The 69351-nt window shown below is 44.0% G+C and overlaps 5 protein-coding genes across 7 annotated transcripts; 4 read left to right on the top strand and 1 right to left on the bottom strand.

The window, feature by feature from the left end:
- Positions 1-20136: 20136 nt before the first annotated feature.
- Positions 20137-24947, bottom strand: PSMB9 (proteasome 20S subunit beta 9). Its single transcript, XM_033102971.1, has 6 exons — positions 24748-24947; positions 22821-22888; positions 21977-22108; positions 21235-21364; positions 20849-20990; positions 20137-20304 (listed from the first exon to the last, which is right to left on the bottom strand). The coding sequence occupies exons 1-6, from the start codon at positions 24805-24807 to the stop codon at positions 20177-20179; spliced, it is 660 nt and encodes a 219-aa protein (XP_032958862.1). The 5' UTR covers positions 24808-24947; the 3' UTR covers positions 20137-20176.
- Positions 24948-25226: 279 nt separating this feature from the next.
- Positions 25227-32295, top strand: TAP1 (transporter 1, ATP binding cassette subfamily B member). The gene is made up of 11 exons (XM_033102970.1): positions 25227-26013; positions 26497-26611; positions 26775-26905; positions 27664-27869; positions 28296-28493; positions 29329-29457; positions 29616-29804; positions 30378-30551; positions 30784-30946; positions 31207-31343; positions 32083-32295. The coding sequence occupies exons 1-11, from the start codon at positions 25416-25418 to the stop codon at positions 32293-32295; spliced, it is 2253 nt and encodes a 750-aa protein (XP_032958861.1). The 5' UTR covers positions 25227-25415.
- Positions 32296-33722: 1427 nt separating this feature from the next.
- On the top strand, positions 33723-36725 carry PSMB8 (proteasome 20S subunit beta 8). The gene is made up of 6 exons (XM_033094328.1): positions 33723-34082; positions 34823-34970; positions 35128-35239; positions 35647-35776; positions 36141-36345; positions 36581-36725. The coding sequence occupies exons 1-6, from the start codon at positions 33936-33938 to the stop codon at positions 36667-36669; spliced, it is 831 nt and encodes a 276-aa protein (XP_032950219.1). The 5' UTR covers positions 33723-33935; the 3' UTR covers positions 36670-36725.
- A 1785-nt stretch (positions 36726-38510) lies between these two features.
- On the top strand, positions 38511-48561 carry TAP2 (transporter 2, ATP binding cassette subfamily B member). 2 transcript variants are annotated; one of them, XM_033103020.1, is made up of 13 exons: positions 38511-38682; positions 38900-38921; positions 39115-39615; positions 39703-39817; positions 41823-41953; positions 42217-42422; positions 44591-44788; positions 44959-45087; positions 46212-46400; positions 46583-46756; positions 46922-47081; positions 47373-47509; positions 47881-48561. In XM_033103020.1, exons 3-13 carry the CDS (start codon positions 39123-39125, stop codon positions 48061-48063), a joined length of 2115 nt encoding a protein of 704 aa, XP_032958911.1. In that variant the 5' UTR covers positions 38511-38682; positions 38900-38921; positions 39115-39122; the 3' UTR covers positions 48064-48561. The 2 variants fall into 2 exon arrangements, with proteins under 2 accessions (XP_032958911.1, XP_032958910.1); XM_033103019.1 differs by lacking the exon at positions 38900-38921 and having other exon boundaries at positions 38512-38682.
- An 11833-nt stretch (positions 48562-60394) lies between these two features.
- LOC117020887 (HLA class II histocompatibility antigen, DO beta chain) lies at positions 60395-66969 on the top strand. 2 transcript variants are annotated; one of them, XM_033103678.1, is made up of 6 exons: positions 60395-60561; positions 63516-63782; positions 64238-64519; positions 64988-65098; positions 65338-65369; positions 65532-66969. In XM_033103678.1, the coding sequence occupies exons 1-6, from the start codon at positions 60471-60473 to the stop codon at positions 65565-65567; spliced, it is 819 nt and encodes a 272-aa protein (XP_032959569.1). In that variant the 5' UTR covers positions 60395-60470; the 3' UTR covers positions 65568-66969. The 2 variants fall into 2 exon arrangements, with proteins under 2 accessions (XP_032959569.1, XP_032959568.1); XM_033103677.1 differs by having other exon boundaries at positions 63513-63782; positions 65532-66967.
- The last annotated feature ends 2382 nt before the right edge of the window (positions 66970-69351 follow it).

The following is a 69351-nucleotide window of genomic DNA, read 5'->3' as shown; positions in this document are numbered from 1 at the left end:
TTTAAAAAACAAAAATAAAAGTTTCATAAAATTGGCCACATTAAAATCAGAAACTTATCGAAGTACAGTCTAAAGAAAGAAAACCGAAAAGCCACAAACTAGATTTATTTGCATCACACAATTTACATGAGGTTATATCCAGAATATGTAACAATAATCCAAGAGAAAAATGGTGAAAAGATGTGAATAGATATTTCACAAAAAAGGAAATATAAATGACCAATAAATATATTAAAAATTATGCACATCCACAATAGTTACCAGAGAATTGTGAATTAGAATGGCCTTTGAAATCACATTTTAAAAGTAATGGATAGACAAAAATCAAAATGTCTAACGTTATCAAGTTTACTTGGCAAGGGACTGAAGTGGGAGAAAGAGCACAGGAACAACAAGTCATTAAATCTGGAGATAGTAAGTGACAGATATGCTGTGGGAATTGAAATGAAATAACCAAACAAAAAATTAAGTGACCCAGACAGAGAGATTTTTGAACTCAGAAATAGGCCTGGGGCAGAAGGGTGGCTCAGTTGGTTAGAGCGCAAGCTCTGGGCAACAGGGCTGCCGGTCGATTCCCACACGGGCCAGCGAGCTGCGCCCTCCGCAACTAGAATGAAGACAACAAGCTGCAGCTGAGCTGCCACTGACCCGGATGGCTGGATGGCTCAGTTGGTTGGAGAGCGTGCTCTCAGCCACAAGGTTGCCGGTTGGACTCCCACAGGGACGGTGGGCTGCGCCCCTGCAACTAACAACAGGCAACTGGACTTGGAGCTGAGCTGCGCCCTCCACAGCTAAGACTGAAAGGACAACAACTTGACTTGGATGAGTCCTGGGAAAAACACCCTGTTCCCTAATAAAGAAAAAAATTTTTTTTAAAGTACTGGAAATACACACTGTTCCCCTTCCCCAATACAATCGGAAGGAAGGAAGGAAGGAAGGAAGGAAGGAAGCCAGCCAGCCAGCCAGCCAGCCAGCCAGCCAGCCTGCCTGGTTTGCCCATTGGCCATAGGGGAGTGTGATTATATTGTTAAAATGCTAAGGATTTCCAGCACAATTTGCTGGGAACTCTGACCAACGACGAAGGAGCCTGACTTGTGCCTCTACTGCAATTGGCACTAGTTAGAATCAAAGTAACTGAATTTGAGGCACAGCTGGTGTTGGGGGATGAGACGCAAGGGTCACAAACCAGGATCTAATACGTAGAACACATGTAAGGATTAAACTGCTGTCCAGCTCTGGCAGATTTTAGATCCCAAGGGAAATAAATCTGCGGATTCATGGTGGCCCCCAGGCATAGTGAAGTGAGTCTGGTACACATTTTCAAAGGGTTCCTGCAAGATGATACAGGTGGCTGTTAGAAACCAAATCTGGCCTCTGGGGAAAAGCGATAGCACATCACTGGTGAGAATATCCAGATTGCACACCTACTGGCCAGATCAGAGCTGGGGCCCAACTGGGGATGCGGTAGAGTAAAAAGACTGGGCAAAGCCACTGGGCAAAGCCAGTGGTCAGTAATACAGCCTGTCTCACACGGCGGACAGTAGGTGAGGACGCGGCAGCCCACTCATGCTTGCTGCTCCTTCAGAATACTTGTGCCCCCTTTGACCCGGGAGACAGGGAGAGCGATGTGTGCAGGTCCAGTGTACGCCACCACAATTCTACATCACCTAAGGAAAAACAGTATATATTTTTATTATCAGTGTGTTTCTCTCTTCTCAACGTTCTATCAATTCTGACCATAATGGACCCCAGTTGATCAATTTCAGTAGTGGTATATCTCAGGGCAGGTAACAGAAAAGCAGGTTATAGGAGAACGTGACCACAAAAGAGCATAATACATGTCATCTGACACTTATAAAGAAATTAAACCTTAGACTGAACTAGTTAATAAATATTTGTAGCTGCAAATGGGCCACAGCATTTGATCCTCAGCTTAAGCAATATTTCCTTTCAGTTTCAGACTGATGCTATGATTCTCTACAACCACCTCGTGGAAATTCATTCATTTTTTAAAAAGTCCTATTTTTTATCATTTAAAAAGATTTCACATAAATCCCTACATTCCTTCTTGGTACAAAGTTTCAAACTATATAGAACAGCTTAGGGTAAACGGTGTCCCTTGTCATTTCCCCCTCCCATTTCCTGCTAGGACATTTCCTGTTCGCTCAGGCATAAGGCGGGGAGAGTTCTGAGACAGGGACTGAAGATTGTTTCGTCTTTCTACTGTAGAGACAGATAAGGCCTTTTCCCTTCATGCCTTGGGTGACCACAGCAAACCAATGGTGGTCAAAAGATATAAGCTTTTAAATTTAAATTTTACTTTTTTTTTTTTAAATTGGAATATATTGGGGAATACTGTGTTTCTCCAGGGCCCATCAGCTCCAATTCGTTGTCCCTTAATTCAGTTGTGGAGGGTTCAGCTCAGCTCCAAGTCCAGTCACCGGTTTGCAACCTTGTTGTTGAGAGGTAGCACTCTAACCAACTGATCCATCCGGCTGCCCCTAAAATTTACTTTTGAAAACTATGGTAGAGGCAAGATGGAGGAAATTTCTAGATCAGTAACTATCTGAAGTCAACACTCATGCCATAAATAATAGATTTGGAAAGGATTCTTGATGAAGTTGGAGCCAGTTTTCTTGCCTTGGAGTTGATGCAGTTGATACATGGGCTGAGGAGAGAGGGTGTCAGGAACTGGTGTGGGGGCCTTGTACTCTGTAATTCAGCTGATCAGTGCTCCCCCAACTCAGATATTTTGGGTAGGACCAGAGATGGTATATAGTCTCATTGCAAATTTGAAGAAAATAAAAGTATTTCCAACTATTTAGAAACTATCTTTGCTCAATATTCAATAGCACGGACTGTCACCATGCTGGAGAAGGAAAGATCTTGGCAAGGAAAAAAGGAATAATGAGTTATTAGAGACAGGGAGCTGGAGACCCAGGTACCAGGATAGAGGTTAAATATGGTCAGTCACTCTTGGGTAACGGGCAGAGAGAGGTTGGCTTGGACCACCGTGAAGCAAATAAGAAACCAGCTAGATGCCTTAGTTTGGTTTCTCCCAGAAGCAGTTCCTGAGACAAGAAAAAGTGAAAGCAGTTTATTTTGGAGGTGCAGGAAACTTCAGTAGCAGATGGGGGGAAATTAGGGAAGGGAGGGCAGCCAATAAAGGGCAAATGACTGGAGTTTAATCCCACAGGGAAACTCTGGGAAATGATGTGGAAAACATGCCTCCGAGTCATCCCAGCTGAGGAGTGTGGGAGCGGGGTATTTACACGCTGACTCCCATCCGTGATTGGTTGAAGGCTGCTTCCCAGCGTATGAATTCCCTGTCTATTCCAGTCTGTTGCGAGTGGCACAGAGTGGCTTGTGTGGCGTTGGAGAAAGCCATCTGGAAGGAGATGTGAATGCTGGAGCAGGAAGCCCAGCCAGGGTGCACTGCAGTGGTGAGGCCTGAGGCGTTGGGAGCAGCGGCCACAGCTGGTCTATTTCCAGCTGGAAACCCTTAGATGGGCTTGGGCCTGGGGTCTCTAAGATTCATAATATTTGCCATCAAAATTGAAGGGTTTTCTATTGTCATTTTCTTCAGTTGTGCCCAAATCTTCAGTAAAGTCTTATTCAGTGTTACAGTCTTATCTTAGCAGTTCCTTAATTAATAAGGAGTAGGCTTAGGTCCAGATATAAGAGACTGTATTGGTTTGCTAGGGCTTCCATAACAAAGTACCCCAGACTGGGAGGCGTAAACAACAGAAACTGGTTTTCTCATGGTTCTGGAGGCCAGAAGTTGGAGGTCAAGGTGTCAGCAGGATTGGTTTCTTCCGAGGCCTGTCTTCTCGGCTTGGAGACGGCCATCTTCCCCCACGTCCTCACACGGTCGTCCCCTGGTGTGCTTGTGTCCTAATCGCTTCTTCTTATCAAGACAAAAGTCATATTGGACTAGGTCCCAGCTCGTTTGAACCTAATTATCTCTTTAAAGACACTATCTCCCAATAAAGTCACATCCTGAGGTATTGGGGGTTAGGACTCCAACATACGCATTTTGGAGGGTGGCAGGGGAAATACAATTCAGCCCATAACTGAGGACAATAGGGCAAAGGAAAAATACTCCTCCGTCTCTTGTTCTTTTCTCTCCCAAAGGCCAAGGAGAGTGAGAGGGAATTGGATCATGGGGTTTTGATAATCCTGCAACTCAGGAGATACGTGGCTTCAGCATGAACAGTGAACAATAGCCAAACTGAGAATGGTGGGCGAGAACAGGGTCACACAAGCGCTGGGCTAAGTTTTCCCAGACTTACTTGCAACCAGAATTCTCGACATAATTATGGTTCACTCCAATTTTCTGCTCATACATTTCCTAAAAATATTTTGAAAAACTATCAACGTCTTCTTGCATATTTTTCAAATTAAATGCTTTACATTGAGATCATTGTAAATTCACGTGGAGTTGCAAGAAATAATATAGACAGAACCGTTTACCCTTTGCTCAGTTTCCCTCTGATGGTAACGTCTTGCAAAACTGTAGTACAATGTCGTATCCAGGCTATGACATTGATGCGGTCCAGATACAGCGTATTTTCTTCAAGGACCCGCATCTTGCCCTTCATGGTTTCCCCACCTGCCTCCCATCCCCACCACCTCCTTCACCACAGGCAACCACTATTTTTTTCTCCGTTTCTCTACTTTTGTCATTTCACGTGTTACATGAATGGAATCATACGGTGTGTATGGCTTCTTCTGACGTCACTCTAACAGAAATAGATGGGTGAAACTCATTACTTCCAGAAGTGCAGTTTCCCCATTCAGCCTCCACTGACACCCCAGAGGGGTCCTCATTACGGAGTGGGAATTTGACTCCATACTAGGCGTTCACTGATACCTCCCTGCTGATTGGGATAGTGCCACTTACCACTCCCCACAGGGGAGAAGTACTGACACCAAGAGCAGGGTGGAGGTCCCCCTCGGGTGGGGATGGTTGCCTGATAGCGCTGGGTGCTGATAAAAATCCTGACTCTCCACTAGGCATTGTCTGGCACCACCTCAGAGGGTTGTGGGGAATCTAAGTCTTATTATAGGGTTGGGGGGAATCTAAGTCTCCACTGACACAGGTTTGGGGTCAGGGGGCCCTTTCCACCAGGAAGGATGAACATTCTGTTTGATCTACTCACTTCTTCTGACAGCACTCTGGAGTGTGTGTGTGTGTGTGTGTGTGTGTGTGTGTGTGTGTTTGGGGTTGGGCAGTCTTTACTGCCTGTTGAGGGTAGAAGTCTAGGCTCCTTGATGGGCCTTTGCTGGTGGGGTGGAGTCAGGTTTTGTGGGGTTTGGCTGTAGTGCAGCAGTTGTCTAAAAATTTTCTATCTGTCTTGCTAGGCTGTCCACCCCCTTCACCCCCCACACAGACACACCCACTGCCTTTATTCCCTGTGACTGTTGGTGTTTCTGGCTTGCTGGCTTTTTGAGCTCTAACCCTGAGATATATAAGGCAAGGAGAAAAGCCAGGGAACTCACCACCATGTGGTTCCTTGGGTCCTGAAGTCCCTCGTCACTCTGCCTTCTCTCCACCTTTCCGAGTCTTCTTTAAAACAATGTCCAGGATCTTTAGTTGTACTTAGCAGGAGGAACAGGAAAAAGTACACCTACTGTATTTCTCAGAAGCAGAAGTCTTCTCATACATTTTGAAGTTGACAACAAGATTTTTATTGTAAGTTTAAATATATATAAATTTCTGGTCAACATTGGCATTTTAAAAATAAAACTGCTACATCATTTAAAAAGTGTATCCAAGATTTTATATATGTCATCACCTGTTTCATAAATATAAACAAACAGACATGTGGCATTGTTTCTCTTTTTCCCAATTTCATTCACAACTTGCCTACCAGAATTTTATCCTAAATTTAAACTTGCAATTTTGTTTTGGTTGATCACCATATCATAATTCTCTGGAACAAGAGTCAATCAATATAAAGTTTCTGTGGCCATAAATTTCTAAGAATTGAAATGTTTCTTTTGTTTGACTTATTGCAATTAGGTACAGCACACAACAGTTCAAAACAGTATAAATTTATTACACATTTTTATAAATAGTTGTCAATCATAAAAGTAAAATTATCTTGGCAATGAACGTCTCAATGGAATAGATGGAGCTTTTTTCAATTAGTTTAATGTATCTATAGATGAATAATACGTATTTCTAGAATAAGACAAAATTTAGCATCAGTTTTATTTTGAATGTTCCTTTTATACACACACACTTGAAAACTTTGTGCACATAAATAAGTAGATGGTATTGGATGGAATTTTGTCATAGCAATTTGCTTAACTAATTTCTGTGGAATTATATTTCATAAATCACATAGTAAAGTAACATCAGGAATTACTTTAAATGATGTCATAGCTGACAACTTGATTAGGTCCTCTCTCTATTTTGTTGGAAGCTAAGAATTGGAAACTAGCTGATTTACAAAAAAGATTTGAGTGGGTGAGAGAAATGGGTGAACTGTTTTTGTTTTTAGTTTAAATAAACTGAATTTAAAAAACGAATCTACTAAATTAGGGGGCAAAAAGGGAAAAGGTATGCTTGATTGCATTATCTTTGACATAATGACCCATTTGGTTCTCTGTTTGCTAAAGCCCACAAACAAAACTTTTGATCTCATTGTGTGGTTTTAAATCAACTTTATTGAGAAATAATTTCCATAAAACAAATGGAAACATTTTAAGTATTCAGTCTGATGAGTTTTGATAAATGTGTGCAGCTGTAACCACCACCCCAATTGACGTGCAGAACATTTTTGTTGCCCCCAAGGTTCCTGCATGCCCTTTTGCAGTCAGTCCTCCTAGCCCTTCACACCCCCCACTCTAGACAGCTACTAATTTGCTTTTGTAAGTTGGTTTTGAAAAAAAAAAAATTGTTCCCTGTCCTTAGAGACTCATTTACTGTCTCAATTTCTGGGAAGCAAACCTAAGTGTAAACATATGCATTTAATCTAATTAAATTATTACAAGAGATGCATTTATATTTTTAAACTATTGGCTCTTGTGAACTTTGGACAATGCTGCAAGTCATTTGACTTAATCACTCCACTTACTCTATTTGTAAAATTTAAAAATTTTACCTCTTTGAAAAACTTCTAAAATCAATAGTGATTATGTTGCTCTGTAGTCTCAACCTAAATGATTTTATGACTTTGGACTAATTTAAATTGACTTCATTAGTAAGTGATTTCTGATTACCTGCAAAATTCTTAAAAGAAACAATGATTCATAGAGACACAGAGAAAAAGTACTGGGTCACTAAGCGGCTTTTATGTGTACAGTCTTGTCCATATTTACTTTTTGCAAAATTCAAATTGAGGTGGTAAATTCGATGTGGCATACACATTAGTGTATTGTATTAATAAGGTTAGTTACATTTTAAAGCTGACGTCAAAAGCTTTAAATAATAATGTCTTCAAACTAAATGTGTATTTATGTTTAAAACACATATAATGATGAATTAAAATTCATAAGTTAAAAAAAGGAGAGGTCTTATAGTTCAGAATTGGTCTTGAAATAGTCATTGTATTCTTCAAAAGAGGTAGGAAAAAGTTTGTTGTTTTTTTTTTCCCTTTAGTGTAATCAGGCCAGCTAGTAGAGATTTCTATTCTCATCAGAATACTTTCATTCAATATCTTGATAACTTTGAGTGCTTTGTACTGATGGTGTCATCATCTGAAATCATTTTTAATACAGACAACACAACAAAAGTCCTTTGCTTCTGAGAGACCTAAAACTTCTTATAATTATTAATTACCTTTTTAATATTTATTTTTAAATGTTTTATTGTCACTCTGGTTATTGGGATAGCAAAAGCTATAATTGCTCACTCTCAGGTACCTGGGCACTTATGTTAATTAAATGACCAGTTTCCTCTGAAAATTCGTTTTTATTATTGCCTTCCTAAAGCCTAGATCCTGAATTCAGAATATTAAAACTGTCAAGTTATGTTTTACTCTAAAAAAACTTTGGGTTTTTCCCACTATGTAGTCACTACCCACTTGACCACTAGATAGCACCAAAGGCTTAATCTTTCACTTTGTATATAAATATAATTGGAGCCATTTTATGAGACTGAGGCGCTACCTACTGGGCTAACGAGGCACCTATTGGAGCCATTTTAAAATGGATCTGGAGCTGCCATGCCAGGAGAACTGCCTGGCACGTGTTATGCCTCAGACCTTTAGAAAGTTAAAACGGCTAATCAACCTTTGAACTGGGCTGAAACAACCTTGCGTTCCCAAGAACTGTTTGAAAGGACAAAAAGAAAGCAGATATTATGACTACCAGACTGATGACTATGGGACTGAAAATGAAAAACATTGTTTAGAACTAACAGCACTATGTTAGCCTAACTCACCAATAAAATGCCTTTCTTCTACTGATGTAACTGTTCCCCTTCCCCTTCTCACAAATACCCTTTGCGGTTGTCTCTTAATTAGAACACCGTTTGGGCTTCTCCCGGAATCAATGCTTCCCAAATAGCCATTCTTATTGATCTCAAATAAATGCTTGTTGACTCTCACTTTGAAAGGACTTTTATTTTCAGATTAACAACCATATAAAATGGAAGAGTCTAGAAGTAATTAGATGTATTTGGCATGCTTTGTATGTGTTAAATTAATTCTATACTCTCAAAAGAGCTACCCTGTGTACCAAACCTACAATGTGGAGAAAGCTGACAAATAAAACACAGGAGCTCAACCTTTCCTGGATTAATTTTATTCAGGTAAAAATATTAATATATGTTTTAATGACTATATGTTTCAGGAAAGGTAAAAGAATACTCTTGTTCATTGTTCATATTCTAAGTCAGGCATTAGTACATTCATTTTAAAGAAGATTTTGTTTCTGGGTTTAAAATACCTTTGTCAATTGATAGGAATCCTAAAACACACTTTATAAGATGGATGACGGGTCTGTGGACAGTTGTCAGTGCACTCATTGTCTAGAACACGTTCTTACCTTCAGAGCAATGACTAGTAAGTCTTTGTGAAATTGTGATATATAGAAGATTCTACTTCTCTATTCTGATATTGTTGGTTACTGTGATTGACTAAACAGAGTCATCCAGTCTTGTTCCAAATGTTTTCTGCTCTTTTCTCATGCTTGTCTGAAGGCCTCTGCTATAAGCTATCATCAAAAATTGGGTCTTCTGAGAGAAACAACAGAAAAGGACAATCTCAGAAGCTCAGTGGAAATTTCTCTACCAGGTAGTCTTAATATTGCAGAGAATAGAATTATAAGAACAAAATTACCAGGTTAAACATTGAAATTTATAGGACTGTTTTAGGACAGAAACAGATGAATTCATTAATGTCTGCTAGCCCAAGATCAGTGGAACAAGAAATAAAACTAGATGAAACTGTTAACCAATATTTAAGTATGATTCATTTTAGAATATTGTTTTAAATGTTTTATTTTCTGATAAGCATATGAGAAAACTATTTAATTTTCTTCTAGATTTGTCTATCTGTAAACTTCAACTTTAGCCTATGCTCGTGGAAACTGAAACCAAATGTTCTTTGAATGGTGTCTTTTTTCCAATTGGACTTCAGAATTCAGGAAAAAATATCCTACAGTAAATATTAATATAAATTACAAAGTATATGAGTAAATATGAGGAGAAATTGTGGATGATGATGACCCTACTAACTGGAATTGTGAGAAATGCTTCTACAATTTTTTAAGCTCAGAAAATCTCAGTTATCCTTTGTTAAAGGACAGTGAGTGAAATTTTGCTTTTTATAACTACCACACATCTATAAACAAAAACATTTTTGTAGACAGCATCACTGGTAGAATACGTGATGATTCTATAGAAAATTTGAGAAAAGAATTAACCATGATCATGCCAGAAATGTCACATTTAAAGGAAAATCTCATTCAATTGGGTATGACAAGTCACGATTTAAGAGAAAGGGCTGGGCGGCCTGTTGGCTCAGTTGGTTAGAGCGCAGTGCTCATAACACCCAAGTTGCCAGTTCGATTTCCACATGGGCCAGGCAGCGGTGCCCTCCACAAGTAGATTGAAAACGATTTGACTTGGAGCTGATGGGTCCTGGAAAAACACGGTGTTCTCCAATATTCCCCAATAAAAATAAAAATAAAATAAAATTGAAAAAGAGAAAGGGCTGCAGTTCATATATGGAAACAAGGCCTACAAAGTCCTCCTAGTATGCTGGTTCATAGTTTTTATGTCCCCACCTGACAGGTGGAAAAGGATGCTACTTCTCACAAGCCAGGATCACTGGTGAAATCTGGGCATTTCAGAGAAAATGGGATTTCTTCCGCAGTTATAGGCACTGTAAGTAAAACTCTGAGGGGGTGAGTCGAGGGAGGGTTCTCAAAATAAATGAGCTGATGAGTGGCAATAAGAATATTTCTACTTGTGATTAACGTGATGAAAATTATGATCTTATGGGCTAAATCCTTCCAGACAGATGTGAACTCTCTAGCCTTAATAACATAAGACATCAGTTTTATACTGATATAAACTGTTTATAACATAATAACATCAGTTTTGTTAACTACACAACAAGGAGGTCTTTATGTCCTAATCCTAAAACAGGGCAAATAAAAGAGACTATCCAATTAATGATACTGAATTAGAACATTTCTGAAAAAATCTTATCTGGTTAGTTCTGTACCTTAGGGGCAGGAATTGTGTAGGAAATATGCTCCAAAAATTTTAAATAAGGCAGAATGATGCTTGCTTGATTATTTGATACCACACTTGAACATTTCCTCATAATCCTGCCTGATCAAAATCTGAGTGTCTTAGGGATCGTAATGTGACTAAAAAGAACAAGGCTAGCACTGTATTATTAGAGGTTAATCTGTAGAAAGTTGATAAGGTACGATGCCTGCTTTTTCTCTGGTAAAGAAGATAATGCCAAGGTTATGATTTTATTGCCCTGTAGTATAGTAACCATTTTGAATCTCAAATATAGCAATTGTGCCTGACTACATACATCTTTGTTTTGCAAATACTCTTTGAATCAAGTCTCTAGTATTCTTCTTGGTAAATCGGTTTGATAAAACTTTGAAAAGTCTAAGAAATAAAGTTTCCTCAGAATTAGGCTTTTAGAGCGGAAACGCTGGAACAACAGAGGGCATGGCTCATTATAAACGGATAAAGGTGCCCCTCCCCCCACCAACGGGCCTGATAAACCACGTTGCTGCTTCTGCCACTCGGCGTCTGCACGTAGCTGTGGGCTCTGTTGTGAGGAACCAACAGGACTTTACTGTACCCAGTACTGAAACACCTCCTAAGCCACTTCTGCTCCAAGAACTTCGCCTTTTTTTTTTGTTGTTTGTTTCTTACCACTCCTTCCCCAAAAGCCAGTTGCTTCTTCTGTCACCTTTGCCAGCGAAATGGGTCGCTGGCAACCCATTTCAGAATGGGTCCCCATTCTGAAGACAGAATGGGTCCCCATTTCCTCCTGTTGCTCAGTTTTGAATTGAAGTGTCGGGGGATGAATTTGATTGGTGGGACTTGGTTCCTGTTTCTGTGCCCTAGCTTCAAAGAGAAGAAATGTTTTCTGAATTCTACCAAGGAAAGGGGGGAGGGGCAGCAAGACTCATGGGTAGGAGACATTTTTACAGAATTCTAAAGATGTTCAAATTTGATGGGCAGACAGAAAACATAACCAGGTCCATACACAGAATGTGAGGTGCTGTGTGGAGTGGCTGCTGTGAGTGCTTTGGGTGATACATCAGTCTTTTCTTTTCTTTTCTTTTCTTTTCTTTTCTTTTCTTTTCTTTTCTTTTCTTTTCTTTTCTTTTCTTTTCTTTTCTTTTTTTTTCTTTTCCTTTTTCTTTTCTTTTCTTTTTTCTTTTCTTTTCTTTCTTTCTTTCTTTCTTTATTTATTTTTCAAATTAAAATTTTTTTCAACTACAGCTGACATACAATATTATATTAGTTTCAGGTGTACAACATAGTGATTAGATATTTCTATAACTTCTGCAGTAATCACCCTGATAAGTCTAGTACCCACCTGACTCCATACATAGTTACTACATTATTGAAATCCAGTTAACTGACAGACTCACAAGAAATAATAAAATGAATGTTTTTGTTTTAAGCCACAAAGTTTAGGGGTGGTTTGCTGCACTGCAACAGATAACTGAAACATATATTGTGTATTTTTGTGTGTGTCTGGCTTCTTCACTCAATATTGTTTCTATGAGATTTATCCATGTTTTTTCATCGTCAGTAGTTTATTAATATTTGTTGCTTATGCAGTATTCCATCATATGAACATATTGTATTTTATGTATCCATTTGCTGTTCAACCACTTGAGAGTAATGTGGACATTGACATCTCACCCCTACGTAGCTTGGCACGTGTGTTTCAAGAACAAGGACATTCCCCTTGTGTGACCACAGCACCATTATCACCCGCAAAATGCTTCAAAATTGATGTAATCTTATCAAATACACCATACATATTCAAATTTCCCTTAGTGTCCCTATAATACCCAATAGTAAGTGTTCATTATTTTAAGCTACTTAGTTTTGGTGCCATTTGTTACCCAGCAATAGATAACTAATGCAGTGGGTCTGCTGCTTCCAGCAAAAATGTTCATGGGGGTTTGGCAGTTTCTAGTTCTCAGACTTCTCTGTATCTATTCCTATGTCTCCATTTCATATCTCAGTGTCCAAATCCATCCCAACCAGTGGCCTTGCCTTAGCATAAGGGACCTGGGGGTTATGCAATTCCTGTTTCTACAACTTCCCAACCTTTATCATCAGACCCTAGACTTTCCCTCACCTATATCTGTGCTGAGTTAGAGGAGAAAAGATATACCTTTAAAACTGCTAGACTGGCTTTACAAAAATTTTCATTCTTGTCTTGAGTTTGGATGAAAAGCTTTCCACTTAGTCTTTTTCTTTGTATGCTCTCTAGGGTACTCTGAAACAGCCAGTCTATGGAGGAAGTAACAAAAAACTCAACTGAATCACCCAGCGTGCTTCTGGCACCTATCCTAATCTAAAACCTTGTTGCAGGTTACCTTGGACGCGAGGTCAGGCCGACACTTTAGTGATGGGTCAGCTGTCCTAATTGGTCAGTACATACGTCCATTTCCTTCCTCAACACTCTTGCCACATTCACCTTGGTTTCACTTTGAGCCGTGTGATGTCTGATTTTGTGTCAGCTTGGCTAGGCAAGGGTGCCCAGATATTTGGGTACACTAGTCTAGATGTTGCTGTGAAGGTATTTTTTAGGTGAGATTAACATTTAAATCAGCAGATTTTGAATAAAGCAGCTAACCCTCCATAATGTGGGTGGACCTTCCAATTAGTTGAAGGCCTTAAGAGAAAAAGAATGGGGTCCCCTGAGAAAGAGGGAATTCTGCCTCCAGACAGTCTTTGAACTTGAGCTAAAATACCTCCTCCCTGGGCCTCCAACCTGCTGCAGATTTTGAACTTGCCAGATCCACAATGGCACGAGCCAGTTCCTTAAAGTAAGTCTCTTCTCTATATACATCCTATTTCTTCTGTTTCTAGAGAACCCTGACTAATACCCTAGAAAAGGCTATTTCCTAGAGAAATCCAGTTTCTTCCATGTCAACACCGTTTGAATCTCCATACTTGACCTCTGAGTTTTTGAGAGCATATATTCTATATTACATATACTACACATAGAATTCTGTCATAAACATTGTTGGGTAAAGCTGAATATTGTTGAACCAATTTCCAATGCTTCTGAATAAGCCCAACAGAGTTAAAACATTTTTATTCTTATAATGTATGCCTATAACTAGCAGAGTTAAGAATTTGGTTAGGAGGACCAAAGAATCTGTATATTCTGGTTTGTTTCATAAAATAGAACATGTTTATTAGATTAAAAAATATTTAGAATAAAAAAAATACACATGCATTGGAGAAAGGGAAAATCTAAATATTATTTGTAATTCCTACCCTCTCTAAATTGTGGCCTTCAATTGAATACTTTAACTATATTTCCTATTTATTTAATTAGAGGTGAAAATATGGAATTATCTATTATTTGTCATGGAAATACAGAAGAAATTGCTCTCAGCGCTACCATTTTCTTTGAGTCATTGACTTTTTAAAAGTTTTAGATGTAAATGGTAGAATTAATTATATTACTCAGTTCATGGCACATGGTCATCACTGGTCCACAAAAAATCTCTTCTGTTTATTATTTATTCATTTTTATCACCATTTCCCACTTCCAATTTCTTTCCCCTCAATAAAGAAAACTATCCCAATGCATTTTGTATGTTTTTTTTAAATATACACACAAAAGTTTACCATTAAAAAAAAATTTATTGGGGAATATTGGGGAACTGTGTATTTCTCCGAGTCCATCAGCTCCAAGTCATTGTCCTTCAGTCTAGTTGTGGAGGGCGCAGCTCAGCTCCAAGTCCAGTCGCCATTTTCAATCTTTAGTTGCAGGGGGCACAGCCCACCATCACATGTGGGAATTGAACCAGCAACCTTGTGGTTAAGAGCTCGCGCTCTACCAACTGAGGCATTCGGCCGCCCCTGTATTTTTGCAAAATGTATATTGTTTTGTATGTACTAATTTTTTATTTAAAGAGAGTGGCTTTTGTGCTAAATAGGTCATTCTGTTACCTGTTTTTTTTGTTTCCTCAACCCTCTGTTTTTAAAGATCCATCATGTTACTGTGTGTACATTGAATGCACTTCTTGTAACTTCTTCCTAGTAGTGCAAGTTGTGCGTTCACAGCATTTTTCCTGCTGTCTCTCTGGTAGACGCAGAGCTTGTCGCTCTCTATTTTCCTGTTAACACTAATGTCTTACAAATGACATCTTTGTCCACGTCTCCTCAGGGGCCCACAAGATAGTTGGGAAGGGGGTGTTTACCCAGGAGTGGAATTGCTGGATCCTGGAATGTTCGGCACTGAATTTGATGAAGTATCACAGAGTTCTCTCCAGAAGGGCTGCACCAGCTTCTGTTTTCACTAGCAGAGCAGGAGGCTTCCTGCATCCCTGTTTGCTCACCAACATTTGGCATTACCTAACTCTCTGCTGTTTCCAGTCTGATGGATATAAAGTAATGTATACATTTGTTTTACTGTGATTATTGTTGAGTTTGATTATCTCTTCAAACGTTTGTTACCTTTTTTGTTTCCTCTTCTGTAAAGTCCGTGTCTATGCCCCTTGTGCATTTTGTCGAGGGGCTGCTGCCGCCTTTTTGTTACTGATTTGCAGGAGTTCACTGTATATTCTGGATATTACCCCTGATTGCTTTTAAATAATGCAAATATCCTCTCCCGTGCTGTTATTTGTTTATAAGAGTTGTCCATGGTCTCCATTAAAAAAAAAGTCTTTAATTTTGATGCAATGAAATATTTCCCATTACGGTTTGGGAGATTTTATATAAAGTCCTTCCGTGTCCCTGGTCACAAAGATAATTTTTACGTTTTATTCTATTACATTTAAAGCTTCACACTCTTTGGGGACTTCAGCTCACCTGCTATTGTATGTGGCATTAGGTCAGAATCCAGCTTCGTGCTTCTTTATACAGAGTGTGCCAAAAAATGTATACACAATTTAAGAAAGGAAAAAAAATGTATTAAAATTGTAATACTCAATATATACCAATAACAAAAGATAACTACAAGTCATGTGTATACATTTTTTTGGTACCCCCGGAATAGTGAGCTATTTTTCCTAATACCTATTAAACAATCCATAATTTCCCCATTAATTTACGATGCCAACTTTATTGTATATTAGGTTCCTGCAGATATGTATGGGTTTGTCTGTGAGTTCTCTATTTTCATACCTAATTTTGGAATTCCATTACCCTGTCAATTTATCTTTTTGTCTTTTGAAGTAACTATTGGATTTATAGTGTCTTTTTTTAATAATCATTGTTCCATAGAATGTCTTAATGTTTCTTAAGACAAGTCTCTCCTTTATATTGCTTTTTCTTAAAGGTTTGCTTAGCTATTTGAGGATGTTTATTCTATCATATATTTTAGAGTAAATGCATAAATTTCCTCAAAAAGGTCAAGTTGAGTTTCCACTGGGATTACGTTCAATTTAAAGATGAATTTGGGGGGCAATTAATATCTTTATAAGATTGTGATCCCATCCAAGAATGCAGAACGACTCTCTATTATTTCAAATTATATTCAATAACTTTTTTAGAATTTAAAATTTTTCTGTGAATTCTTAGTTAAGATAATCAGTAGATGTTTTATAGTTTTTTGCCTATCGTAAATTATTTCTAATTTTTATTGTATTTCTTATGGGTTATTTTGGTGTAGAAAAATGTTATTAATTTTTGTAAGTTGTTCTTATGGCTAAAAAATCTTGATTAATTCTTTTGTTATTTTGATAGTTTGCTACTTCTATTGCTGTTTTTTATTTCTAAGTAGATGATTACATGATCTTTAAGTAACAAGTTTTATCCAGTCCTCTAATTTCTCTTTCTTTCCTTCTGCATTAGCCTGAACTCCATGCTATGCTTAACTAGTAATTATAGTGAACATTCTTGTCTTGGGTACCTATGATTTATCCATTATGTATACTGCTTGTCATAGATTTTTTGGAATATACCCTTTATCAAGATAAGAAAATTTCATTTGATTACTGGTTCCTTAACTGTGTTTCACAAATCATAAATGGATGCTCAATTAAATGAACTTCTCACCATTTTGTACCGCTAACTACAAAAAACTGTGAGATAATAAATGTTCGTTTTTTTGTTTTTAAAGATTATGCTAGCGTGATAAAATTAGCTGAGCAGCTTTTGCTTTTTCCTGTTTTCTGAAAAAAATACATAGAGGTTGCATATCCCTTGAATGTTTGATGTAACTCACCTGTGAAACCATCTGGGCATTTTGAAAAAAAATTATTTTTATCAGAGGCCTTTGGAATCTTTATCCATTTCTTCAATATTTATTGGCATAGTCAAATTTTGTGTTTCTTCTTGCTAATTTTGGTAGGTTAAATTTTTCTAGGAATTTATCTATTTCACATAGGTTTTCAAATTCATTAGCATATACTCGTTCAAAAAACCCTGTATTATGTTTCATATCTGTTATATCTATACCTATTTCCTCCTTTTCATTCTCTATTTTGTTTATTCATTTCTTTCTCCCCTTTATTGGTGATCAGTCTGGTTCTAAGTCTGAATGTCTTACAAATATTTTTTTTTTTTAGAAGAAGCTCTTGGCATCTTTACTACATAGTCTTTGTTCTCTATTAAATTGTCTTTTTATTTTTTATCTTTATAATTTCCTTCTTTCTTTTTTTTTAAGTTTGCTGAATTGTCTTTTTTTTCCAGAGTTTTTAGAAGAATTTTTTAAGTTATTTATTTTTAAGTTATCTTGTTCTAATAAATATATTTGAAGCTGTAACATTCTTTCTAAGTACTGTTTTAACTGTGTTAAACTGTTACATATCAAAATTTGATATGTAACATTTTTAACCACTTGGTTCTAAATGAGTTAATTTCCTTTATGACTACTGCCTTTTAAATCCATGTTATTTACCAATATTTTCTTAGTTTGCAAACCATGAGAATTTTAGGTATCCTTTTGTCGTCAAGTTCTAATTTTATTACAGTCTGAACACAGAATGTAGATAGTTTCAAAGATACTGATACTTTGGAATTTCTTGGAGCTTTCTTTACAACATAGCGCATGTTCTATTTCAGTAAATGTTCTGTGCTTGAAACATTTTATAAGTTTTTTTTGGATGGCTTTTTTTTGATCTTTTGATTCTTGTACCTAATTTCATTTCCTTCTTTGCTTTCACTACCCTGTATCTCAGAGCCAGTTTGTTTTTTTTTCTCCTATCTATGGTCAACTGATAAATATTTGTTCTATTAAACAGGCTCTCTGGGGGAGGAAATAAAGCTGACTTGTGGCATTACTGATTTCTGTGGCATAAATACTTCCACCATGATCAATATAAAGCTGCCAATGGTTAACAACTGCCTTTGGAAATTCCTGAATACTTTACAATCTGCTCTTGTTAGCCAGTATAAGACAGCTCCAGCACGCCACTTTTTTCTTTTCTTTTTTTTTTTTTTAAAGATATTCATGTTGTGTATCAGTTTTATCCCTTGGGTGCACTTATTTTTCTCTTTTCCCCAATTTCCCTTTTTCTTTTTAAATTGCATCTTTTTAAATTGTCCCATAAGCTGATTCCAGCCCCTTTTGGAATGAGGGGCATAAGGACACAATTCTTTGGCCAATAAAGAAAAAGATAGCCTTCTAATTTTACAAAGTTTAAATCTTTGCCATGCTGGTTCAGGCGTGTCACAGGGCTGTGCAGCTCAACCGTCAGCCTGGGCTCCTGAGGACTCATACCTAGAATGAGGGAATCCCCTTCTCCAGGGCTCTCATTGCGGGGGGGGGGGGGGGTTCCCCTATATTATCCTGCCCACAGGGGCCCCTGTTCTCAGTTCCCTTGGCAGGATGATGTAGCTTTAGCCTGACTTCAGGGCAAAGCTGTGGGAGGAAAGAAGGAAAACAATTGAAAACCACTCCAGGGGTGTTGCTTCTCCTGAGTTTTGACTCTCTCACAACCCACTAGCTTTTGCTTCCTTTTCAGAGTCCTTTAGTACTTGCTTTTCGTTTACTGTCCAGTTTCTAGTAGTTGTGATCAGCCGGTGAGATAGGCTCTTAAACTATTATTTTAAACTTCAAAATAAGTTAACTATCATGACTAGAAAGAACTCAAGGCTCTAGTAATTTTAGATGCTGCCCCCAACCCCCACCCCACGACCACCAACAAACACACACTCCCAAGGGCATAGGACTGTTTTTAGGGTACTTTAAATGTGTATGTTTGGCTTGAGGTCCAGAAAGAAAAGCAGATAGAAGCATCCTGGGTAGCCTACCAGTATTTCTGTTAAATATACCTCTTCGCTCCTCACTTATTAGCAAAATGGCACTAAACGTCAAAGCTCTAAACCACATTTACTTGACAGAAGAGGAACCCAGGGCTCACAGCGGGAGTATAATTTGGCCTGTCACTCAGGAAGAGCAGGGCAAAGATAGTATCAGAACTTGACTTGTTTAATAACTACAGTTACTCACACATCTGGTAACAACTTCCTACCGTGTTTCCCCGAAAATGAGACCTAGCCGGACCATCTAGGAGCAAAAACTAATATAAGACCCGGTATTTTATATTATATTATATTATATATTATACTATACTATATTACATTACATTATACTATATTATACCTGGTTTTATATTAAAATAAAACCGGGTCTTATGTTAATTTTTGCTCCAAAAGATGCATTAGTGCTGATAGTTTGGCTAGGTCTTATTTTCGGTAAAACACAGTAAGTGGCAACGAATGTGCTGGGCTAGTTATTGCAGATTTCAAGGAGGAGATGATATAAGAAGCTTGAGGGAATGGAAAGTTTTATGTAGTAGTAGAGGAAGGACATATGGTAAAATTTAATCCCCAGATCTCAGCAATGGAACTTGCTGTGACTTTGGTCGAGTGACTTACTCTTTCTAAGCCTCCACCTGTCCTTAAACAGAAGTAGTAGTAGTACCTACACAGGTTTTATTGTTTGTGTTTTAAAAGATAAAGTTTATAAGCATTTAGTGAATACCTGGCTCAATAAATGTAGTTTCTCTTGGTTATTGTTATTCTTTGGAATTCACGAGTGCCCCCTTTTGAAATCCTTTTGGTTTTTTAAAATGTAAGTATTTACCATGTATTGACCTGTAGTGTGGAAGGATGAATTATGAAAGGAATTCTTTAACATGTGAGTTTGCTGGTGCTCTTAGAGAATTCTCACATGTGTTGCCGTCTTATCTACCTGTCAGTCCTAGCCTTAAATGAATGAGTCCAAATTCTGCACTTCCAGCCTCTTCCCTGGGGAGTCAGAATGAGACTTTTTATTGTTTCTGATATTTTAAAATCACTCAGTCCATGAGGACCTGTCATGTACAGGGCTCTTTCTAGTACACTGCCTCCAGCCTCGCCCTCCTTCCTCTGGGGAAGATGTTTTAGACCTGGGGGCAAAAGAATAAAAAGGGTCTGGGAGGGAAGAAGGACTCTCCCTCAAGCTGCATCTCCCTGAGCATCCATTCCCCATCAATCACGCCGACTTCTGGTCTCAAAGAGTTTATTACAAAATAAGAAAGAAAGTCTGAGGAAGATTCACTCGTCATAGAATTTTGGCAGCTCATTGCCCAAGATTACTCGATGGTCCACACCAGCAGCTGTAATGGTGACCAGGTAGATGACACCCCCACTCGAGCCATCCCGGCTCATGGCCAGAGCGATAGCTGCAGAAAGTTAAGAGAGGCTTAGCTTCAAAAATCTTTTCCTTCCCCTCCTGTCCATATGATTACCATACAACCTTCAGACCTCAAAACTTGTCTCCTAGAGAGACATATTTAGTGGTGTGCCGGTAAACCAACTTAAAACAAAAGAAGTCTTCATATGTAGCAAGTCTTAATGTCCATGGTCTCAGGACTACCACGATCGATTTCAAGTTATAAATAGCTTAGCAAGCAGCTCACAGATCCTGGAATATTTAGCCATTGGCTCTCATGAGCTAGCCCAAGCCAGCTCCAGCACACCACTGATCCTTACCGTAACCACATGTCTTATTTGCTGTAGTCAGAACAGTCTACAGCAAGTTTATGCCTTTTGTCCTGAAATCCCATCTAGTTTAGTATTTGTCCTGCCCCTTTCACTCTCAAAAGTGTCCCAGTTTGGACATTAAGTTAAATGGTCACCCATGTATTCCTCTTCCTGTTTCTGATACTCTACTTCCTTCGGACGTTAAAAACCCTCCCTCTGGTACCCTTCCACTTGGTTCATTACCATCTGTGGTGAAGCGCCTGCACTCCTCAGGGGACATGCCTGGCTTATATGCTGCGTCCACATAACCGTAGATGTAGGTGCTGCCAGAGCCCCCAATGGCAAAGGGCTGTCGGGTCAGCATTCCTCCCAGGGTTCCATATACCTGGGGGAGGCATCCTCATGTCAGAATACAGAAGCACCAATCTTCTCCTTGACACTGAGATAAGCAGGGGGTCTCCACACTCTGCAGTGAAGCCTCAGTATCTCATACCTCCATTGGTGGAGACTGTACTATGCCTAGAGAGGCAGTGTCTTTGGAACTCACTGCTAGAAGGACATGAGACCTTCACTTCCTCTCGAGGGGCGTGGGGAACCCCCAGGGAGGGAGTGCCTTGGGAGAGACTCACTTGGCCCCCTTCACGGTGGTCCCAGCCAGCTACCATGAGATGTGCAGACAGGTCCTCCCGATATTTATAGGTAATATTCCTCACCACATTTGCAGCAGCCAAAACAAGCGGAGGTTCATCCAGTTCCATCCTGAAGGAAATGTTAGGAATAGGGGTCAATGTAACTTCCTGAAGTTTCACCGTCCTGTGCCATTCCCGTCATCCCTGCCAAGTGACACCTGAAACCTATAGCTACAATAGGTCAAACTCCAGCTCCCCTCCCACGTGTGCAGGGGAACCTGAGTCTCACACTGCCAATTGATAAGAAGATCTCAATTTTCCCCTCCTTTACTCTGTCCAGCCCGCCACCCCCCAATCACATAACTCTCTTGGCTCCAAGGACCCTGCGCTTGTGGGTAAAAGCAGATAAACATTACTTCTCATACGGTAACCTGATATGTGGGCCACATTATCATTTCTTCCTCATTATTCATGTCAGGATAGTGATTTACAGTTTTCAAACTGCCTTCACCTATATCACTTGGTTCTTAAAATAACCATCTGGTGAGGGAGTATTATCCCCACTTTACAGATGTAGAAACCAGCTTGAGAGACTCAAGTGCCAGTTAAAAGCTAATAAAAGCAGGAGCCAAAACAAGAATTTTTCATTTTCCACTGCAGTGCTCCTGGAACAGGACACTATGGGGCTCCCTGGTTGGGGGAGCGCTAGCAGGTGTAGTGTGAGGACCCCAAAGCTTCATACCCATGGAGCTCCAGCTGGTAGGCAGCCATGTCGGCCACAGCCTGGGCGTCAGCAGCCGAACCGGAGAGAGCACAGTAGATGCGATGGTGTAGTGGGGACAGCTTGTCAAACACTCGGTTCACCACCGCCTCTCTGTCAGGGAGGGGTCGACAATCATCGGCGTTAGAATTGCAGGAAGATTGAGGTTAATTGTCTAATGTTCCTCATATTTATTTGACAAGAGAACGACCACGGAGTGCACGAAATGTAATGCTTGGATCAAAGCAGGGAGCAAAAAAATCATCTGAAGTAAATGAAACACTGCAAGTAATCAAAATTAGACTTATTTTTAGGCTCAGATTTTATAACAAAATAAAAAATATTAAGTTACGACTAATGTTCCTCATCAATTTTTCTTTGCTAGTAACCATCTTGAGGAAGTTATGTGTTCTAAACATAAAGTAAGTAATATTGATCTAATCCCATATAGTCATTTTACATGTTAGGAAACTGACCAGGAGGAAGACAAAATTAGTTCAATAGGTGATAGATGAGAAACCAGAATTTCATCTTGTCAGAACCATCTTTTCTGCCTCTAACTATAGAAGGAACGAGGGCCCCTCAAATCTCTCTCACTATCCCCTTCTCAGACCTTATTCCTTCCAGGGACAGGCCACGTAGCATTCAGGCCCTGTATGATCCTCCTTGAATTCAGAGACACAAGCACCCACTTAATAGCTTATTAGTAATCTTTCTGAAAGGTTAATTCCATTTCTCCAAAGCTCCAGTTCACCAGACTCTTAATGAATGGGTAAGGAAAAGGCATATTTGGGGCCCGTAGATTTCTTCCAAAGCTGGTACTTACCCTGCAGATACTCGGGAGTCAGAACCCACCACAACGCCCCCATCAAACTGTACTGCCATGATGGTTGTCTGCAGAGACACAGAGGATAGAATGTCGGAGCAAGAAAAGCCTTGATCCCTTCCTGTCACATTCCCAGAGGAAACCTTCCCAGAGAGGGGAGGGGACTGGCTCAAGGTCACACAGTAACTCAGGCCAGAGCTAACTCCAGTACAGGATTTTTTTCTCCATCTTCCCATTTTCTCTATTGTCTCTCCCGGCTCAAGGGAATGGCAGCCTGGCCATGGTACAACACAGGAAGAACTGCATCCCTAAGCCCCAAACTTCCAAAGTGGAATCTTTTCCTTTGTAAAGAGAGAGGTGGGGAGGAGGCTACTAGAGGCAGAAATTTGGCTTAGTGGGCTCTTCCAAGCTCCGGTGAGCCAGCCTCACAAGTAAATTATCTCCACCTCATGTGCTTGTATGGCAGATGTGGTACAGACTTGGCGAAGCAAGTTACCGTGACCTTGGGAAACAAGCGCAGGTCTTTTTTGGGGTCCAGAATCCTCCATCTACATCCTCCCCATCCCCCCCTTAATCAGAAGTGAGCTCTTTCAGTTTATTGAACCCTGGAAAATGTCGAGGGGGTCCATGGTCAGCAGGGTCACGTCTCAGGAAAGGAAGAAAGCAGCAAGGAGCATATGAGACAGTTTAAAACAAAGGTTTCAAGTAAGGATTTCTGATTAAGAGGCAAATAGATATCTCATTAGTCAGGGGAAGAAATCTGTACTGAGAGAGGATTTGATTTGAGAGTTTCAGCTGACTTTTTCAGGTCAAGAAAAGAAATTAAAGAAGAGTAAAGGAGGATAAAGCTACACTTTATCTAGTCCTGTTGAGTTGGAAAAGGGCATAAAGATCCTTCGTTCAAATGAGGAAACTGAGTCATAGAGAAGGCACGTGACTTATCCAATCACTCAGAATTAATAACAGACTCAGGTCTAAAACCCAGGTCCACTCTGTTTGGCTGCTACTTCCTACTTTCTGCTGCTCATCTGGCAGTGAGGAGAGAGATTTTCTAATTTATAAGTGGGATTATTACTCTCTTTCTCACCACTCCCCAAGTTACTCTGCCCCCCCCCCAGCCCTCCGGGCATATCGCCCGTGAGTCCTCTCTCACATACTGATTTACCATGAATAGAGGGCCAGAGAGCAGGGGCAACTCATCCTCGGGGCTATTCCTCTGTAATAAAGTACCCCCAAGCCAAGAATGGTAGCAATAGTCTGGGAGCAGAAGCCAGCCAGCGGTGGGCTGCCGTCTGCCCCAGGAGCCCAGCCTGGGCAAAGCCCCCCAGCACGTGCGTGGGAGTGGGGAGAGAAGGCACCGGGAAGGGAGCAGGCGGCACCTGGACCAAGCAGGTGCCCTCCTGGGCCAAGCTGGGGAAGGGCACCACGGGCTCCCATGGAAACCTCAGTATCAGTGCTGGGGCTGTAAGTTGCCCAGGTGCCAGTTTATCAAAGTTCTGTGTGATGAGTTGGCTCTTCTCAATCAGTGCCCATACCCCACCCCCCAAATGATGTCCTATTGCATCCAGAGCACCGTTTCCTTATCTCTTTGCTCCTTCTCCAGCCCCCTCCTGATTTAACCAGCCCCTCTCTCTAGTCCAGAGTGAAAGCGAAAGCGCTTTAGAGCAAGCAGCTTCCCCTTGACGCTTCCAGCTAAGAGCCAAAGCACCCCTTTCTCCACCAGCCTCGCGTGCCCAGGCCCTTTGCGGGCCCCAAGATGATCCCCTTCAGAACAGACGCCCTGGATTCACTGCAGGGTGCAAGCACTGGGTGCTACAAGGAACCTCCTCACTCTTAGTCTCCGTATTCACTCCTTGGCGCTTCCAGAATCCCCCTGTCGCCCCACTTCCTCCACCCCTCTGCTGACCCTCACGCCCAGACTCATTACCCCAGTGTGCACTTCTCCGGCCCGGGGTAAGTCCCCGGTTGGCGCTCCGATCCGCAGCATCTCGGCGCCGCGCTCCTCGCCGCCTGCGGCACTGGTTTCGGACTTGGGACAGCCAGCTGCGCGCACGCTACAGTCCCGCCCCCTCTCCTCGCCCGCCAGGGGGCGCCAGCGTCCTCTCCGTGAGGCTTAGCGCCCCGACGCTAACCTGTGTGGGGCAGATCTGCCCGGAGACAGGTGACTAAAGAGCCCCACTCTGAGGCTGGGGTAAAGAAGTCTTGACAAGTGGATCCTACTTGAGGTGGCAAGAAAAGGAGGACGGACGGGTGTGCGTGATGGAGAGGTGGAGCACCAAGGCAGCTCCCCAGAACCTCAGAACTGATTAAACGGCCACTCCCGACAGAGTGGGGCCGGCGCGTCGGCGAGTGGGAGGCTCTGGTTGGTGCCGCGGCGCTTTCGTTTTCCCTTTCCCCTAAACGGCTCGCTTCTAGCCAGCACCGCGGGCTCTGCCGGCTCCCGGGGCTTTCCGAGAGCGCCGCCCGCCCGCCCCCTCGCGCCCTGCCCGGCCGCTGGTCCCCGCGCGCTCGGGACAGACTCCCACAGCACCCAGAGCCTCGGGCCCAGCGGGGACCGCCGAGAGTCCCAGGCCCGGGCGCGACCCCCGCCCGCCCATGGCAAGCTCAGCGCCCCCCGCTCCGTGCGGGTGCCACTGCCTCTCCCGAGCTTTCCTCGCGTGGCTGGGGTCAACGCTGCTGCTTCTCGCCGACTGGGTGCTGCTCCGGCCGGCGCTGCCCGGAATGTCATCCCTGCTGGTGCCCGCCGCGCTGCCGTTGCTCAGGGTCTGGGTAGTAGGCCTGAGCCGCTGGGCAGTGCTGTGGCTGGGGGCCCGTGGGGTCCTCAGGGCAACAGTTGGCACCAAGAGTGAAAGCAAAGAAGTCCAGGGATGGCTGGCTGCTTTGGAGCCACTGGCGGCGGCGCTGGGCTTGGCTCTGCCAGGACTTGCCTTGTTCCGAGAGCTGGGCTCGTGGGGGTTCTCCACGGACAATGACAGCACCAGGCTACTACACTGGGGAAGTCGCCTGGACGCCTTCGTCCTCAGCTACGCAGCGGCACTGCCCGCAGCCGCCCTGTGGCATAAGCTCCGGAGCCTTTGGATGCTGGGAGGTCACAGGGGTTCTGGAGACGCGGTGCGTCGGCTTCTAGGCTGCCTGGGCTCAGAGATACGTCGCCTCCCGTTCATTCTGGTCCTGTTGGTCCTCTCCTGCCTTGGTAAGGGGGTTCAGGGCCAGAGGGATGGACGCTGGGGAACTGGGCAGGAATCAAGAGTAATGATCCGTGAGATAGGTTACCGAGCTCTGGGAAATGTGGGTCAGAGAAAGGGGACTCAGCTCGGGTCTTGAGGAGACCACTCCTGGACGGGGTGGGAAACGGAGACCTGGACTCCAGTGCTGCCCCAGGCGTCACTTCACTAGGCCTCCTGGGGTAGGCAAGTCCTTTCCGCTGAGGCAGTATTTTTCATACAAGGGTATCTTAAGATACTCCATGATCTCTAGGCTTCCTAATTAAACTCCTCAAGGTCTGGTGGGGCCGCAGAGCTTTAAAGTTCCAAGCCGGCCTGCTCAGGTGCTGGGTTGTGTTCTGTGAGGACTTTCTGCCGCTGCCCTCCAGGATACTGGCGGGGGCGGTCTGGTTGGGGCTGGCCTGTTTAGACTTGATATCTGTGACTGACTCATCTCTTCTGTCCCATCGCAGGTGAGATGGCCATTCCCTTCTTCACCGGCCGCCTTACTGACTGGATTCTCCAAGATGAGGCAGCAGCTGCCTTCACCCGAAACATAACTCTCATGTGCATTCTCACCATAGCCAGGTCTGGGGGCTGAAGGTGGAAGGCTGAGAACAGGCGGTGGTGGGGGGTCGGGGGGCTGCAAAAGAGGGAGGTGGAAATGGAGGCTGCCGTCTAAAGTGCAGGGACCTGCTCTGTCCCCTGAGCACACATTGACCCTTGACCCTCTGTCTCTGTCTGTCTCCAGTGCAGTGCTTGAGTTCATGGCTGATGGGATCTATAACTGCACCATGGGCCGCGTGCACAGTCACCTGCAGGGAGAGGTGTTTCGGGCTGTCCTGCGCCAGGAAACAGAGTTTTTCCAACAGAACCAAACAGGTTTCTCATGAAACTCTTCCATTGTACATCCATATGCTATTTATATTCCCTGAGATCCCCTTGTACTTATAACTTTGATATCTCCCTCTTTCTTTCTCTCGCATAGACATTGTCATTTCTTATTTTTGGTATGCCTCAAGAGCAAAATATTGTACTCTTTACCTTCAGAAAAGCCTAGTTTTTCCAGCCAAGGTTTTTTCATAAATTTATCTCTATTTATGTATTTAGATGGAAACTATAACATTGCAAACCTGGACATTTTGATATCAGAGTCCAACTGCCTCATTTTACAGAGAAGGAAACAGGCCTAACCTCTTAAGTGCTGACACTTGCATGGTCACGTATGGATAGAGACGAACTTGAGGACAGAACCCATCTCTTGATTCCCAAAGCTTCCTGGACTGCTTTCTAGCAGCACCCTCCATTTTCCTCCAGCTGTGATATAACCAGCCTAAGCTCTTCCTGCCTATGTGTACAGCGTGGCGTATGCAAGTTCTTTAAGCAACAGAAATATGGGAATTTATATGGGCGTCAATTTCTTTACAATTAAAATGAAGGCTTTTGGCCAGACTTTCCCTGTCTAACATACTCTCCCTGCATTGAGACCCCCAAACTTCCCTGTACCCCGACTTGTTTTTCCCAGCCTCCTTAGAACACCATGTTGACACCCCTCCCCCTGGACCCCGGCTCACTACTGGTCCCTCCCATCACTCTGAGCCTGTCATTCACTCCTCTCTCTTTTCCCCAACCCCTGCCAGGTGCCATCACATCTCGAGTAACAGAGGACACGTCCACCTTGAGTGAGTCTCTGAGTGAGGAGCTGAGCCTATTGCTGTGGTACCTGGTGCGGGGGCTGTGTCTCTTGGGGCTCATGCTCTGGGGGTCACTGTCCCTCACCATGGTCACCCTCATCTCCCTGCCTCTGCTTTTCCTTCTGCCTAAGAAGCTGGGAAAATGGTACCAGGTATGTCCAAGGAGTTGCCTCAACCTACACAGACACTCATCTCCCTCACCTGGAGGACCCAGTTCCTCTTCGCTTTCTTTTCTGCACCCTGGCTGATTCTCCATGTTCCCGGGACTCCCCACTCCTGTAGTCCGTGTTCCCACATTGCTCACTGTTAGTCTTCATGGTCTCTGTGTGTTCTTTTCTAACTTCTGCCCACAGTCTGTCTTTAAGACTACGATCACCAATCTCAAGAATATGATCCCATCACGCTTCTGAGTCATTTTCCTCTCCTCTGGATCTCTTTAGGATCCCAGGGATATAGCCAAGTCCCTTTCTCTTCTCTCCTGTCCCTCTGTCTCTTCTCACCTTTTATCTCCAACCAGGTAACTCAGGTACTAGTGTCCCTTATGGTTTGCCAACCCTGGCTTGGACATGTCTCCACAGGTGCTGGCAGTACAGGTGCGGGAATCTCTGGCAAAGTCCAGCCAGGTGGCCATTGAAGTCCTGTCAGCTATGCCTACAGTCCGGAGCTTTGCCAACGAGGAGGCTGAGGCCCAGAAGTTTAGGCAAAAGCTGCAGGAAATGGAGACACTCAACCAGAAGGAGGCCCTGGCCTATGCAGTCAACCTCTGGACCACTAGTGTGAGAACCTGGAGATGAAGGCCTGCTCCCTTTCCCCCAACATACCTTGACTCCATTCCCTTTCCCGTGACCCGGCTCCACACTCCTCCTCCACTGGGCAATGGGGGTTTCAGTGTTCTCATCCTAGCAACCTGAGGCTCAGTTACCCTACTCAGGCTTCCTGACCCACTCCCTCCTTTTAGGCAAGCACCTAGCAGATGGCTTTCTTTCTCTGTGGCACACAAAATCTGCCCAACCCCCTTTTGAGGAAGATTCCATGCCTTCTAGAGCCTCCTTTGCTTCTCAGAGGGTGCTCAGGGAGCCAGAAATTCCTGCACCTGGGCTAGCTTCATGCTGGGACTGTGTGATGTGCTAGTGAGAGCCACGGGAATAGCAGAAGCCAAAGATGGGGGCACCTGTGGCGTCTTTAGAGGCCTAGACCAGCAAGCAGAAGCTCCTGGCTTGGTGCTGCCATTTACTAGCTCTGTGACCGTGGCCTCGTAACTTACCTTCTCTGAGACTGTTCCCTCATTTTTAACAAGTGGGAGTGATATAACCTGGTTTACAGAGCTCTTGATATGAATATTAGCTTACATTATATTCACGTAAGCCTTCTGTGACGAGCAAGACGCTCCCCAAACAAGCCAATAATGGTGATGATGATGGTGACTCTGTCACGTGTCACTGAGTAAGAGCACGGCATCTCTATGGTTCATTCTCCCTTTCTACTTACGGAGCGTCCTGCTGTTACATGGGGAAAGGGACTTTATATCTCATTAACGCTAAGGATTCTGGTTCTTTGTGCCCCGCTGTTAGATTTCTACCACAACCCCTTTTCTCCGTGATCTCTCCACAGATCTCAGGGATGCTGCTGAAGGTGGGAATCCTATACATTGGTGGGCAGCTGGTGACCAATGGGGCTGTCAGCAGTGGGAACCTTGTCACGTTTGTTCTCTACCAGATCCAGTTCACCACAGCTGTTGAGGTGAGGCCCTCCCAGTTGCACTCCCCAATGGTCTTCCTTGCCCCATCCCTCTGTGTCACCCTCTGTGTCACTCTCCTCCCATTCTTTACCCTTCTCCCATCACATAGCCCTGGCAAACAGATTTGGACCCCACCTCACTATGCATACCTCCCCTCCAGGTACTACTCTCCAGCTATCCCAGGGTGCAGAAGGCTGTGGGCTCCTCAGAGAAAATATTTGAGTATCTGGACCGGATCCCTTGCTGCCCAGCCAGTGGTGTGTTGACTTCTTCAAAGCTGGAGGGCGTCGTTCAGTTCCAAGATGTCTCCTTTGCCTACCCAAACCATCCAGATGTCCTCGTGCTGCAGGTACAACCTCCCAGTGCCTGCACGCCATCAAACACACTCTCAACCCTCCGCTCCTGAAGTTTCCTCCTGTCTCCAGCCTGCTTCACATGAGGCACAGACAGATCCCTCCTAAGTCCCCAAGGCCAGGATGAGCATCATCTATGCCATAAAACTGCCCCAAACCTAAGAACCAGTTTGGATTTCCAAGGAAAATGGGAGAGGAGGCTCTCGGGGATGAAGCTCTCACATCCTAAGGAACTGCTGAAGCAAAATGTGTGTCTCCAGCCTTCCATCTTTGCTTTTTCTTTCCATTTGTGATTTGGAATATGATTTTTTCTGTTTTCTCGTGGTATCTGGCATCAAATGTGTGGCCCAGTGGGGCTCAGTCTTTGCCTCATCTCCACTCCTTGGGGAGGTATCGTGCCTGAGGAACAGAAGTCTGTGCGTGTGGGAGGCTGGGAGTTACTGTATTTCTCCATTTTTCTCCTTTCTTCCCTGGGGTAAGACACCATGCTATGTAACAAGACAATGACCGGCTCAAGGTTAGGGGCGTCAGTGTGCCTCTTATTGAGTGATTGATTCTCTGCCCTCCAGGGGCTGACCTTCACCCTACGCCCTGGCGAAGTGACGGCACTGGTTGGGCCCAATGGGTCTGGGAAGAGCACGGTGGTTGCCCTGCTGCAGAATCTGTACCAGCCCACTGGGGGGAAGCTGCTGCTGGATGGGGAGCCCCTTCCCCAATATGAACACTGCTACCTGCACCAACAGGTGAGCAAGTAGGGGGAAGGTGGGGAGCACCAAGTAAGAAGAATCTCTTCACTGAGCACTCTGAATGGACGGTTAGGGAATGATAGGAGACCTTGGGTGGAGATGGTGTGGTGATCAGGTGAGAGGGTGTGTACTTTTGTGGTAGGATATCAGTACAGATTTTAAGTCCTCAATCTATATATGACCACTTTTGTGCTCCTGTTCCATGACTCTCCGTCATGTTTTGCCCCAGGTGGCTGCAGTGGGACAAGAGCCACAGCTGTTTGGAAGAAGTTTCAGAGAAAATATTGTGTACGGCCTGATCCAGAAGCCAACCATGGAGGAAATCACAGCTGCTGCGATGGAGTCTGGAGCCCATAGTTTCATCTCTGAACTCCCGCAGGGTTATGATACAGGTGCTTTCTCTACTCATGTCACCATCCAGCCATCTTTACTGAAACCCCAGTAGTCCTTCCTTTATTCATCAGTTCCTCCTGCCCCACTGACATCAATCTGAAGTTGTAAGATCTTGTCCCTATGGCTCCTTCATCTTCATACCCTCAGAACTCCTTAATCTTCCCAGAAACTTCCCTTTCTAGCTGTGTCCATCAGTCCTTGGTGTGTGTGTGTTGCACATGCGGTTATCTGGCTCTCACCTTGGCTTTTGTGTCTGCAGAGGTAGGTGAGGCTGGGAGCCAGCTATCAGGGGGCCAGCGACAGGCAGTGGCCTTGGCTCGAGCACTGATCCGGAAACCACGTGTCCTCATCCTGGATGATGCTACCAGCGCCCTGGATGCAAACAGCCAGTTACGGGTGAGAGAGTTGTCTTCTTAATGCCTGTATCCTACCTGATCCTCCTTCCTTCACTCATCCTACGTGAGTTATAGTAACATCATAATCATCCAAACCAGTCCTTGCAATTCTCAGTTCCCATTAGCTTCTCCCCAAGATGCCTAGGACCAGTTAAAAGAGACTATCTACAGACTTTGAACCTCTGAAGCCAAATATAAGGAAAAGACCATCCTAATATTAATATTAATTGAGCATATATTATTGGCAAACATGCTCCTAGGTCCTCTGCATATACTGTCTCCCTCACGTATTCATCATGCACGCTTGTGGGCTGGGCGTTGTTATCCTTTCTCTACAGGTGATGAAATGGAGGCAAAGAGAGGTCAAATAACCTACTCAAAGTCATTCAGCTGTTAAACAGCAGATCTTGGACCCAAATTCAAGTCTGTCTGACTTGAAATGCTCGTGCTTCCTTAAAACAGAATGTAAAAATTCAGTCCATAGGTAGAGAGACTATTCAGTACCCTTCGGTCTTTTCTTACGGGTTTTACCATAGGACTCTGACTTTTATTCCACTGTTGCCCCCTCATGTAAACGGTCCATAAAAAGTCAGAGGTTTGACAGAGAACCACTCAGAAGGAGACTTCAATAGAATTGGGGTTGTTGGCAGAAGCTGGCGAGGTCTGTCACAGTTCTGGAAACAGATGTCTCCCTGCCTGGGAGTGTCCCCAGCTCTCACAGAGTTCATGTCTTTTCTCAGGTGGAACGGATCCTGTATGAAAACCCTGAGCGGTGCTCTCGGTCTGTGCTTCTCATCACCCAGCGTCTTAACTTGGTGGAGCGGGCTGACCACATCCTCTTTCTGGAAGGAGGCACCATCTGTGAGGCGGGAACCCACCAGCAGCTCATGAAAAATAGGGGACACTATTGGACCATGGTGCAGGCTCCTGGTGGGTTGGGTGCTCCCGAATGAAAGACTTCTCAGACCTGTACATTCCACCTCCCTTCCTTTTTTTTCTCCTTTCTATAGTGGAGAATTTGGGAGCAAGGGTCTTACCGAAGCTGCAGAGTAGTCAGCTACTTCTAGTCGTGACATTCTAAGATGTAACCCCCAGGTGATACCTGAAATTCTGCCATGAATGTTACCTCCTCCCCTGCCTCCTTTCCAAGCTCCTCTGGAACATGCAGATTTCCTGGGGGAAAACAGGGTTTATGACTCTTTAGTGTAACGGGGTTTAGAGCCATGGTTGGTGTGGATAGCACTCTGAAAATGGGAAGAAATATTTAAAATATACAGAAAGGAAAGATCAGCTACTTTCCTAGAAGACCAAAGACATCTGTCGGCCCCCAAATACCCTGTGGATTCTTGATATTTATAATAAAATCGGTGTTTTGTACTGTGGTTTCTCGCGTTTTTAGTGCATGTACCAAATAGCTCACTGACTCTTGCAGCGCCCTTTTCGGGAGCCGGGTGACTCCCTCCTTCAGCATCCGCAATGTTTTACAGCCCTAAGTGTGCCATCTTTTCCCTTAAGTGTTCTGTTTCCTATGGTTGCCCCTCCACTTCCCCATCCCCCCACGCCCGCCCCCAAGGATGAGCCAGGCTCATACAGAGCCCTCCAGGGCACTAGCAGCTGCGCCCAGAGTCATGGCCTTTCTGAGGTGGAAGATGGAGGGCGAGAGTGGCTACAGGAAGCGCAAGTGCGCTAGCGGAAGAGCTCACGCTTCATCACCTCGCCGCCCAGGTCGTATCCTGTAGGGGTCCCCAGAAGTGGCACCTGCCTGGGAAATCTCAGCTTAGTGGGCGGGGTTGTCTAGTAAGTCTCTTCCAATCAGGGAAGGTTACGGTATGTGACGTTGCAGTTACTGGGCAGATTAGGCTAACGCAGGTTGCAAAAAGAGGCGGGGTTTAGAAGAGTTAAACTCAGTTTTACTCCGTCAGGCAAGAATTATGCGAGCAGGTGCGGACAGAAAGGGCAGTTCTTGTGGGTGGCTACAGGGTAGGGAGACCGTTGAACTGGGTGAGGCCCTATGAAGGACCACGTGGAAAGATTCAGAGACTGTGCGCTCTGCTTGGTGTTCCCTTTCCCCACAAGCTGAGGGTATACTCGGATGCCTGTTGCCCCAAAACCTGTCCTCGAGACTCAGTGGCCGCACGTACTCCTATACCTCCTCTACTTTTATAAAATGATGCTCATATGAACACCCCTTCTCTACTCTGACGTGAAACTGCTCCCAGCCTCTTGCTGCCTTCCAGCATTCTGGCTGAGGCTACGCCTTTAGGTGATAACCCTTCCCACCCACCCCGTAACTGTTACAGAGGATGCCCCGACTGTCGGTGTCTCTCACTGTCATCTCATGGTCAAGGGGCTTTCGAAGCCGCCCCCTCTTTTTCTTCCTTTCTTTTGAAAGTCTTGGACCCATTGTTTCATGGAGGCGGAGCAGAGAAGCCTGTTCCCAGTATGATCTACCCGGTCCCCAGACACCCACGGGCTTCTTCTCGGGAAGGGCAGGGGGATGTGGAAAAAATTCTGGTTCCCTCCCCTTGAGGCTGCGGGCTTTCGCTTTCACTTCCTTCTCGGAGAGCGGGCAGATCTCCGGGTCTAGGCAATCATGGCGCTGCTGGAGGTGTGCGGAGCCCGGCGAGGGCGGCCGGAGGACTGGGCTTACCCCGTCGCGGAAAGCCGGCATCGCTCGGACCCCGGACACTACAGTTTCTCTATGCGATCTCCGGAGCTCGCCGTCCCTCGGGGAATGCAGGTCTGGGCTGTAAGAGGACCCCGGGGAGGCGGGGAGGAAGGGGCAGAGAATGGAGGGTCTGCCTGGAGACTGCCCAAAGGCGGGGACGCGCGGAGCGGGGCATCCTTCAGGCCAGGAGAGCCGCGTCCAGGGCCCAGCCAGGGAATCGAGGGCTGACCGTCTGAGGGTTAGGAAGAGCAAAGAGTTAGAGGTGAGGTGGGGGCGTCCCTAGGAAGACAAGAGCGCTTTCCTGCCTGTTCTCCATCACACACAAATCAGGAAGCCCTTTCCACGGGGCTATCATAATAATACCCGGCTGTGCAGTGTCTTGGAAAACCTCTAAACGGCGGTTGGCCTCGCCTCAGCCACTCACTGCGTATCTTGGATCAAGCCACTTAGACTAGATTTGGGGCCTCTTCTGTAAAATAGGGGTGCCAATAATAAACGTGTTTTGTGAGGGTTAAATGACCTATTGATAGAAAAAAAACATTAAAATCACTCTTAAAAATTTTAGTGCTGGTAACATTTATTTTCTTCCTTTTCTGTTGCGCTGGAAAATGGAAAGGTTGGAGTCCTGTGCCTCTTCTCTTCCTTCTCCCAAGCCATTTCCTTGTAGAGACGGGCTTTTAACTGTTCCATTTATTGATGGCTGGAGAATTTCTGGGGATCTCCTCACTCTCACTCTCTCTAAAACCCTTTTCTGGAGCCTCCTACTTCAGAAGTTTTCATTGCCCCTTTCCCTGCCTTTTCTCTTTGACTAGCCTACTGAATTCTTCCAGTCCCTGGGTGGGAATGGAGGAAAGAACGTTCGGATTGAGATGGCCCATGGCACTACCACGCTTGCCTTCAAGTTTCAACATGGAGTGATCGTGGCAGTGGATTCTCGAGCCTCCGCAGGGAGTTACATTGGTGAGTGTGTGTGTTCCAGCAGGCGGACTGGGGAGCTGGGCTCTTGTCTCAGCAGGAGCCCAACATCGGCCCCCAAACGGAAGCAGATATTGACTTAGGACACTCAGGGAGAGCTGTGGGGTCATTTCTCCTCTCTCAAAACTCCATCTTCTTCCAGCCACCTTAAGGGTGAACAAGGTGATTGAGATTAACCCTTACCTGCTTGGCACCATGTCTGGCTGTGCAGCAGATTGTCAGTACTGGGAGCGTCTGCTGGCCAAGGAGTGCAGGTAGGCGAGGCCTCTCCTCTCCCTTCGAAGCCTAGTGGTCAGTCCTGGATCCTGGTTCCTCACCCTTTCTTCCTGTGCTCCTGTAGCTTGTTGATGCTAATGCAGTATTTCACAAAACAGCCTTTTGGTGGTGAAAACCTTCTCCCAAATTTCAGCTTGTGCGCCTGTCAAAAAGCCTGATAATTTGTTAATTATTTAGCACCAACACCATCAATCCTGGTGGGATAGTATCATTGACTTGGATTTCTTTATGTGGTTTTGATACTTTAAAGTTCAAATCTCTCCTGGATCCTTAGACCCTACAAATGCTTCTCCCTCCAGTCACTTCCTGCCCAACAAACGGCAGCTCAGAGAGCTGGCCTTCTGCCACCTCTAAGTTCTCTCCCCCATGACCTGTCCTCACCCAGGCTGTACTACCTGCGGAATGGGGAGCGGATCTCAGTGTCAGCAGCCTCCAAACTGCTCTCCAACATGATGTGCCAGTACCGGGGCATGGGCCTGTCCATGGGCAGCATGATCTGCGGCTGGGACAAGAAGGTGGGTGCTCTCCACTCCCCACAGTCCCTCTGTAGATGAGAGGTCAGTTTCCCCATGGTGCACTCCAGCCCTTCCCCACGAGTGCTCTGTTAAAGAACGGTGCCAGCACACCCCCGGCCTATTTCTGGGTCCAGATGTGGACCATTGTTTCATAAACTTGTCCCTTCTGATATAATAGTTGATTCCAAGTTTGTTTCCCCCCAGCCCCCAAGTTCTATAATTGTTACTGAAGTGCTGTCCTAGCTCAAATATTCCTGTGGTAATTGTTATTCTTTTGTCCACTTTTTATGGCTCACACTTGAACTGGTGGGTGACCAACAACTCCCTCTCCATTTCCAACCTGGACCCTTCTTGCAACCCTTAGGGTCCTGGACTCTACTATGTGGATGAAAATGGGACTCGGCTCTCAGGAACTATGTTCTCCACTGGTAGTGGGAACAGCTATGCCTACGGGGTCATGGACAGTGGCTACAGGCACAATCTTAGCCTTGAAGAGGCCTATGACCTGGGCCGCAGGGCTATTGTTCATGCCACCCATCGAGACAGCTATTCTGGAGGCGTCGTCAACAGTAAGAGACCAGTGCTCCCACCACCAAGACTTGGGCTGGGAAGTGGCTTTTGAGAGTGGAAGACTGGGGGATGCAGAGTGGCAGGGAGGAGGTGTTCAGAGTCAGAAGAGGGACATTGAAGTCCCAGTAATAAGGGCTTTGAGCGTGTGTGTTATCGTGGCCTTCAACATAACATCATTAACAGGAACTTGCTGAAGTGAAAGGTGACTCCATGTTCTTTCTCATTTGCCCACAGTGTACCACATGAAGGAAGATGGTTGGGTGAAAGTGGAAAGCACAGACGTCAGTGACCTGCTGCACCAGTACCGGGAGGCCAGTCAGTAACCAGTAACCGTGGTGACTGGCAGCTGGGCAGGCCTCCTCTGGGAAAGCCTGGCCAACTCAGGGACCTGGGCCAGCTTACACCGCAAGAGAAAGGGGCTAAGCCGAGCCCAGAGATAGAGAGCTGGCGGCCAGCGGGGTTGGGGCAGAGTTCATGCTTTTGTGTGTTCTCTATTTCAATGAGCATTCCCCCCACCTCAACCCTCTGGATGCCCCACTAAGCACAATAAAGGAAACCGGTTATGAAAGCCTCTGTGTTGTGGGCTTGGGGCTATGGTTGTTGGGGTGGGGGAGGGGACAGGAAAGAAAAGTTTTTCCTAAGAGAGACTGAAACCCCTACCTAAGAAATGGGGCTTCACCAAATATTTATCGTGGGTATTCCTTCCACACTCCTCTCTCCAGGACCCCAGGAAGCCTGATCGTCTGTGGTCACTTATTTGCAATTTAATTTAGGTTAGGGTCCTGTCTATAGGGACACAACCTGGAGACTTCTGTGTGTGGTCCATTACTAATGGTTTGGGTGTCTGGGAGTAGGGCACCTAGAACAAGTATTTTCGAATTGCAGAGTTGGATGAAAAAGTTTCTACCTTGAATATGTGGTTATTCTAAACATGGGACCATTTACTTCAAATAGTGCTTTAGAGATATTGGATATCAAATGTACAGATGGACATTAGGGGTTCAGTTTCACGATGTGTCATGCTCAGTTGCAAGATGACAGGACCATAATTGAAGAGGAAGTGATAAGGAAGATGCCCTCACGTGGGGAATATGAGGACAAAGTAACCAGGTTAGAGAAATGAGACAGACACGTGGCGTTTTCAGACTCATGCTGGGACTGCGCAGAGTATGGACCACGTTACCTCTGAAAGGAGAAAGAGTTTAAAGGAAAAACTTGAAAGTAGAAAGTACCCGCGCGTAACCCTTTTTTCATTAGGGAGAGATCCTGAAAATCCCAGAATGGACAGGGTTGGAGAAAATTTAGTAATCCCCCACTTCAAATTTCTTCCCCAACCCCCTTCATTTTCCATTTGAAGTGACTCATTGGTAGTCATACCAATAACATTTCAAAAGAGTCATTCAGAATCCCAGTGATCATCCCTTTGTGGATATTTTGAGCGTGGGAGGTAGCTTCGCCCTGAAGAGTTATTTCTGGAATCAACAAATCTGCACGCTCCATAGATAGGCTCTGGGTCAGGCAGGACCTGTGGAAGCCCAGTCACTGTCCTAATCGGTGTTAAACTAGACAACAAACCCAGGCCATTCCCTCATATTAGGTGCTCCCACATATTTGGAACACATTTGGAACACAAATTTGTAGGCATCTGAACACGTGCTCTAGTCAAAGAGCTGTGTTGAGAAGGACAGGTGAAGATAAAGGGTCAGGGCCTTTTCAGCTCAAAATCTGTAAGTGGAAACCTACTTAGGCCCTGGTGAGAGTGGCTGGAGCCTTCTATTTAGGAGAGGTCCTATTTAGGAGAGGTCCTGAGTATTTCTTGCTCAGAACTTGGCTGTTTTTACCCCAAAACCCTAAAACTGGACCTTGGGTTGGGCGGAGAGAGCCGTTCTCAAAACAGGCTCAGAGCTTGAGGTACAAGAGTTTGAGGTAAGAAAATCCAGCGGTTTTCCAATTACAAAGTATCCCAATCCTTGAAACAGCTTTATTTTACTTAAGAGACTTTTTTTTTTTTTTTTTTTTTTTTTTTTAAATTGCCGTAGTTTTCTATTACAGAGTAACTGTTGATAAGGTTGAGAGACTCGCTGGGGGCAGGAGTTGGGGACCGGCTTCGTGTTCTGCAGGTGGCGCGCGCCGCCCGCTGGCCGCCCGGTCCAGAAACAGGGCCTTGGCCCGGGAAGTGAAAGCGAAAGCGGCGGGCGCCGGGACGCCCTCGCTTGGAAGGCGTCGCCAGTGGACCAAAGGGGGAAACGAAGTTGAGGCCTCGGGAGTGGATTTCAGAGCTCCGTCAGCAGCACTTCACGGAAAGACCTCGGGACTGCAGTCCCGAACCGCCGCTGGTGAGCTCGTGCGGATGGAAACCTGGAGCGCTAACGGGGATGCATCCGAACCCACCCTTCCCCCGCCCCCGCCGCGGTCCAGCTTCCTGCCTCCCTCGAACCCGGAGGATGTTAGGGAACCGGGCAGCGACTACCCAGCTCTTTGGAACTCCGCCTGCATCTGGCGGGGGCAGAGTGGGGGAGGGGGTCACGGTTTTTTTTTTTTTTTTTTTTAAAGGATGAAGGCACCTGAAGGCCAGGTTTCCCAGTTTCCTTTGACAGGCAGAGTGCCTTCTGTCATGGGGCACAGGGCACCCAGGCACCCAGGAGGTGTTTCAGGATAGGATCGGAGAAAATGAGAAGCCAATGGACGGGTCGGGCGGAGTGGGGATGGGGAGGACAAGGGTAAGGATTGGTACTCCACTTCTCTAATTTCTCACCTTAATCCCGTAGCTCCCACCATGCGGCTCCCTGACCTGAGACCCTGGGCCTCCCTGCTGCTGGCGGACTCCGCTTTACTCTGGCTGCTTCAGGGGACTCTGGGGACGCTGCTTCCCCGAGGGCTTCCAGGCCTATGGCTGGAAGGGACCCTGCGACTCGGAGGACTGTGGTGGCTGCTAAAGCTGGGAGGGCTGCTGGGATTTGTGGGAACACTGCTGCCCCTGCTCTGCCTGCTGGCCCCCCTGTTCCTGTCCCTGAGGGCCCTGGTCCCGGGGGCCTGGAGTGCTCCCCCAGTCAGAGTGGCTTCAGCCCCTTGGAGCTGGCTGCTGCTGGGCTATGGGGCTGCAGGGCTAAGCTGGGCAGTGTGGGCTGTGCTGAGCCCTCCGGGAGCCCAGGACAGGGAGCAGGGCCAGGAGAACAACAAGGCCTTGATGTGGCGGTTGCTGAAGCTCTCCAGGCCAGACCTGCCTTTCCTCGCTGCTGCCTTCTTCTTCCTTGTGATGGCCGTGTGGGGTGAGTCAGGAGAGGTATTGGGAAGTGGAGGTGGGAGAAGGGCCTTGGCACCAGCACATTCATCTCTCGTCCTTCATGCTCTTTCAGGTGAGACATTAATCCCTTACTATTCTGGTCGCGTGATTGACATCCTGGGAGGTGATTTTGACCCTGAAGCTTTTGCCAGCGCCATCTTTTTCATGTGTCTTTTCTCCTTTGGGAGGTAGGTGATGGGTGATTGGGTCCATCTGCTAACCCCAAATATTTACAGGGGCCCTCACTTTCCTGTTTTCAGATTCTTCTGTGCACCAAGTACGAAGTAGTTAAACTAAAATGTGCATGTATGTATTTATTTACCATTCTATTTCATGCATCCATTCATGCATTCCTTCATTCACCATATTTGCCCATCTTCAAAGTGTATATTACATTATTATAGTACAAGTATGGTGTGTGTTGTACAAAAGGAGTTCATGTGTCAAACGCAGTGTCTCTCAGGTGCCTCTCAACATTTTTATCTCCGTGAAATTCCTTTTCTGTTTTCCATCTTCTACTTCCCACCCTAAGTTTGTTTCCAAAGTTATCCTCCTGTCAGGTGGGCATGTTTCTCCCTCCGGGCCCTTCTCCCCTTACTCATCTTGTCACTTGCTGAAGATCTTACTCTAATGCTTACCACCTTTCTTTCCAGTATCTTTACTCTTTTCTACATCATTTGCTTTTCCCTCCCTTGTTAGACATACCTGGGAGTCTGCTGTCTGCTAACTAACTGACTAACTAACTGACTAACTAACTAGTAACTAACTACACGATGGGGCCGGGACCAGGATGAGGTGAGTGAGGCACCTGGGGTGCACTACTTAAGGAGTTGCTCACTCCCAAGGCCTTGCAAGTCCCTTGTGGCCTTGCCCTAGTACCAGCCTGAGGCCACTCCTTTGTGTGGTCATGTTTCATTTAGAATGCCTCCGAAACCAGTTCTTTATCATGCCTTCATTGCCTACTTGCTACTTTGTTGAAACCAATTACTCAAAAGTGAATTTCTCATTGATCAAGCTTTTTTAAAAAAAGTTAGTCCTCAGTTCTCTTTGCTTCTCTGTAGCACTTGGCATTTCAATAATATCTTATTATTGATCTCTTTTTTCAGTTAGCTGTTATGAACTCCCTTTTTACTTCCCAGTCCACTCTCCTTCCTCCAGAGAATTTTCCTTTTCTGGACCCTGAAATACGGACTATTCTCGCGACTGAGTTCATTGATCTTTAAGAACGTTTTTTCCAATTGAGCTAAGTCAGTTCGTCTCTGCAGGAGACTCCAAGATCCATATCTCCATGCCCAGCTCCAGTCTTGTAATCCAGTTGGCTCCTTGACATTTCCCTTGGATAACCCACTCTCATCTCACTCCACATCCCCAGAGCTGCAAGTACATCCCACGCCCACCTGGTGGCTCCCTCTTCCTGTTTCCCTTCAGGAAACCATCAGTGTCCTGGGCCCCACGCAGCAGCATTGTGATGCCTTTCTCATGTTCACAACTGGCCCTGTCATTTTTACTTTCAAAATGTGTCTCCTGTGGCTCCTTTCTCACTATGATCACCGAAGTCCAAACGTTCATCATTTTATGTCTGACTATGTCCCAACAGCCTTCTAAACGTGGTAACTAGATTTGTATCAGAAACCCATATTTTGTAAAATACCTGCTTCCGTGCTTTCACATGTTTCCTTCACGTTTTATTGTAAAAATCTGGTTGGTCTAAGAGAAGTTCTCCAACTCCAGGGGCGATAGAGATGGGGAACGGCCTGACTCTGAGGCCGACTCAGAGACTGGGCAGCAGGGAGTTCATTGCTGCGATTCCCACAGTGAAGTATCTGGGACTAGGAAGAAGGACTTTGAGGGGGACAGAGGGAAGCCTGGACAGAGGCCAGGTTCCCAGTATCTTCATTTCTGCCATATTCTTCCCTTGTGTCTAGTACGGTGTGAACTCCATAAATACTGATGAGTTTGTACGTGTTAGGATTTTGTTCTCACGTCTAGCTCACCATGTCCTCTTTTTTTCTTCCTCTGTTTATTCCTGCCCCTCTCGCCTCTCTCCCTCTTATTTGTTTCTGTCCTGCCTCTCATGTTATTCTTGCCCCATCTTTGTATTTCTTTTCATTCTGTGCCTTCTCCTCGCTTTCCTCACTTATCCCCTCCTTCTCTGTCTCTCCCTTCATCCTCCTGTCCGCTCCCTATCCACAGCTCGCTGTCTGCCGGCCTCCGAGGAGGCTCCTTCACCTTCATCATGTCCAGAATCAACCTGCGGATACGGGAGCAGCTTTTCTCCTCCCTCCTGCGCCAGGACCTCGGTTTCTTCCAGGAGACTAAGACAGGTGGGGCCTGGAGTCCAGGTTTGGGGTTCCCCTGGGCCCCTGTCGCTCATTTACCCTCCACCACTCAGCCTCTCCCGTCGCCTGCACCCATGGGGCCAGGGCCTGGAGCTGCTTCTCTCTCTTCTGGGCCGGGGTGGCGAGGCAGCCTCCACTGGTGTCCCCAAAGGTGAGGGAGGCTGTTCAGAGGAGGGGGCTGTGCCAGAGGGGCGGTCAGGAGGGAGTCTCATTACACATGGTCTCCTCACCTGCTCCGTCCTCCCCAGGGGAGCTGAATTCAAGGCTAAACTCGGATACCAAACTGATGAGTTCCTGGCTTCCTCTTAATGCCAATGTGCTCTTGAGAAGCTTGGTGAAAGTGGTGGGACTGTACAGCTTCATGCTCAGCCTGTCGCCTCGACTCACCTTCCTGTCTCTGCTCGAGGTGCCTCTCATGATGGCAGCCGAAAAGGTGTACAATGTCCGCCATCGGGTATGTGTGGCGTTAGGGAGCCTTCCTGGAGGTCTTCTCTTCTCAGCACTTAGGGCGGCAGTTCTGACAGGCTTCACATGCCCACGACCCCTGGGTGTGTGTGTGTGTGTGTGTGTGTGTGTGTGTGTGTGTGTGTGAGAGGGAAGGAGGAAGGGAGGGCACCTTTTTCTGGGGAGAGGGTAATTTTCATCAGATTCTCAAAAGAGTCTGTAACTTTCCCACAAAAGTTTAAAAATGCCATATTAGAGGGTCTTAGGTAGAGAGTTTCCCCCTTGATAATCAGCAGGAGTGTAACAAAAGTGGAACGTGCGATCAGGAAGACCTGAGTCTGAATGTTAAGTCCACCATCTCTCTCTGTTTTAAAAGAATTGTATTAAAATGTACATAACATAAAATTTACCATTTTAACAATTTTAAATGAATCATTTCAGTGGCATTAAATTCTTTGATATTGTTGTGCAACGTTCACCACCATCCATCTACAGAACTTTTTTCATCTTCCCAACCTGAAACTCAGTACCCATTAAACGATAATTCCCCATTCCTCCTATGTCAGCCCCTGGCAACCACCATTCTGCTTTCTGTCTCTATAGACTTGATTACTTTCGATATTCTATGAATGGGTTCACACAGTATTTGTCTTTTTGTGACTGGCTTATTTCACTTAGCGTAACGTCTTCAAAGTTCATCCATGTGGTAGCATGTGTCAGAATTTTCCTCCTTTTTAAGGCGGAATAATATTCCATCGATGCACAGAGCACCATTTTATTTATCCATTCATGTAGTGATAAACTCTTGGGTTGCCCCCACCTTTTGGCTCCTGTGCATAATGCTGCATGAGCAGGGGTGTGCAAATATCTGTCTGAGTCTCTGCTTTCAGTTCTTTTGGGTACATTCCCAGAAGTAGGGTTGCTGGATTGTATGGTAACTTTATTTCTGATTTTTTGAAGAGCCACCATACTGTTCTCCACAGCAGCTGCACCATTTTGCATTTTTACTGGCAATGCCCAGAGCTTCAGTTTCTCCACATCCTTCTCCTACACTTGTTATCTTCTGTTTTGTTTTTAAAAATTACATTCCTAATACTTACTTATCTTATAACTGGAAGTTTGTACCTTTTGACCACCTTCATCCAGTTTCCCTGCCCTCCTATCTCTATCTCTCTATTCCCTATCTCTCCTAAGATCTCTTTTTCTATGAATTTGGTGTTTTATTTTTTTATATTCTACATGTAAATGAGCTCATACAGTTTTTATCTTTCTCTGTCTGACTTACCTCACTTAGCATAATGCCCTCAAAGGTCCATCCACGGTGTCTCAAAAGGCAAGATTTCCTTTTTAATGGCTGAATAATTGTTTGTGTGTGTGTGTGTGTGTGTGTGTGTGTGTGTGTGTATGTATCACCTTTTAAAAAAAATAACAGCCATCATAATGATTGTGAGGTGATATCTCATTATGCTTTGATTTGTATTCCTAGTGATTAGTGATATTGAACATCATTTTATTGGAGAAATGTCTATTCAAGTTCTTTGCTCATTTTGAATTGTTTTTAAATCGTTGAGTTCTTTATATATTCTGGATATTATCCCTTTAACAGATATATGATTTGTAAATATTCTCTCCCATTCTGTGGATTTCCTTTTCACTCTACTGATAGAGTCTTTTGATGCACGAAATTTTTAAATTTTCATGAAATCCAATTTATCTATTTTTATTTTTTGTTTCCTGTGCTTTTGGTGTCATATCCAAGAAACCATTACCAAATCTGGTGTCATGAAGCTTTCCCCCTGTGTTTTCTTCTAAGAGTTTTATAGGTTTAGCTCTTAGGTTTAGGTCTTCGAGCCATTTTAAGTTACATCTGTTAACTAGCTGTGGCTCCTTGGGAAACTGCCCCTTCTTTGTTCATTCAGACACTGGGGGTGGTTTGAATTAGCTCAAATGAAGGTTAAAAAAAAATGAGTATCTCCTCTACTGCCCAGCACTGAGAGCTCAGTAATCAAAATCCCTCCCTCCTTCGCTCTCATTATTCCTTCTTGATATAAATATCAGGAAGAGAGAAAGATAACAGTCTGATATTTTTAGGTAGATTGAAGAGCATCCCGGGGTTGGAGTGAGACATGGGGTCTGCTGTCTTCTGTAGAATCATCCTGATGTCTCCTGCTTTTCCAGGCAGTGCTTCTGGAGATCCAGGATGCGGTGGCAAAGGCGGGGCAGGTGGTGCGGGAGGCAGTCGGAGGGCTGCAGACTGTGCGCAGTTTTGGGGCCGAGGAGCACGAGGTCTGTCGCTATAAGGAGGCCCTTGAACGATGCCGACAGCTGTGGTGGCGCCGAGACCTGGAACGGGCTCTCTACCTGCTCCTACGGAGGGTGAGAAGGCTGAGTGGCGGGTGGAAGGGCCCAGGGAGGGGCAGGGAAAGCATGGGAAGCCTACGGCTGGCTCTGGGGTCCCTGCTGCTCAGTATGCTGGGGACAGGGAGGGGAAAGAGTGGGAAGTCTCGCTCAGCCTCACGTTACCACCCCTCCCCACCCCTTGCCAGATGGTGCACTTGGGGATGCAGGTGCTGATGCTGAGCTGTGGGCTGCAGCAGATCCTGGCCGGGAACCTCACCCGGGGCGGGCTGCTCTCCTTTCTGCTCTTCCAGGAGGACGTGGGCCACTATGTGCATGTGAGTTGGGAGCCACGCATGCTCTTTTTGTTCCCTTCTGTTTTTCTCTCTGCCTTCCGAGTCTTCGGCTTTGTTGGTTCCCCTTAAAAATAGAAAGCAAAACAAAACAATCCCAGTTTATTGTGTTTTGAAGAATTTAAAACATAGGCATAAAAGCCAAAAGACAAACTATAACGAACCCACATGTATCCATCACCTGCTTGAACAGTTGTCCATTCATGACCAATGTTGTTTCGTCTGTACCCCACCTTCTTTCCCCATCCATATTATTTTGAAGCAAACTCAAGATATAGTTTCACCTGTAAATATTTCACTATGTATCTCTAAAATATAAACATTAAAAATTAAACCACAAAGCCAGTATCACAAAGCCAAGATGAAAAGTTAACAATAATTCCTAAAATTCATCAAATATAGTCAGTGCTCAAATTTCCACGTGTCTGATACATGTAATATAAGTGTATATATTACATTTATCTCTCTTGTATATGTCTGTGGTGACATCAGCCATTGATGCTCAGTGCCTACATCCATTAACTTAGGAGTTGCAGAAATGGCGACACTACCATTCCTTTATTCATTAGCTGGAAGAGACTTCACCTCATCTACTATTTGGTTACCCAGTCGTGCAGTTTGATTAGGAAAGGCGGAGCGAACATTTGGTTCTTTCCCTGTATTTACCAGTTTTCAAAAATAATTAGTTATTTCATTTCAGGCTTTATTTTATAATTTCCCCAGACATTTGTTAAACACCTTTTATGTGTGGAGCGCTTGGATGGTTACCAAAGTGAGGTAGGCACAGTGCCTGCTTCTAAGGCGTTCCCTGTCTGATTAGGCAAGATGGCCCAGTGCACAAGTAACACAAAAGTAACTGAAAAGGGCTGGGATAGAAGTCGCGCTGTGTGGGAGGGTATGGACGTCTCCATCCTTTACGATCGGAACAGTGGAGTATTGGTGCTGTTTTAAATTCCATCCAAATTGCGCATTGAAAGGTAGATGATCCTTTCTGGATGAGGGGAGAAGTGTGGCTGGGCTGGGGTCGGCCGAGGTATGTGACGAGCTGGGAAGTTGGTTTCTGGTGGATCTATGTTTGATTAGCTGCCCCCTCCACTCCTGTTTTCCAGACCCTGGTGTACATGTACGGGGATATGCTGAGCAACGTGGGGGCAGCTGAGAAGGTTTTTTGCTACCTGGACCGACAGCCAAATCTGCCTCCACCGGGGACACTGGCCCCCCCCACTCTGCAGGGGCGAGTGGAATTCCAGGATGTGTCCTTTGCGTATCCCAATCGCCCTGACCAGCCTGTGCTCAAGGTGCCTGACAGAGGCCACGCGGAGGGAACTGGACCCCTCGCTCCCTGCTGCTTCCGTGTGACCAGGCATCGTGGCCTGTAGATCACTGGCTTCTGAGAAGCCCATCTTACCTCGGATAGAAAGAGAAGGGAGGGGTCCTGAGGGAGAAGAGGAAGGCCCCTTACTCTTTCCGGCTTTTCTAGGGGCTGACGTTCACCCTACATCCCGGTCAGATGACTGCACTGGTGGGACCCAATGGGTCTGGGAAGAGCACAGTGGCTGCCCTGCTGCAGAATCTGTACCAGCCCACCGGGGGGAAGCTGCTGCTGGATGGCGAGCCCGTCTCCCAGTATGAACACCGCTACCTGCACCGACAGGTGTGTGGGGGGAAGAAGGATGGGAGATCGGAGGGAAGTAACATGTGCAGACAGAGCGTGGGAGGTCGTGGGAAGAAACAGGAGTCCGTTCTGAGGGAGGCAGGCAAGGAGGCGCCCTGCCCTGGGGGTTCACACCCCGGCCTCTGCTCCCATTACTGCGCACAGGTGGTTTTGATTGGGCAGGAGCCTGTGCTGTTCTCGGGTTCCGTGAGGGACAACATCACTTACGGGCTGGAGAGCTGCAGTGACGAAAAGGTGATGGCCGCTGCCCAGGCTGCCAGAGCTGATGAGTTTATAACAGAAATGGAGCATGGGCTGTATACAGGTACCTTCAGCCAAAAGAGAAGCTGGAGCTTATTCGTGGGGGCAGGGCTGTGTGCCTCTAAGTCAGTGTTTGCGGTTCCCTTGCCCTTTCTGGCTCCCACTTCCCCGCCTTCCCCAGCGCCTCGAGCTGTCCGCAGGCAGCCCCAGCCGGTCTCCACCCCAGCACCCTCCTTACGCGGGCCCTCAGACCTCCTACCTGGTGCTAGTGGAAACACCAGTTGTGTCCCTTTTTGTGGGGGGGTGTCGACGTGGTCACTTGTGTCTGAGGAAGGTTACTTCTCGGTTTCCTCAGATGTGGGGGAGAAAGGGAACCAGTTGGCTGTGGGACAGAAACAACGTCTGGCGATTGCTCGGGCCCTTGTGCGGGACCCGCGGGTCCTCATCCTGGATGAAGCCACCAGTGCGCTGGACGTCCAGTGTGAGCAGGCTGTGAGTACTGGGGCGGGAGGGGCAGGGGACATGGGACCTGATGGGTCAGGTGTGAAGGACCAGCCTGTGCAGAATCAGCCAGAGGGGGGACGACGGCCCACTAGTGGAAGGAGTGTCTGCCTTCTTAGCGGTGGGGAATGGAATGGAGAACATGGGTGTGGGGACCGTCCCACTGGGGATTCTGCATGGCTGCATCTCCCATCCGCTAGTACCGCTGAGAGAAGGGCGGCGCAGCCCTTTACCATCCGCTCTTTCCTACCTTCTCATGCGTCATGCCTTCTTTACCCGCAACCGCAAGAGATGGTGCCCAGTGGGGTGTGGTGTCCAGTCCCACTCCTACCTTCCTGAGGTTTTATGATCCCCCCTTTCAGCTGCAGGACTGGCAGTCCCGCGGGGACCGGACGGTGCTGGTGATCGCTCACAGGCTGCAGACGATTCAGAAAGCTGACCAGATCCTGGTGCTCAGGCAGGGGGAGCTGCAGGAGCGCGCCCAGCTCATGGAGGGGCAGGACCTCTACTCCCGCCTAGTGCAGCAGCAGCAGCTGCAGGACTGAGGCCCGGGGACACTGCGCCCCCTCGTGGCCATCGTCATGACCCGAGCAGCGCCCGCTTGGGGTCTCCCTGCGGCGGTGCCTCTGGTACCCTAGTTAGTTGTTCCTGAAGCTGGAAGGATGATGGACATTTGGACCACGTGTGCTTTTGCCAGGGCCGGGGACGGGGTGCTGATGAACAGAGCTTTGTCTGGTGGCATAATAAGTATATTTTAAAATATTTTTCCTTATTATATAAATAGCACACATTCATACAGAAAAATAAACCTGACCCTTGTTTCACTTCCCAGAGATAACCACGGTTACTATTTTGCTGGTTATCCTGTCAGTTTTTTATCTGTTCTTGATGTACATATTAGGCAATGTGACATAAATATTCATGAGGTTGCCTTCCTGTAGCCTTCCCCATTCCCACCAGTGTCGGATATATTGGGGGAACTAGGGCATGGAGGGGTAGAGCACAGTTCCATAATGAATAATGTTAATAAAAAGTTGATAATACCTACTGTTTATGGAGTTTTAATATGGGCAGGAACTATGCTAAATATTTTTCATGTATTACCATTTTTTAGTCATCCTCAACCCTGTGAAGTTGGTTATTATTATCCCCGTTTTAGAGATGAGGAAACTTAGTCTCAAAGAGATTAAATAACTTTCCCAAGGTTCTACAGGGGTGGAGTTGGCATCTGAATCTGGGGTCAGGCCTGACCCCAGAGTCTACACTCCCAACTAACAAATTACATTGCATTTTATGTTCGTAATCTCTAATTCATAATGAGATCAAGTAAAGCTCTTCCTTCTTGCTCCGAATAGCTCTGAGTCCATTATCTTTCTAGCCCCATGTTTATAACTTTCATTCATACTCTTAGACTATCTCACCTCCGAAGAGGGTTCCCTATTGTTGGTTCACCTCTTCCAGCCATTGTTCATGAAGTCACTGTTCTTTCTAGGAGGCACAGAGAACGATGTCACTTCGGTAAAACCCTGCAGGTGCTCTGCATCGCTTTCTGCTCAGGTCTTTCTCAGCGCACACAGGGTTCTCCAGCCTGTTTGTCCAGTGCTCTCCTGTTGCTCCAGACACACCAAAGTCCGGCCCTCCTAATACCTCTGTGCCTTTGCATGTGATTGCCCTGCACTACCCTCCCCCGATTTACTCCAAGTTCTTCAGACTTAACTCAGGGTTTAGTTCTTCCAGGAAGCCTTCCGGTATCTCCTCCGTCCGGAGGACGTGCCCTTTCCATGTGCACCCTTGCGCTGGGGGTGCACCTCTTTCTCAGCCTTTATTAAACTCTGTAACCCTCCCCCCCTTTGTCCTTCCACTAGACCATCAAAGGCGGGGAGGGAGGCCATGTATCATAATAAGCTTTATACTGCCTGGTACAGCGCTCGATTCATAGTGAACAATAATACATGTCTGTTGGATAAACGCATAAATCTCTTTCCTCCACTGTCCTCATTCTCCATCATCCCTACATGGACCAACCACTGAAATCCAAAGCTGTACACATTAACTGGTTACTGGGAGGCACTTACCTTTGAAGTTTCCTATTCTAGGAAACAGAAGCTTTCACATTCCGGGAAATAGCAGGTACTTTCCAGCCCTAGCAATGAACCAGCCAGAACTTGTGTTGTTTGGATTTTTTTCTGCCTGGCAACTGTTGGGAGCAGGGTGGGGTCAGAGCAGGGCGTTCCTTCTGCAGATAAGCCTTTGCTTGTCCTGCTGCTGCCTAGCTAGCTGCCCCACACCTGTTCATCTCTCAGGTATCACTAGGGTGAAATATGCATTTGGTCAGAGTGAAGGTTGGCCTGATTCTTTCCCCTCCCCATCAAATGCCCTTCCTCTGTTCATAAAAGAAGAATAATAATTTCTGTATCTCCCAACCTTATGGAAACTTCAGCTCTCATTGAAGAAGATGATCTATTAAAATTCACTGATAGAGGCCGGCCCGGTGGCTCAGATGGTTGGAGCTCCGTGCCCCTAACTCAACTCCGAAGGCTACCGGTTCGATTCCCACATGGGCCAGTGGGCTCTCAACCACAAGGTTGCCAGTTCGATTCCTCGACTCCTGCAAGGGATGGTGGGCTGTGCCCCTGCAACTAGAAACGGCAACTGGACCTGGAGGTGAGCTGCGCCCTCCACAACTAAGATTGAAAGGTCAACAATTTGACCTGGGAAAAAAGGCCTGGAAGTACACACTGTTCCCCAATAAAGTCCTGTTCCCCTTCCCCAATAAAATCTTTAAAAAAAAAAAAAATTCACTGATAGCCCCAGTACAGTGACTCCCACAGACTCAATACTTGAAACCTGCAAGGCATCATGAAAATAATGGAGCAGTCAGTCAATCCTACTTCACAGAAAGGGAAACTGGCCTGAAATCACACAGCTAATCAGCGATAGATCTGGAAGGAAAACTCAGGCATTCTGATGGGCAGTACAGGAAGATGCAGCAGACCTTACGATGTACTGGGATTTGTTCTCTCAGGGGAATCATCCAAGTAAGCCTTATGTCAGGGACATAGATAAATAATCCCTGACAGTCGATGTAGTCCCTCTAGACCAGGGGTGTCCAAACTGTGGCCCACGGGCCAACTGCAGCCCGCAATCCATTTTTAATTGGCCCGCAGCAAATTCCAAAACTATATTTAGTTTACTTAAATAAACCAGGTGAGGCAATACTACTTCAGCTCAAGTGAGTGGCCCGGCTGTTTGTGTATTTTACCGCATACGGCCCTTGGTGAAAACCGTTGAAAAAAGTTTGGACACCCCTGCTCTAGACAGACAAACCCCTACACACCTGGTGTGTCTGGTAACCATAGATACTAGTAATTCTGACTTTCCCAAAGTTCTAGTTCTTTTCATTTACCCCTCCTACTCTACAACACATTTGATTTCCTTTTCTTCTTCTCACTTACCTTCAGTATCTTCCCCACTCAGTCATGTTTTACTCTTTCCAAAGGAAGCTATGAGTGGAAAGGGGGAGCCTTAGGAAACGCTCAGATTTCTTTGGAGCCCCAAACAACCTCCACCCCATCTGCCCTGCCCAGCACTGGATTTCAAGTCCTTTGTGCCCCGGTCAAGTGGGGTAACCACAGCAGGGCTGTCGTGAACCAAGATGAGCGAGAGTGGAGCTAGACTTTTGGGGAAAGGACTAGGGAATGAGGAAAACAAAGATCTTCCTTGTATCGGGCTCAGTGAGTGAAAGGGGCACCCATTTATTTGAGTCTGATGCCATCTAGTGGTTCGAGGAAATACTGGGTTTCCAACCCAAAGTTTTATGGACTCGTGAATTATAATAATTCAATAATGATAACGATCATTAATTGAGTCCTTCCTGCGTGGTACCACTGTGCTAAGTGCATGATATACTCGTACATCTCCTTATCTTCAGGATAATCCTGTGTGGTAGATATTGCTCCCAATTCTAGGAATGAGAAAATGGAGATTTAGAAACATTTAGTAACTTGCCTGCATCACACAGCTAAGAACAGGTAGACTCTGCCTAACTTTATAACAAAACTCCTCGAAAGAGTTGCCTGTATTTCCTGTATCCACTTACCCCCCTACTATTCTCTTTTTTAAAGATACAATTTATCTGAATAGGCAATATATTAATGTGGTTTAAAACTCAAAAGGCACGAAAAGGTATACAGAGGAAAGCCTCGCTCCCATCCTCCCCTATAGTTTGCCAATACCCTTCAATAAGCTTTCCATGCTCTGAGCTTTATATTTATCCTTCCAGAGAACTTTAATGTATATTTAAGCATGTATGTGTATATATTCTTTCTCCCTATTTTTACAAATAGCAGTTCCCTAAATTCCTTGTTCTGAACTTTACTTTTTAAACTGTAGAAATATATGACTATATAGTATTCTTTTTATAGAAGAACCATATTTCATTTAGCCTGTCTCCTCCTACCTAGGAGTAGTTGAGTTATTGGAAGTCTTTCACTATTATAATCAATGCTTGCATAGCCATTATAATACACGTGTGTGCGAAATTCACTGGGATCAAATCCTGAAGGGGGAGTTGCTGAGTCCAAGTTTATATGTATTATTAATATTGATAGATACCACAAAACTGCCTTCATAGAGAATGTATTAATGTACAGTTCCACCAGCAATATATGAGTTTATCTATTTCCCCACATTCTCACCAACACAGAGTTTTGTTAACTTTTTAGATTTTGCCAATCTTATGGATAAAGGGTAGCATCATATTGTTGTCATTTGCTTTTCTTTTATTACCACTTAAGTAAGAACCCAGAAAGAAAAATTGGGATGCAAGAAACAAAAATGAGAAACACAACAAAAACAGAAAACCTGTCTAAAATATTGGTAAATCAGAAAGAGAAAAGTAAAATGAGTATAACTATAAAAATAACTAACAATAATAACTTTTAAATTTAAAAACAAGACAGAAAAATCAGAAATAACATGAGAATGAGGCAGATAAATAAAAGTATTCTAAAATCCTTGTCTTGTTTGGAAGGAGGATAGGGATATTGATTAACTTCAATTGTTAATCGTTCAAGTTGTCATGTTAAAAATGTAGGGGTAACTCTTAACTAATAGAATTTAAAACTCTTAAGCCAGTAGAGGGAAATTAGAAATTACTTTAAAATGTAATCAATTTAATATAAATCATGAAAGGAGAAAAAAAGAAAGAAACATAAAATAGAAAACAATATGTGATAATAGAAACAAATCCAGAAAACTTGGTAATCCAATATATGTAAATAACTTAAATTTAAGAGTTAAAAGAAAGAAGTTCTCAGAATGGATTAATAGAAGTGTTATATACTCTTCACATGAGTCACAAAAAATCCCTAAAGACATGAAAAAATTAAAATCAAGACATGCAATTCAATACACAAAGCTAGCAATAACAGAAGACAGCTTGTGTGGTTACATTGATATTTAAAAATGCAGTCTAAGACCAAAGGCAACGGTAGAGACAAAGATGATCATTGCATAATGATAACAAGAAGTCACCAGATCATTATACAAAAACTGAATCCTTCTGCACCAAGCAACAAAGTCACAAAATATATAAGAAGATGTAGACAGAATTACAAAGAAATTGATCACTAAAAACACATTTCTTAATAATTTCAGATTAAGCGGAAAAATGAGTAAGGATATAGAATAAGCTTGCTAATGGCCTTGTCTGTAATATCTGGGAGTCAAAAGATACCCCTTAAAACTGATAAGACAAGTAATGGTATTAGAAGGTATTTAGGAATACAAAGTTAAGCACAAAGAAAGTGGGACAGTAAGAGAGAAGATATAAGCTAGTTTTATGATATTCATAGTAGAAAACTAATAACAAACTATCCAAGACAAGAGGGAACAAATTGTATTATATAAAAACAAAATTATCAAGACAATCCCAAAATATACAACTTCTTAAGCAGCTGAAAAACTGCAAGTTAAAAAATCACAAAAAAGACATAGTGAAAGGTTTTTTCAAAGACATACTCATGTAAAAAGCATATTTAACAAAATAATCTCCAATTTACACAGTTTATTTGCTATATTAATAATTGTAAGTGGGCTTCACTCATCCATAAAATAAAAATATTTCTAGATTAGATTAAAAGAAAAACTCTGGTGTTTCCCATATACGAAAGACAAAAATAAAGTGATTCAGAAAGGTTCATTCACTTATTCAACAAATAAAATGATGGGTAAAGGCATCGTAAAAGAATGCAAACAAAAAGGAAGAAAAGGTCAAAATCTTAAACAAAAAATTATAAATCTTATTATTTGGTCTGAAAGTCAGACCAAAAAACAAACAACAAAAATTGAGTAAGACAAAAAGTCACTTTATAATGGAAAGTGTAAAATTCATAATGAATATCTGAGATGTGTAAGTTCTAAGTAACATATAAGCAACTCTCATAAAGCAGAAATTAAGGAGCTAGATACAAGGAAAATATTCAGAAATGTACTACTAATAGGTGACTTTAATTCACTTTTCTCAGGACTTAGACCAAGTAAACAAAAAATAAGTATGACTGCAGAAGATATTATTAACATAATAAAGATTAGATCTGATGGATATATATTTGACATTTTTCATTGAAAATAGAGAATATGACTTTTCAAATGCCAAACAAAATTAATGAAAATCGAGTACATATTATGGCACAAAAAAACTGCAATAAGTTCCTAAAAGTAGGAGTGCTACAGATACTATTCTCTGACCATAATGCAAGAAGCTAGATAATAATAAGAAAATCAAAAAAATAAATGCTCTTCCATATAGAAACTTAAAGAAACGATCTCTTGGGCCAGTTGGGGGTGGGGAATGGGGGGAGGGGAGAAGGACAAATGAAAAACTTCTAGAAAAATGACAATTAAAAATCACATGTCAAAACTTTTGGGATATAGCTAAAGCAGTGCTCAAAGGAGAATTCATGACCTTAATTACTTATATCAGTGAAAGGAAAGAATAAAATCAGTGAATTAAGTGAAAAGTACAACAAAATCAAATGAAAGCAGGAGCAGATAATAAAGATAAAAGCAGAAATCAAAGAGTTAGAAAACTAAATACCAGTAGAATGTATAAATTCGAAATCTTTAAATTTATTTCAGTAAGATAAACATCATCAACAAAAACATAGAGAAGTTGCAAGTAAAGAAAATAAGAAATGACAAGGATAAAATTAATACAGGAACAGGAAAAATCAGAAGAGACTACTTTGTTTAATTTTATAGAAATAAAATTGAAAATTTGGATTAAATCAATAATTCTCTTGAAAAATATACCAAACCAACCCCTACATAGTTAGAATATCTATATAGAATAATTTGCATAGAAGAAGTAGAGTTTTCTTGGGTTATCCCAAAAAAAGCTCAAGGTCCAGATATAGGGGAATGTAATAGTCTTTAAAGGAAAAAAAAAAAGGTAATTCCAATTCTAATTAAATGGCTCAATAGCATAAAAAGCATTGTTTTAATGAAGTGAGTATAATATTGATGTTAAACGATTACAATGCACAAAATAAAAACTGTAGATGAGTTTACTTATTAATGTTGATGCAAAAGTCCTAAAAATGTATTGCAAACAGATGCTAGCACAGATTTTTAAAAAACCATCAGGACCAAGTTGGGTTTGTTCTAGAAAACCTTTGTGAAGTTCATAATATTATAATTTCAGTGAGTAATTCCTAGGAACAGTGAATTCAAATGAACAAATTAGGAGAACAAAAGACCACGAACATTCACTTTTCCAGGATGAGGTGATAGACAAAACCATCATAGGAGAACGGTATCATGTAATACACAAAACTCAGTATTGGGTGGATACACTCATCCAGACATCCTATCAAAGGAGTGATTGCTAATTTAGAAGCCAGAACCTTTAGTCCCTCAGTTCCCAAATGGATTCTCTGGGTGAGACCATGAGTTTGCTTCGGACATTCCAAATTCCAACTGTTTTTGTTGTTTCTCATATCCTTTACCCTTTTCCCTCATGTGACAGCTCCTCTAGGTTGGGACTACAATCACCACTGAGGGAGAATTAAGTGTTTTGAGCTGGCAATGTTCTCACCCTGGTAAAACTCCTTCAATTAAACTGTAGCTCAACACACGGTGTTCTCGAAAACTATGTTTTAATGTTCTGTCTAGTAGCTCAGAATATTTTTCTAACTTATCCAAGCCAGCTTATGTTTCTGGTGATAGGTGAGTGTAGAAAGAGGAACATGAATTTAAATAAACAGCATATTTCAAATTTAAATTCATCAAAATAGCAATTGAAGGGGAATTTATGTCAGGTAATAGGGAGGATTACTTGCTACCCACCTCAAGAAACAACCATATAGATCACGCCCAACTTCTCTCCCTAGAGAACGGGGAGAGAAAGAGGAAGAGAGATGCAAAATATGAACTAACATGAAAAATCTCAGAAAAGCCCGTATCTATATTAAGTAGGGCTCTTGGCTGAAGTCAGACAGGAAGAGAAACTCAAAATGCCCCACCTTGTTTTTCAAGCTCATATAAGTAGAATACAAAAACAAAAATGAGGGGGAAGGAACCAGGCCACAGCCTCTCCCTTTGTTAGCTGTCTCCCCAAGACTGTATCGTCTCTGATAAGCCTGGGGACCCCAGATCCTCTCACTGTAGACATTGACGCTAAGCACAGAAAACGACTCAACAGAGCTTCTAACTGGACAAATCAGATGATTCAGTTCATTTAAGCTGCATCAGAGGCCATTGACAAGGGAAACTCACAGGTTGGTGTTGCTGTCCCTTCTTAGTTCCTACAATAGGCTCTATGCCCTTCCTTGCTTGTGATACACGCGGCCACCGATTTCTTTTTTGTGACAGGCTATGATGCAGGTCTGCCCCAACACCAGTCATAATAAAATTCTTCAGTTATTTTGCCCCTTTGTGCATCTTATCATTACAGAGATACTGAAAGTTGAGAAACAAAGCTTTCCTGGGTTCCCAAGTAAGGAATACAGTGCAATGGAAAAAGCACAGCCGATAGACTTACTAGTTACGTGAACTTTGGTTCATTCTTTCATTACTTCGTCTATATGACGGAGAATCATAGTAGTATGTACTGTGAAGGGTTGTGATGATTCTCTCTCTTCCTCTTTCTCTCTCACTCCCACCCCCACATATTCTTTCACACAGTGCTTAGAAAACTGACTCACAATAAACAATCAGCAAATATTAGTTCTTATTATGATGGTGTAGGCAAATCGGATCTTAGTGTTGATGGACCTGGAACACATTTACCCCAGAAGTAAGAAAGAGCAGCCGTCCTAACGTTCTGGATCAGCATCCCTACCCACCAGTGCTCTCTCACCGCCCCTTACCATCTGGAAACTCCTTCTCTTGCCTCTGAAATACAAGCCCCCATTTGATCTATATTCTCTAAGCCCCATTCTTTCTCCTCTCCTCATGGACTCTCTTTTATCTCTGAGAGAAGCTGCAGAAGCCCAGCCAGGGTACGGCCTGCGGAGGAGAGGAAACAGGCTTAGACTTATGCCTCATGCCCTCTCGGGCTTCTACTACTTCTGATAACCTCACTCACTCAGCCTCAAGTCAAATGTTTTTCTCTGTTTCCAAATAACTTGAGATACATGGGAAAGACCAAAGTATGTGTGGGTAGGAAGAAGGGAGGAAGTTAAAATTCAGTGGCTTGATCTCCTTCTAACCTGCCGTCTCTTTACTCAGTTTCACACATGGCCTCCCAAATGGGAGCAACACAACCACCCACCTCTAGAAGAAGTACTCCCAGTCATGGGTCACATGCTTTGTATGCAGGGTCTACCATTTTCTGGCCTGTGGTAGGTGTTATTCATGAATATTCAATTCTTCCTGAGGGATGCGGTGGGGGTGGGTCAGCATTTCTGTGCCTGTCCTATATTAGTTAGGTTAAGTCAGGCCAGGCTGCGGTAACAAACAACACTCAGTGCCTTCATTAAGCACAAGTTATCTCTTATTCATATAGCATCTGTTGTAGGTTTGAGTGATTTTCAGGGTGGCTGCCTTCCATGACGATTCAGCTAATTAGACTACTTTTATATTCTGATTCCACCATTTCAACACAAGGCTGTCTTGGTTGACTTGGTAGAGGAGGAGAAGAAGAATCATGCAATGATATAATAGTTAAATTTTTGATCGAGGACTTTTTGTTCACTAACCATGGGCTAGAACTAGTCACATAGTCCCAGTGACTAGGAGGTATCATTTTCCATGGACCCAGGAAGTAGAGGAAACCTTGAACACCAGGGATGTCTTCCACACCTCTCCATCTTTTTCTTTATCTGTCACGAACTCCAAGAGAAGAAATTATTGTTCTGAGGGGTCAGATTCCAGGGTAGGGCATGTCCACTAAGAGTGCGTCAGAGAACATTAAAAGGTTACATAGTTGCATTTCTCTTCTCTTTTCTGAACCCTATTTCTGCTACCTTGAACAGCGTCCCTTTGTGACCCAATCATCTTTCTTCTTCCCACATTATTACTCATGTGCTTGGAAGTTCTTAATCCTTTAGGTTTACACTTGGCAAAGGATACATGTAGGATTTAAGAGGGAACATGAGACCTTGCGTGGGGTCTTGTGCTTCAGAGAAGCTTACCATAAAACCCTTTGGCATGTCAGGGATTTGACCAGCGAATAATAATAGAGTAAACTTTTGATTTACAATTTGCTATTACTATTTATGGGTAGGGCTTTCCCGAGGGCATCCCAGCATATTTGTAAGGCATAAATCAAGTATTTCTGGGTCTCCTGGTCAACTACCATCATAATCCCACCATACATACCCATCAAAGCATGTGTTTCTTTAGGGAAGTGAAGAAGCAAAAAAATTCTATTGTATCTCCTCCCATTCAATGAAGTAGTGTGCATATACTTATTTATTGTGGATAATCAGTCATTTTAAAGGGATTCCAGATAAACTTTTTTGTTTCACTGTTTATCTCCTCTCTATTGTCCGAGTGTACTGGGTATTTTGAATTCCTAAATTTTCTGTTTGTTAGGCCAATTGCATCAAATATCAACTTCATCACGAGCTCTTTCTAGACAAAGTTGTTAGAGTTTAGTCTGTTTGTGTGCTCCAACATTAGAAATTTATTCATTCTTCCTGACAGTATAGTGGATTGTTTCTCCGACACTCCACGTAGGTTATACATTTCTTGAGGACAAGGGACTTGTCTGTTCAATCACTGCACAGCCCATAACATTGAGCATGGATAGCTCTGTGCTAAACACATGATAATGCACTTATAATCCACTTTGGTGAAGAGGAGTCTTGCTCTCCTTAGTTATCAAATGTATTTTCTTGCAGCTCATTTTTAACAAAAGATCTTATCTTATTCTAAATTGAATCCATTGAAAGTCATACAACTGAAACTTCCTCATTCCCATCTTTCTTACTCCACATCTTTCCTTCTTACTCCAATGTTTTCATTCTTTTTTTTTTTTTTTTTTTTTATTAAAGAATTTTATTGGGGAACAGTGTGTACTTCCAGGACTTTTTTTCCAAGTCAAGTTGTTGTCCTTTCAATCTTAGTTGTGGAGGGTGCCGTTCAGCTTCAAGTTGTTGTCCTTTCAGTCTTAGTTGTGGAGGGCGCAGCTCAGCTCCAGGTCCAGTTGCCGTTGCTAGTTGCAGGGGGCACAGCCCACCATCCCTTGCGGGAGTCGAACCGGCAACCTTGTGGTTGAGAGGACGCACTCCAACCAACTGAGCCATCCGGGAGCTCAGCAGCAGCTCAGCTCAAGGTGCTGTGTTCAATCTTAGTTGCAGGGGGCAGAGCCCCCCATCCCTTGAGGGACTTGAGGGGTTGAACTGGCAACCTTGTGGTTGAGAGCCCACTGGCCCATGTGGGAATCGAACCGGCAGCCTTCGGAGTTAGGAGCACGGAGCTCTAACCTCCTGAGCCACCGGGCCGGCCCCCAATGTTTTCATTCTTGTATCTGAAGAAGCGTTCCTTTTCATTGCCAAGCCTGACAATTATTCTTATTCTCGAATTCCAGTCAGCATTTTTTTTTTTTGGGGGGGGTTGCCTTCCTTTTGCCTCAGAAACTTGTTAAGGTCTGTCTTATCTTAAAAGTAATGTTTGTTTGGTGTTGATTTTCTCTCAAGTGACAGTCTCATCTTTTTTCTTATTATTTTCACTTTCAAAATTCTAGAGGGACTTTTATATTTGCTACCTTCATTTTCTCATTTCCAATTTACTTTTTACTGTTTTGAAAAGTACTGTTTTACTTTTAACACTCCATGTCCCATTAAAGGTTATTGGTGATCCACTAATTATAAAATACAATAATGTTTTCTTGTATTTTATCCTCATGAACATTGCAGCGTTTTGTTTTCTTGAGAATCCTCTCTTTGTGGTTTTTTGTTTTGGTTCATAGGAAATCATACTCTCTAGTATTCTCAACCTCTTCTATTTGTTCTCTGATAATCCCTTCACCACCTCCTCTGAAGGCATATGCTTCAGAATGCTGTCTACTTTCTTCTTAATTTACACACCCTCTGTTGGCAATGTCAACCACCCCATAGGAAGGGAGACCTATTTGGCAAGGACAGGCCAGGGACAGTGCAAAATGAGGATAGCAGGGTACATAATAAAAAATGTGCTCAGTTCTTCTAGGACCACCTACACCTCTTTTTCTCCTAGACCATTTTCCACATACCTAAACTACTGTCAGTGATTCCACAGGTAAACAATTCTGGAGTGGTATAACACGTTTATGAAAATATTCTACCCAGCACCTAATGATGCAAAACTTCTCTCTCTTGATTGGTTGTCAGTGTGGGAAGTTTCCAATCCTGGGTGGGCCAGGAAGGTATACACTTAATGAATATGTTTTGACTGAGTTGTGTGGGGGCAAGCCCCATTCTGAAGACGCTGATGATTTTTCCTGTCTCATTTTTTTCCTTCCAGAATGGGTTCTGGGTGGGTTCCCTGGGTGGTGGCTCTGATAGTGAATCTGATCAGGCTGGATTTCTCTATGACTCAAGACAGAGACTCTCCAGGTAAGAACAGAAGGATTTTTTTTCCAGGTGTGTATGCAAGAATTGGCATGGGGGAGGGATGACTTTCCATATAGGTCCAGGGTATAGACCAGACTGGACATGGCTTCTGGTTTCAAAGACAGTGTTCTCCCTTTGACGAGAAGTGTTTCTTTACCCTTTACCACACATAATGGACTGCTGGGAAAAGGGACTTCCTGTACCAGAGCCACAGATTCAAGGTGTCGGGAGGCAGGAAGAAGGGAAACATTTTGTCTTGTTTAGGGTCCTTATTGGACCATGCAGGCAGTCTGAGACTAGCTGCCATTCTTCAGCCCGGAGTTTGCTCTGATGATTGTAACTGTTTCTGTATTTATCTAATTGAATTATGTATGAACAAAAAAAATTGGAAACAAAGATTGCTTCTTTTGGTATCTATTAAGCCCCTATTATATGGTCAGAATTGTACCAAGCAATTTTGAGAAATAAGAGTTGAATACGTTATTCCTGTCTTCAGGTTACTGGGTACATGTATTTATTGCTGTTATTTTTCTAGCTGACGAGGTAGGCTGTGCAAACATGAAGCAATATTGCACCATAAAACATATTTATCAGCAGAAAACAGGATCTAATGAGCTAAAAACAAAACCCCTTTGAATGTCAAAGTCTCATTAAATACAAAAGAGGAACAAACCTGGGGGAGAGTGTGTAGGAGAAGATCATTATTCTTAGCTCATTATTTCTGAGCTTGTAATGCCCATTAAACAACACAAAAGGAAAAAAAATCAGTCCAGATCTTAAATCTGAAACAGATCTAATTAAAAAAAAAATTTCCCCCTGATTTTGATTGTAAGAGGGAACAGAGAATAAGAGGTGAGAGCATCACATGAAATCAGCTATTGAGTGAGAGATGAGTATGGCTGACCCAGGAAGGACGCTGCTGTCCTGGCAGCTCAGCTCAGCTGTTCCTGAAGGAGCCTGCTGGACTTAGAAAGGAAAGTAAATTTACAACTCAAGACCAGGGACAATGATCTTTCAAGTCTCAACTTAGATGCCATTTCTTCAGGGAGATCTTTCCTGCCAACATGCGTTATTAACCCATTTGAATTTCCTTTCCTCATTGTTCTCAAGAGAATAGAATCGATCTATTCTTACCCAGTGAGTTCACAGCACCTCGTAATCATTGGTCAGTAGACTCTCTCCTCTCTTCCCTGGTCTCCATTCTCACTCCTTCTCTTCCATAAATATCCATGTGTCTGCTGTGTCTTTAAGTATGAGGGTGGCCTTTAAAAACATGTAGCATTGTTTTTTCTGTGTGTATTTTAATAAATATCATTGTGCATTAAGCACATTCTGTTTTCTTTTCTCAGTACTATGCTTTTGAGCTCTATCTCAGTGTTGTTGGGTGTGAACCCAAACACACTTTTATCAATGGGGAAGTAGGTCAGGGAGGGTAAGTGTCTGTTTCTATGTAAAACTACTGGATTTAGAACTAGAGCTCATATCAACTGAGACCTATCCCAGATCTATTTACCAGCGTGTCTCAAACTTTTCTAGATATTCAAATCTAAGACACATGTCACGGTCTTAGTCTATTTGAGCTGCTGTAACAACATGCCACAGACTGTGTGACTGATAAACAATAGAAATTTATTTCTCCCAGTTCTGGGGCTGGGGAGTCCAAGATCGAGTCTCCAGCATGGTCGTGTTCTGGTGGGGGCTGTCTTCCTGGTTCATAGCTGGCCCCTTCTCATGGGTCCTCACATGGTGGAAGGGGTGAGGGATTTCTCTGGAGCACTAATCCCGTTCATCAGGGCTCCACCCTCATGACCTAAAGCACCTCCCAAAGGCAGCAACTAATGCTACCATCATCTTAGGGAGTTAGGATTTCAACATATGAACTTTGGAGGGACATAACATTCAGCCATAGCACACTATGCTCTACCAGTAAGAGGCATACTTTTTCTTTCCTATGAGGAATGATTGAATAGCTTTGGACAATTAAATTACTTTGGAGAACATGAGATGATTAGAAATGAGGTACATGGTATGAAAGTTAATATATGGCTCAAATTAATCGCTATCAATATTAGTAAAGTACTTTGAAAGTAGAAAATCATAATAGAGAATGGAATTGGATATTTTTTATTCCATCTTAGGTGGCAGTGTTTAATTTAAAAGTTCCCAAAGAAGGTTTAAGCAAACCTTATATTCCCTAACACCGTGTTGTTGCAACTACTAGATTGCAGGTATAACGTGTCAGTGATGATGGTGATGGTGATGATGAAAGACAACTTGAATTCATGGATTAACATTATTTCACCCAACATCAATAGAGGTCATGAGGTCATGACCTCATTAGAGCCTACAGCAGGGACGAGGTCGCTGAATAAGAGACAAAAGAAAAGGTCCAGACAAAATTCTTGGAGAAAACCCATAGAGAGTGGAAGGCAGAAGGGGAGTTGATTCCACACCTACTATGTACCTACCCTGCATTTCTTTGCCCCACCTTCATTATTCCTTCACTTTACTCCAGAATGAACCAACTAAGGTCAAGAATACTACTGAATTATTCCATGTGGGGAGGGATCTTTTGACTTGATAATGGAGTTCAAACCTCGGGCTTCTGAAAACCTGGTTTGGAGAAACTTAGCACAGTGTCTGGCAAAACACAGTCAATAAATATTTGTTGAAAACGAATGAATGAATGAATATTTGTTGAATGTTTATGTCTCTTGGGACTCTCTTTGGTTTGCTTCTCGGGTTACATGTCTCCTGTTTGGCTGGCCTGGTAGGATGGGCCGCAGGCTTCGTCCCACTGTGGATATCTTTGCTAAGAGGAAGAAGGGTGGGGCCCAAGGGCCTATCTACTGAGGTCAAAGGCCACCTCTCAAATCCATGCAGCCTGGCATAATTTACCAGGTAGGGTTTCCTCAAGGTGGGGGCTGGTTTGGAGTCTTTTTTCTTTTTTTCAGAAGATTTTGTGACTCAGGCCAAAGCTGACTGTTACTTCACCAACGGGACAGAAAGGGTGCAGTTTGTGGTCAGGTTCATCTTTAACTTGGAGGAGTATGCACGTTTCGACAGTGATGTGGGGAAGTTTGTGGCCTTGACCGAGCTGGGGCAGCCTGATGCTGAGCTATGGAACCGTCGGCCAGACATACTAGAGAGAAGCAGAGCTGCTGTGGATGTGCTCTGCAGACGCAACTACGAGCTGGGCGCGCCCTTCACTGTGGGGAGAAAAGGTGAGGGGGAGGGCAGGTCTGGTGGGTTCCGGGAGTTCCCCGTGTGCACCTGGCCATCACTCTTCCTCCTCATGAGAAGCGACTTTCTGCTTCGGGACAAACGAATTAGGAGCAGGGGAGTCTGTGTATAGGTTCTGTCCCCAGCTGTGACTCACTCATTATCCTCACAGGTCAGGTCACTGTGACCTTGGTCCTAGGTTCCCCAGGTTCTCAGGGACTTTCAGAGCAAGTGTACCTCAACTACAAGGGGTAATTGATAAGGGGGGACTGTCTGATAAGGCCGAAATCCTCCCTGGGGCACTGCCATATCCAGTTTCTGAGATTTCCTCACATTTCCCGTTTCCTCTTGGATGATCTGGGAAAGAGCCTATAAGGGGCAGAGATAGTCCCCAAAGAAACTCGGGTGTTGGCTTTGTGGTTTTCCTTCACAGTGTCGTTTTTCTCTCCCTTTCTAGTGCAACCAGAGGTGACAGTGTATCCAGAGAGGCCCCCAAGCCTGCAGCAGCACAACGTGCTGCTTTGCTCTGTGACGGGTTTCTATCCAGGGGACATCACGATCAGATGGTTCCGGAATGGGCAGGAGGAGAGAGCGGGGGTCGTGTCCACTGGCCTTATTGGGAATGGAGACTGGACCTTTCAGAAAACGGTGATGCTGGAAACGACTCCTGAACTCGGAGATGTCTACACCTGCCTTGTTGACCATGCCAGTCTGCCAAGCCCTGTGTCTGTGGAGTGGAGTGAGAACCAGTTTCTTGTACCCTCTGGGCCTGACTCGGGGTTCTGCTGACTCAGTACCGGGCCTGTGACCTCCACATTCATCTTGGGCACAACACTAATTCTTTGGCCAGATCTGAGGGAGTCAGGACGTCACTGGCGTCCTTGAGTTAGGGTGGGAGAAAGCATGGCAGATACCTGTCCTTATATCTTCCAAGAAATAATGAGGTCTAATCACCTTGTCACTTACTTCCAATGTGGGGAACTAGTATCCTCTAATACTTTGGTCTTGGTATTAGGGGGCATTCATATGGTCCTTAAGATTCTGTAACAGAAACTTAATGGGTGGAAACCTGGGCTTCAAAGAACCATTTCTAAATGTATATTCTCCAGATGGCATTGAATTGATATCCAGCACAGGCTCTGGGATTTCAGGAAGGTGCACCAAATATCGACAGGTTTTTACTAACTTGGAACCCCGTTTCCCGTAGGAGCCCAGTCTGAGCTCTCCTGGAGAAAGGTGCTAAGTGCAGCGGTAGCCTTCCTGTTTGGGCTCATCTTCCTTCTGGTGGGGATCGCCATTCATCTCAGGGCTCGGAAAGGTAATGGGCTTCTGGGAGCACCTGCCACCGGCTCTGGGGTTTCCCCACTTCCCACTTCCCTAATGTCAAAGATGGGAGGCTGGTTGTACTTCTCAGGATCGCTGGCATAGTCTTTTCTGAAGCAGAAACATCCGGGGTCAGCAGTGATGGAGCTTTGATAATGCACCCCCACTCCTCAGATAACGACAGCATTTAGTCCTAACTGGAATGTTCTGTTTCTTCCCTCTCTTTCATTCCAGGATATGTGGAGACTCAGCTGTCTGGTGATGAGGTAATGTCTTCCTCCCTGTCTTTGGGTGGCAGATCATTCTCTCAACCCTTTGGCCACAGGGAGGCGTCATGGGGGTATGATGGAAGGGTGGCTCTGTCTGCTGAGGCCCTGGAATGGGAGGGTAGGGGGTCCCTCATGAGACTTTTATCACTGTCCCTGCAGGTCTCAGGAGCTGTCTCCCCACCACCGCCATACTGAGGTCCTGACTGAAGCTTCTCGCCTGGAGCCTGGAGCAGTACTGCCTGGCGAGGGCCCTACACGAAGTAACGGACACTCGTGAGGTCACTGTTCAGGAGTGGCCCTTTTCTGTGAGGCCTTGGTGGAGTTCTGTGTTCCGAGATCATGCATCTCTCACGCTTCCGCCCTTCTTCCTCCTGCTTGTATATGCCATGAGTGCCGGTTTCCAAGGACAGTGTCCAGAAATTCCCCTAAGACCTAACTCCTTCCAGTCCCAAGCTGTTCACTTTCTGTGGTCCGGCCCTCAGCCTGTGAGTTGATACCCCCAAGTCCTTCTCTCCTTCAACTTCCATCTTCAGAAGACAGATGCTTTCCTTTTCACTGTTTAAAAAAATCTTCTTATTGTAAAATGAAACAGATACAGACAACTACACAAAATATGTAATTTAATGAATTATTTAAGGCAAATCCTCTGTAATCATCACTCAGGTCAAGAAATAGAACTTTGCCGACCACTGCGGTCTCCATGTGCCTCAGGCCGGTCAACCCCTCTGTCCTCTCAGAGGTAATCATATCCTGACTGCCATGGTAACCCTCTTTTGGTATTTTTGTATAGTCTATTCACTCAAGTATGAGTTCCTGGACAATATAGCTCAATTGTCTTTTATGTCTCTTATACTTGACAGGTTTCTCCTCTATCCCTTTCTTTTCCTTAGCTGAACTTTTGACCTGCAGAGTTTTCCATAGTCTGGATTTTGCTGATTGCACACACTTGGTGCTGTTTAACATATCCTGCCATCCTTTGCATTTTCTGCAAATAGGCATCTGGATGCAGTGGGTGGATCAGATTTAGCTTTAGTTCCTTTGGAAAGACTATGGGGGGAGAGGGTTGTGGTTTTTCACCAGGAGGCACACAACGTCTGGTTGTCTCTCTTTTTGTTATGTTAGGAACCATTGATGCTCTTTGCCTCGGTCTTTTAATTCACTGGGGATTGCAGAACAGGGATATTCTAATTCTGCCAATCCTTCATTTCTATGCTTTATCGCAGTATCTTAATATAATGTTACTACATTTTCATGTAACATCGCTCTCAAAAAGTCTGATGATAATCTAAGTCACTATTTTTGCTCGGATGCCCAGGTGGTATTTTCTTTTTCTTTAATGTCCAGAAATTTTATTAAAATATATCTTGGCTTTGGTCGCTTGAATTGTGTTTCTCAAATAAACCACATTCTCTTTCAATATGTTGTTCAAATCTTTTTTAGTTTTAGGAATGTTATATTGAGTTATACTTTTTAGTTGAACTCCCGGGCGGCCCAGTGGCTCAGGTGGTTGGAGGGCCGTGCTCCTAACACCGAGATCTCCAGTTACATTCCCACATGGGCCAGTGAGCTGTACCCTCTGCAGCTAAGATTGTAAACAACGGCTCTCTCTGGAGCTGGGCTGCTGTGAGCAGCCGGAGGTTGGCGGGAGTGAGCTGTGATGAGCTGAGGTGAGTGGCTGACTGACGACTGGTGACCAGTGGAGGGCGAGAAACTAAAGAAGGGGGGGGGGGATAGAGCTCCTTTTCACCTTCTCTCTTTCTATTGAGGCCTTCTGCATTGTGTTTATTTATTCTTCTGTTCCTTCTTGTTCAGTCTTCATTTCTGAAATGGAGTTTTTAAAAGTTTATAATTATTTCCTGAGTACTGTTACATTTCTGAGACTTTCTGATTTTTCTTAAAAATTATAATTTTTTATTTGATAAATTTGACATGTTGCATTTTGTAAATTTAGGGGTATTATAGTGGTATGATTGTATTGGAGATCTATTTATCACATTACATTATTATAGTACAATATTATTGCCTATTTTGAGATTTTCCCATTGTGATTTATGTTGTTATTTCATATCTTCTAACACTTTCTTAATGACTTTTAGCTTGTTTTGAAAGAGATTATAATTTCATCTTTTTGGTAGCATGATTTTTCTGATGTGCTCTCTTTATCTGTAAGGATTTTATTCTGTTCCATATTTTCTTCTTACTCTAACTCTTTATAAGATATAGCTTTAGTCCTTATCTGTTGCTTTTTTTAAATCTGTTGCTCTTTTTACATGAAATTCATTTTCTGGAATTTTAGAAGGAAGCAAAGTCAGGATACTTTCTTTTCCTTCACAGAGCTCCCTTTTCTGTTGTTTTTGCATCGTGCTTAAAAACAGGGCAGCTTGCTTTTGGGAGTTCCCGACTCTGTTTCCATCCCTTGCTTTGCACTTCTTTTCCTTCATCTCCTTGTCCCTTCCTGGCTCAATTTTGATTCCACTATCCTAAGTTTTCCTCCGTGTACAGCCCTGCCCTGGAAAGGTGCCTGGATGGTCAGTTTAGAGACTTCTTATCAGTAAGACGACTCCACGCCCTTCTAAGCTGACCCAGGCCCCTTGTGTTCAGCTGCTATAAACATTAGAGTATAGGTTTTTGTGTGAACACAAATCTTTAATTCTGTGGGATAAAAGCTCAGGAGTCTAACTGCTGGGTTGTACGGTGGTTGCATGTTTAGGTTTTAAAGAAATGGCCAAACTGTTTTCCAGAGTGACTGTACCATATTACATTTCCTCCAGTAACGTATGAGTGACAGTTTCTCTGCAACCTCACCAGCATTTGGTAGTGTTCTTATTTTTAATTTTAGCCATTCTGATAGGTGTGTAGTGAGATCTCATTTTAGTTTTAATTTATATTTCTCTAATGGCTATTAATGTTGCAATCTTTTATATGCTGATTGGGATCTGTATATCCTTTTTGGTGAAATGTCACTTTATGTCTTCTGCCCATTTTCTAATTGGATTGTTTGCTTTTTACTGTTGAATTTTGAAAGTTCCTTATATAGTCATCCCTTGGTATCTGCAGGTGGTTGGTTCCAGGACCCCCCACAGATGCCAAAATCCGTAGGTGCTCAAGTCCCTTATATAAAATGATGTAGTATCTGCAATTAACCTACACACATCTCTAGATTACTTGTAATACCTAATACAATGTAAGTGCTATGTAAATAGTTATTATACTGTATTATTTAGGGAACAATGACAAGAAAAAAAGTTTGCACATGTTCAATACAGACGCAACCATTGTAGGCCTAACTACACAGTACATGTCAGCAACAGTGTAACTTTTTGGGGAATTTTTTTTTTCATTTTGTTTTTTTGTTAGTTTCAGGTGTACGAAACAATGTAACAGTTAGGCATTTACACCCCTCACAAAGTGATAACCACCACCACCCCTGTTCTACTACCCCTCTGACATCATCTGACATGTTACAATACCATGGACTATATCTTCCTTATGCTGCACTCCACAGCCTGTATCTCTCTCTCTCTCTCTCTCTATATATATATATATATATATATATTTTTTTTTTGTGTGTGTGTGTGTGTATATATATTTAATTATAGTTGACATTCAATATTATTCTACTCCAGCTTCAGGTGTATACCATATTGGTCAGGCATCTACACAGTCTATGAAGTGATCCCTTTGATAAGTCCTGTGCCCATCTGGCACCCTACATAAACTTTACAACATTATTGATTACATTCCCCAAACTGTATTTCATACTCCTGTGACTATACTGTAACTAGAAATTTTCACTTTCTAACCTCTTCACCTTCTCCCTCATCCCCATCCCCTCCCATCTTATATGCACCCCTATGTTTATTGCAGCGCTATTCAGAATAGCCAAGATATGGAAACAACTGAAATGCCCATCGATGGATGACTGGATAAAGAAACTGATACATTTATACAATGGAGTATTACTCAGCCATAAAAGGGA

Source organism: Rhinolophus ferrumequinum, chromosome 3 (assembly GCF_004115265.2).
Source record: "Rhinolophus ferrumequinum isolate MPI-CBG mRhiFer1 chromosome 3, mRhiFer1_v1.p, whole genome shotgun sequence".
Classification (NCBI taxonomy): Eukaryota; Metazoa; Chordata; class Mammalia; order Chiroptera; family Rhinolophidae; genus Rhinolophus; species Rhinolophus ferrumequinum.
This window is presented reverse-complemented; position numbering and strand designations above follow the sequence as displayed.

Coding starts and splice junctions, on each gene's coding strand:
- PSMB9 (XM_033102971.1), bottom strand. CDS start 24,807: ATGCTGCGGATCGGAGCGCCAACCGGGGACTTACCCCGGGCCGGAGAA. Junction 20,991..21,234: donor ACCACCGTGAAGGGGGCCAA/GTGAGTCTCTCC, acceptor TGCCTCCCCCAG/GTATATGGAACCCTGGGAGG. Junction 20,305..20,848: donor CAGGCGCTTCACCACAGATG/GTAATGAACCAA, acceptor AACTTTCTGCAG/CTATCGCTCTGGCCATGAGC.
- TAP1 (XM_033102970.1), top strand. CDS start 25,416: ATGGCAAGCTCAGCGCCCCCCGCTCCGTGCGGGTGCCACTGCCTCTCC. Junction 26,612..26,774: donor TGCATTCTCACCATAGCCAG/GTCTGGGGGCTG, acceptor GTCTGTCTCCAG/TGCAGTGCTTGAGTTCATGG. Junction 30,552..30,783: donor ACTGCTACCTGCACCAACAG/GTGAGCAAGTAG, acceptor GTTTTGCCCCAG/GTGGCTGCAGTGGGACAAGA.
- PSMB8 (XM_033094328.1), top strand. CDS start 33,936: ATGGCGCTGCTGGAGGTGTGCGGAGCCCGGCGAGGGCGGCCGGAGGAC. Junction 34,083..34,822: donor CCGTCCCTCGGGGAATGCAG/GTCTGGGCTGTA, acceptor CTCTTTGACTAG/CCTACTGAATTCTTCCAGTC. Junction 35,777..36,140: donor TCTGCGGCTGGGACAAGAAG/GTGGGTGCTCTC, acceptor TGCAACCCTTAG/GGTCCTGGACTCTACTATGT.
- TAP2 (XM_033103020.1), top strand. CDS start 39,123: ATGCGGCTCCCTGACCTGAGACCCTGGGCCTCCCTGCTGCTGGCGGAC. Junction 39,818..41,822: donor TGTCTTTTCTCCTTTGGGAG/GTAGGTGATGGG, acceptor CCCTATCCACAG/CTCGCTGTCTGCCGGCCTCC. Junction 41,954..42,216: donor CTTCCAGGAGACTAAGACAG/GTGGGGCCTGGA, acceptor CGTCCTCCCCAG/GGGAGCTGAATTCAAGGCTA.
- LOC117020887 (XM_033103677.1), top strand. CDS start 60,471: ATGGGTTCTGGGTGGGTTCCCTGGGTGGTGGCTCTGATAGTGAATCTG. Junction 60,562..63,512: donor TCAAGACAGAGACTCTCCAG/GTAAGAACAGAA, acceptor TCTTTTTTTCAG/AAGATTTTGTGACTCAGGCC. Junction 65,370..65,531: donor CTCAGCTGTCTGGTGATGAG/GTAATGTCTTCC, acceptor CTGTCCCTGCAG/GTCTCAGGAGCTGTCTCCCC.